The sequence below is a fragment of the Coregonus clupeaformis genome, chromosome 24, assembly GCF_020615455.1.
Source record: "Coregonus clupeaformis isolate EN_2021a chromosome 24, ASM2061545v1, whole genome shotgun sequence".
Classification (NCBI taxonomy): domain Eukaryota; kingdom Metazoa; phylum Chordata; class Actinopteri; order Salmoniformes; family Salmonidae; genus Coregonus; species Coregonus clupeaformis.
The window spans coordinates 42,240,042-42,312,130 of record NC_059215.1 but is presented as its reverse complement, the minus strand read 5'-3'; the positions used below and the strand labels follow the sequence as shown (position 1 = coordinate 42,312,130).

General features: G+C 43.2%; 1 protein-coding gene across 1 annotated transcript; it reads right to left on the bottom strand.

Moving 5' to 3' along the window:
- Positions 1–25,613: 25,613 nt before the first annotated feature.
- On the bottom strand, positions 25,614–64,557 carry LOC121537545 (cadherin-like protein 26). The gene is made up of 20 exons (XM_041845153.2): positions 64,494–64,557; positions 59,981–60,052; positions 59,801–59,893; positions 57,584–57,742; positions 57,336–57,483; positions 56,903–57,075; positions 56,617–56,745; positions 56,274–56,459; positions 55,591–55,877; positions 54,092–54,237; positions 53,683–53,910; positions 53,182–53,403; positions 52,695–52,825; positions 50,674–50,766; positions 48,438–48,506; positions 46,355–46,453; positions 41,323–41,421; positions 27,519–27,551; positions 27,299–27,370; positions 25,614–26,783 (listed from the first exon to the last, which is right to left on the bottom strand). Exons 1-20 carry the CDS (start codon positions 64,521–64,523, stop codon positions 26,577–26,579), a joined length of 2,676 nt encoding a protein of 891 aa, XP_041701087.1. The 5' UTR covers positions 64,524–64,557; the 3' UTR covers positions 25,614–26,576.
- Between the last annotated feature and the right edge of the window lie 7,532 nt (positions 64,558–72,089).

The window sequence follows — 72,089 nt, the reverse complement described above, 5'->3', positions numbered from 1 at the left end:
CACATACTCCCTTCCATCCTTTAGGCAAAGTAGCTCTAATCTTTTGTTCTCCACATACCCAAAAGAAATCTGCCACTGCCACCGATTGATCCTCATAAGGAGAAATCAATGGCATTGCCAGTGTTTGCTTCTCACATTCCCCAGGGTCACCCGGCCCTCCATTTGTAGCTATTACCCCAGTACTTGATCCTGCGTCCTGATAAACTGCTCTGTGGGGAGTATCTGCATTCCAGGACATATCATTATTTAGGTGCCATGTGGTCTCACACTTTCCCTTAAATTTTCCCAAATCGTGCTCCCCATCCGTTTTGTTGTAGCATTCATAATTTTGATTATAGTCTATAGGGTATTTTTCCGGTGCTTCCATTTTTCTGGGCTCTATTCTGATATCAAATTTTTTACACCACTCTCCCCATCCTACTTGATTATATAATCTGTAATGATAGGGATTTCCCAAAAATGATAAACATTCTGCAGGACAGTAGGGCCTTTCTCCTCTTTTAAGATACTCAGTAGCTTCGTTTAAAGTTAGCACAGTCCTTGTAACTGTGTGGATTTGGTATTACTATCAATTATTTTAATTGAGAAGGAGCACATACTAAACAATTCGTTTTTCTATTAATTGTTTTAGCTGAATATTGTGCCCATTTGTACCAATCATTTTGCATGGCTCCCTCCCATAGCCTTTCTAATTTTGTTGGTGCTTTCATTACTTTCGGTATTACTGTTGGGGCTGAGTGTGACACTCTGGCTCCATGGACTTTGATATTTGAGCCAGGGTTGTTCATTGTCATTGGTTTGGGTGTATTTCATTTGGTGGTGTTGGGGATGGGTGAGTTTCATTTTGTTTGTGTCTAGTGGTGATTGGTCTATGACTCCCAATCGGAGGTAACGAGTGTCAGCTGTCGGCTCGTTATCTCTGATTGGGAGCCATATATATTCTGTGTGTTTTCTCCTTTGTTTTGTGGGTTATTGTTCCAGTGTTGTATGTTCTGTCGGTGTCACAGAGGACTTCACGTATCGTCATTTGTTGTTTTTTCGTGGTTGCTTTAATTAAATAAAGTCATCATGTTCACTCCACGCGCTGCGTATTGGTCCGCTCCTTCAGACGATCGTGACACTGAGGTAGATTGTCTATTTTCCTGATTTCCCCAATTAGTTAAAGAATCCCATACATTTTGAAAAAACCCAGTTGTTCCTATTTTTTCTAATCCTGTCTTTGTTGGTTCAACTGCTATAGCAATTAGTGGTCCTTGGGTAGTGGTCATAGTTACATTAACTATTTCAGGTTCTTCTTTGTTTGGAAATAGGATCAATGTCCATTGTTGTTATACTATTCCCTTCTGACCCTTTAGTGCTAACTATTTCCAATATGTACTTTGCATTCTTTTCTTGAGTCAATTCCTTTAAGGTAATTTCCCAACTAGTGTCTCCTTTGTTAACTTCTATTTGGCAGCCATATTCATCCCAGATTGCTTCTCCTCTTGTTTGATGATTAGCCCACCCACAAAGTGATTTTTCCGGCAGAGGTTTATCCTTCGTATTGAAAAGGATTTTTGAGTTTCCGTAGCTGTCAGTACTTGGGCTGGAATAGAAATACTGGTTCGAGCTATTTCCAAAGGTACATGCTTTTTTATTATATTTCTTATTTTAGCTTCAGGAACCAATTTCTTAAGTACTGACGAAATCATGAGATGTTTGGCTTGTTTTATATCCATAATTTTTCCATGTCCATTCCCTTTTAGCTCTACTTCTACACAATTATTTTTTTGGCATTTTATTTTAAACATCGGATATCCTTCAATCTGACATTTCCCCAATCTAGGCCATCCTGTGTACGATACTTGTTCTTTATTCACAACAACAATTATTCCTGGCTCAGTAAGACTATTTCTAGAATATTGTATAGTTGTAGGCAGACTCACCACCATCTCTCCTAGGTTAACTGCTATTACCGTTAGAGCAATTCCACAGTTCTTAAATTGTTGGGGACCATGTGAGGGCAGAGAAGTCAATTGTGGGAAAGTCCCCTTCCTCAACAGCAGAGTCTCTTCCTTAAATGGTGAAGAAGTCACCTCCCTCAATGGTAGAAAGATCGCTTCCTCCTCCTTCTCCTGTTGTCCCTCCATTCCCTGGGTCTCTGCTTGTGTTTGGGGCATCTGCCATGGCAGGTATCCTATCAGCAGTATTCCCCACATCATAAGGCCCCACCTCCCGACTCTCCGGATTTTCAGGAGGGAGTGCCTGCTGTCCTTCGACGTTGGCATTTGGACTCGTGCTTGCTTCTTCTTCTTGGACTCCATCTGGTGCCTCGACATCCTCCGCTTCCCTATGGCTCGCCGACGGCAGACCGGTTCTCTTCGGGACCCTGGTGCAGTGGTTCAGATGGTACCATGTCGTGCTTCCTTCCACCTGTACTGCTGTGGGCGTCGCTCGGATCACCGTGTATGGTCCTTCTCTCCTGGGCTCGTTCCACTTCCTGCGAAACACTCAGATGTAGAATTGATCTCCTGGAATCACCGGCCATGGCTCCTCTGGTCCAGGTTCCGGTTCTCACCCTTTTTCCTGGAGATAGATCACTTTATGTATAGCAGTTAGTTGTCTTACATATGCTTTAAGTTCCATCTCTAATTGTTCCAATGAGGGTCCTTTGTAGGGCCCTCTTAGAACTGGCACTGGCATGGGTCGACCCGTAAGCATTTAATGCGGGGTTAGATGCGTATTTCTGTTTGTTTGCATGCGATAACTCATCAACGCTAGTGGTAGTGCATCCATCCAATTGAGCTTTGCACTGGCACAGATTGCGGATGATACACACACCCTAGTCTTTGCTTAATCCTTAGCTGCTGTAATAATTGCTTCACTGTTTTCTGAATAAATTCTGATCCATTGTCTGAACTGATTTATGTTGGTATTCCAAATCTGGGTATTACTTCTCTGGTTAGAAATTTGATTACTGCTCCTGATCCTAGATCTGCTGAGGGTACCGCTTCTACCCATCTACTGAATCTATCTATGATCACTAGCATGTACCTTTTGCCATTCACCTTTTTTATCATATCTACATAGTCCATGACTAAGTGTCGAAATGGTCCTTCAGGAACTGGTATGTGCCCTATAGGCGTTGTTATTCCATTCCTTACATTGTTTTGTGCACACACCTTACATCTTGCTAATGCCTCATCTATTGTTGCCTGTAGGTATGGAGACCATTATACTTGTTTTTTAATTTTCCTTATTATCTCCCCCCTTGCGCAATGGTCAAAACCATGCGCATCAGTCATCAGTAGGTTGAGCAACACACTAGGTGCTACTATGGTTCCTTTATGAGATCTCCATAATTCCTTCACATCTTTGGTGGCCCCTCTTTGGTGCCACATAGTCTGTTCATAAGGTCCTGCTCTTTCCTGCATCCTTATTATATCATCTGGCTGTGGTATGGATTCAATAATGACTATTGGTGCTGTTAACACTGGGATGGTGCATCTAGATGCCTTCTTTGCAGCTTCATCAGCTGCATTGTTTCCTTTGGTTATAAATCCTTTTCCTTTCCTATGCGCCTGACATTTCACTATCGCCAATTTAGTGGGATACATTAACGCCGTCATTAATTCCACAATCTGCTTGTGGTGTTGTATGGGTGTACCATCGCTTTTCTTGAACCCTCGCTGCTTCCAGACTGCCCCAAATAAATGACACACCCCATGTGCATATGCTGAATCAGTATAGATATTAACAGTTTTTCGTTTTCCTAGGATGCAAGCTGCAGTGAGTGCTTTTAGTTCAGCCAACTGGGCTGAGCATGGCTGTGGACAGTATTCTGCTATCACCTCTTTGAAATATTCTCCTTGTTTTTGCACTACTGCATAGCCTGCATGATTTCCCACATGATCTTTATAACAGGATCCATCAACAAAATACTCTTCTATGCACTCTTCCCCCAGGCTGGAAAACGGGGTTGACTCTAAGTCTGGCCTTAGTCGAGTAAATGTCAATGAATCTGCTACACAGTCATGTGCTTGCCCCTCAAACTCCAAGGGGATTCTTTCAGCTGGGTTTACAGTACTGCATCGTTTAATGGAAACATCTGGATAGGTCAATAGAGTCATGTATTCTAAAGTTCTAGCATTGGTAAGGACAAACTTTCCTTGTTCTATTAGTTCCACTATTTTATGGTGTGTATGTATTGTTACCGGGTATCCCATAGTAATTGTGGACGCTTTGTCATATGCATATTTCTGCTTCAGGTTTCATATGGTATTGAGCCCTCCAAGGGGGCTTAACATCTGGCTTTGTTTTGACAAACACAGGACTTGCTGATTTTACCAATCCAACATCTGTATCATGTTGTGACCATACCTCATGAGGTATGTTTTTCTCCATTTCCTGTTTTTGCTGGTCCTCAAATTATGTTGCTTCCCCTAGCTGTGTTAGCTGTTGGGATGTAACTTCCACTTCCCTTGGGTCCCCAGTCATTATTGTAGTATGGTGTATCTTGATTAAGGCTTTATCTTTTGAGTGATAAATCAGTGGATTTTCTGTCTTGTTCCATTGAATTGTTTTTGCTCGCTTCATCATGGGTCCCAAATCCTTGGCCTCCATTCCCTTGTTTACCAGCAAGGTAATGTGTGGGGCAGCTTCAGAAACATTGTACCATTTTGCCACAAAGTCTGAGCCATCCATGTCCGTCACCTCCATTGCTGCTCCTTGTTTTCCTATAATTACAGTGGGGGGAAAAAGTATTTAGTCAGTCACCAATGGTGCAAGTTCTCCCACTTAAAAAGATGAGAGATGCCTGTAATTTTCATCATAGGTACACATCAACTATGACAGACAAATTGAGAAAAAACTTCCAGAAAATCACATTGTAGGATTTTTAATGAATTTATTTGCAAATTATGGATGAAAATAAGTATTTGGTCACCTACAAACAAGCAAGATTTCTGGCTCTCACTGACCTGTAACTTCTTCTTTAAGAGGCTCCTCTGTCCTCCACTCGTTACCTGTATTAATGGCACCTGTTTGAACTTGTTATCAGTATAAAAGACACCTGTCCACAACCTCAAACAGTCACACTCCAAACTCCACTATGGCCAAGACCAAAGAGCTATCAAAGGACACCAGAAACAAAATTGTAGACCTGCACCAGGCTGGGAAGACTGAATCTGCAATAGGTTAGCAGCTTGGTTTGAAGAAATCAACTGTGGGAGCAATTATTAGGAAATGGAAGACATACAAGACCACTGATAATCTCCCCTCGATCTGGGGCTCCACGCAAGATCTCACCCCGTGGGGTCAAAATGATCACAAGAACGGTGAGCAAAAATCCCAGAACCACACGGGGGGACCTAGTGAATGACCTGCAGAGAGCTGGGACCAAAGTAACAAAGCCTACCATCAGTAACACACTACGCTGCCAGGGACTCAAATCCTGCAGTGCCAGACGTGTCCCCCTGCTTAAGCCAGTACATGTCCAGGCCCGTCTGAAATTTGCTAGAGTGCATTTGGATGATCCAGAAGAGGATTGGGAGAATGTCATATAGTCAGATGAAACCAAAAAAGAACTTTTTGGTAAAAACTCAACTTGTCGTGTTTGGAGGACAAAGAATGCTGAGTTGCATCCAAAGAACACCATACCTACTGTGAAGCATGGGGGTGGAAACATCATGCTTTGGGGCTGTTTTTCTGCAAAGGGACCAGGACGACTGATCCGTGTAAAGGAAAGAATGAATGGGGCCATGTATCATGAGATTTTGAGTGAAAACCTCCTTCCATCAGCAAGGGCATTGAAGATGAAACGTGGCTGGGTCTTTCAGCATGACAATGATCCCAAACACACCGCCCGGGCAACGAAGGAGTGGCTTCGTAAGAAGCATTTCAAGGTCCTGGAGTGGCCTAGCCAGTCTCCAGATCTCAATCCCATAGAAAATCTTTGGAGGGAGTTGAAAGTCTGTGTTGCCCAGCGACAGCCCCAAAACATCACTGCTCTAGAGGAGATCTGCATGGAGGAATGGGCCAAAATACCAGCAACAGTGTGTGAAAACCTTGTATTGAGAAACGTTTGTTATTGACCAAATACTTATTTTCCACCATCATTTGCAAATAAATTCATTAAAAATCCTACAATGTGATTTTCTGGAAAAAAATTATCATATTGTCTGTCATAGTTGACGTGTACATATGATGAAAATTACAGGCCTCTCTCATCTTTTTAAGTGGGAGAACTTGCACAATTGGTGGCTGACTAAATACTTTTTTCCCCCACTGTATGTACTGAGACATTATAGGTACTGATTTCCCATTTGTATTTAACAGCCACAGTTGCTCTAAAAGATCATCACGATAGGGATCATATTGCATGGTGCAGTGATATTCAGACTTTCCTCTTTCTGCTTCTGGTATCTGAGCCTGAATAAACCTATCCCATTTCTTGACTACCCTATCTACTTCTGTCTCAATATCCCCTAACCAATAGACATTTGCTGTATCCTGTTTCATTACCATTTGTAAGTTTAACCCTGCCCTGTCTATGATTACCCCTTCGGAGGAACATCGAATTTGTATACCCATTTTGGATAGGGCATCTCTTCCCAATAGATTGACAGGGGTGTGCTCTGATACAAGTATAGGGAGGGTTGCGGATTTGTCTTCCGCTGTCAGGCGAACTGGAGCTGTCATTGGAATTAACTGCGTTTGTCCCGAGAATCCTACAGTTTTGGCATATTTGCCAGACATGGGGAGGTGAGAGGCATAATTTGGACTTACACAGGTGTAAGTGGCTCCAGTGTCAACCATCATGAGTGTGCCTCTGTTCTCTATTTGAACCTGCAGCATAGGTTCTCGATCAGCTCGTGTAGTTTGTACTGGAAACTGACCCTCCCTGGTAGGATTCTCTGGGCACCCCTAGTACCCCTGATTGGGCCCTGCCCATGGATTCACAGGACCTTGGATTTGTTGCTGATTTTGTTGCCAGCCGTCAGGTTGCTTTGGTTGCCAGCCGTCTGCTTGCTTCCAATTATTTTGGTTTTTGTTCCCCTGTTGTTTCCAGGGGTTTGTGGGGCAGTTTCGTCTGGTATGCCCTGGCTGCTGGCATCCCCAGCAAATTCCAGGTGGCCCTTGTGGGCCCCGATTTCCTCCTTTCTGATTATTTTGCTGAGATTTTTGCTGTTTATTGTTATTATTCCATTGCCGGGGTTGTTGTGCATACACATTCACTACTGGTGCTGTGGGTTGTACTTGGGCCTGTGGCGCGGGAAGCAGATATGGCCCTCCTGGAGTGACTGCAGCCATCATTCCTGTTTCATTCGCAGGTGCTGTTACTGGGGCCTGGATTTTCTTCTTCCCTCTGTTTGTCAGTTCTTCCAATTGGAGTTGAGTCAGTTTCCTCTGAATGTCTCTCCCCTGCTCCATAAGTCTCTGTTCATCCTTTCTGTGTTTTTCTACTGCATGTATCACATGTTCACAGAATTCTTTGTGTGTCTTTGAGGTTAGTCCCACCACATCCTCCAGCCTGCTTCTCACCTGATTGGGGCATGGCCTCTATTATTGAGTTTCGGAATAGAGTTGTCATCAGTGGGTCCCCTTCTGGATCTCGTTCTGTTTCCAGTCTCCATCGTTTCATCTGTTCATGTAGATAGGCAGCTGGATTCTCAGTTTCTCCCAGTGTCCCCCCTTTCAGTGACTTGGGGTCAATTCTCGCCGGGTATTCCAGTCGTAATGCTTGCCAGACTTCAGGGCGGTGTGAATCAAAGTCCATCCCATCTCCTTGTGGGTCACTCACTTCTCTCCTCAGGTCACTGTTCCCCAGTATATCCTCAATTTTTGCCTTTCCAACCACCCTTGCCAACAGTGCCTTCAGATCCCCCACAGCCAGCAGTTTCCCCATGGTTTGTTCCTCAAAAATCCTTATCCATTTTCCTGCCCCATCATGCAAATCTGGCAGACGGAACATAGTGAGCCTGGGTACCTTTTATTAGAATTTGATATTGTCCCTTGTATTTTTCAGGTCTTCTCAATGTTCTCCTATTCCGCAATCTTTCTTCCCTTACGCCTTGATTGCAATCTCCCCATATTTCAGCTGCTGCTCCTTCTTCCTCCTCTAGCTCTCTGCCTGTCCCCTGTCTTACCTCACTCTGCTCCCCCTCTATTTCTTCATTTTCTCTCAATATTCTCCTCATCCTGTCCATTTTTTCTCTATTAGTTCGTTTGTTGCTTCAATATCTGCCATTTCTTCATCTGAGAGTTCTCCATCATCTCTCTTCGTCATTTTCATTCTTCCCAATGATTCCCTCAGCTCTCCATAGCAGTCCAATCTGTTTGGCTTGATTTCTGCCCTTCGCTTGATTCCATCTGTTTTCTTTGAGTCTTTTTCCATCCTTTGGGAGGATGTAAACAAAGGTCTTTCTTCTTCCATTTCTATTTCTCCTTTTATTGATACTACTCCGGACACCTGGGGATATTGTCCACCAACATATGGTGGAGGTCCCACAGACCAATCTGCTTTCTTTTTGTTTGTTTTCTCATCATCTTTTCTCAACATGTTTCTGGCTTCTCGCATGTTCTTTAGCAATCCTTCTCCTTCCATTTTGAACATGTTGAGTACTTCTTTTTCTCTTTCTTTTTTGGCGCTTCTCTTCTTTCCTGTGTCTTTTGCTTTATGGTTCTTTATCAGTGTTTCCATTTCCTCACATACCGTGACATCAAATGTTCCTCCTTCTGGCCATTTGGTGGCCATTTTTCTGGTCCGTTTCTCCCATTTTTCAGATGTTTTCGCTATTTCTCCCTTGCCTAAGGGATACCTAGCACTCAGTATTTCTACCGCCGTTTTATTCATATTTATGGCCTGTATTTTTTTACTTCTTTTTAATCTATTTTAGTATTCGTCCTATTTATTTATTTCTCCTTCTTAATTATTTTTATATTAGTATTCGCTTTTGCTGTTAAACTTCTTCGTGCTTTTTTAATTATTGTTTGGTCAGAACTTATTTATTATTAATGGTCATTTGACAATCTCTTTATATGATACTAATATAATATCTCCTGATGTCCACTTTTCTTTTGTGTGGAACACCTCATGAATCTTTCCCTTGCTAGTGTTTTTCTTAGCTTTAAATCACTCAATTATATGTGTGTTTCTACCCCTATGAGCATTCACACACCATTCACTCTTCTTCCCTTGGTGTGAGACCGGGTGCGTCCTTCCTACCAGGTTACACTTAAGTAACGGTCCAGGAAAGGTGCGCCAACCTTTCTCCACCGATACAGAGATTTTCACACTTACTTGCACTCTCACAGAGAAAACTGAGCAAGGGAACACAGGGAAGTGAGGGCATAAATACACAGGTGAACCGATAGACACAGGTGACACAAATAGGATGATGTAATTAGTCCCTACTGTGAGTGAGGAGGTGCCTAAGGTTGTCGGAGTATGACACCTAGTGGGTCGCTCCGGAACTGCAACTCCCTCCTGTAACATGTCCCGGAACAACTCGTTAACGAAAAGTTGGAACACCGACGAAGCATTGGCTAATCCATAAGGCATCACCAAGTACTCGTAGTGGCCAGACATCGTGCTGTGTGCAGTTTTCCATTCATCCCTCTCCCGAATGCAGATCAGATTGTAGGCACTCCGCTGGTCCAAGTTGGTAAAAAAAACGGGCCCCGTGGAGCGGTTAGATCGCGGCCGCTCTGCGGTACTTGGGGGTGAGGGAATTGAGGCCTCTGTAATCAATGCATGGGCGTAGACCACGAAGAAGAAGTCTGCCGACACAGGGGAGGTGGACGTGCGGATTAAACCCTGTTGGAGAGCCTCCTGGATGTACTCCTCCATAGCCTTGGTTTCAGCAACCGACAGAGGGTAGATGCGGCTGCACGGAGGTTCAGAGCCTACAAGCAAGTCGATGGCACAGTCCCAGGGGCAATGAGGAATGAGACAGGTGGCGCGGGTCTTGGAGAAAACTTCCCGGAGATCCTGGTATACCTCCGGGATGTTGGGCTGGAGGGCAACCACAGGACTCTCAACCGACGTAGAACCACAGGGGAAGGGAAAGCAGGTCCTCCGCCATTCAGATGCCCAGTCTGTGATTTTCATCCTCAACCATGAGATGATGGGGTCATGACGTTGGAGCCAAAGGAGGCCGAGGATGACTTTGTGTCCTGGTGCAATGATGATGAGGAAGGGAAGGCTTTCTTGACGCATGGGTTCCACTGTGAGGGTGAGTGGTGCTGTGATGTGCGTTATTGTGCCGGATCCCAATGGTCTACTATCCAGTGCTTGGATCGGAAAAGGAGAGGAGAGCGGGTATGAGGTGATGTTTAGGGAGGAGGCTAGGGCCTGATCGATGAAATTCCCTGCGGTGCCGGAGTCCACTAGAGTTATAGAGACAACACGAGGGACAGCCAGACAGTGAAAGGGAAACCAGAAAGGGTTTGGCGGAAAGTGATGATGATGGAATACTTACGCCTACCATGGAAGACGGATGATCACGGGGCCGCCCCTCTGGCCTCGTGGACTCCGGGTTGGAACTCACCGGACACCGCTGAAGTTGGTGGCCCGCCTGACCACAATAAGAACAGAGCCCCAGCTGTCTCCGGCGAGCACCTACCTCCATGGGTTCAGGCTCTGTTTTAGGATGGCAAAAGGAGGAAGGCGAGAGAAGAGGGGGGTGCCGGCGCTCTCGAAGAAGGTTATCCAGACGGATGCCCATCACTATGAGTGTGTCCAAGGAAAGGTTGTCGTCCTGCCACGCCAACTCCATCTGGACCTCTTCGTGCAGTTCTCTTCGGAATAAGGTGCAGAGTGCTGGCTCATTCCATCCGTTGGAGGCTGCCACAGTCCGGAAGGTGAGGGCGTACCCCGCAGCGGTCTGGGCACCCTGCCAGAGTTGGAATAGTTGCTCACCTCCCTCTCTGCCCTCAGGTAGATGATCGAAGACCGCCCTAAACAGAGCCATGTACCTCTCATAGGAACCCAGTTCTTCCTCTCCTCTCTCCCAGACGGCCGTAGCCCACTCCAAAGCCTGTCTGGTCAGCAGGGAAATGACCGTGGCAACCTTGGACCTCTCGGTGGTGGGGGCTCCTGTCTGATGGGTGAAATAGAGAGAGCACTGGAGTAGGAAGCTACAGCATTTCGATGGAGTCACGTCATATTTGTCCGGGAGGGACAATAGGGCATCGCTGACCTGGGTGGACTGCTGGATGGGATGGGGGACTGGCTCGCTGGGATGACTCATGGTAGAGGATCCTCCTCTAGATGGAGATGAATCCTCTCGGGTGTTGTCGAGGGGGTGGAGAACGCGGAGGACCTCATCTATTACCGTAACCAGTTGAGCCAGCTAGTCGTGGTGTTGACGGAGTAGGTGTTTCTATTCGTCGACCATCTGGGAGATATCCTTAACTTCTGCTGCTTCCATATCTTGAGAGGCAGTATTCTGTAATGAATACGCAGGGAGTCAGGAAGCAGGTGCAGAAGGTGAGTTTAATAATAAGAAACATGAAGATAAACAAAACAGGAGTAGTGTAATGAACGTAAACAAAACTAATACTGCCTGAAGACTGAGGCTACTGAGGGCTAAATAAAGGGAGAGTAATCAGGGTGATGATGAAGTCCAGGTGTGCGTAACGATGGGGAGCAGGTGTGCGCAATGATGGTTGCCAGGTGTGCGCAATGTGGGTGGCCAGGACCGGTGGTTAGTAGACCGGTGACGTCGAGTGCCGAAGCAGGAGACCGGGAGTAGGCGTGACAATTCCACATTGACATTATTGGGCCAGTGACAAAAAATCTAAATTTAATCTATTTTAAATTCAGGCTGTAACGCAACAAAATGTGTAAAAAGTCAAAGGGTGTCAATAGTTTCTGAAGGTACTGTACATGTAGGGTTAAAGTGACTAGGCAACAGGATAGATAACAGACAGTAGCAGCAGCAGGTAGCTATTTGATTAGCTATTTAGCAGTCTTGTTTAGCAGCCTTTTGGCTTGTGGGTAAAATCTGTTCAGGGTCCTATTGGTTCCAGACTTGGTGCACTGGTACACTCTTAGAAAAAAAAGAAGCTAAGTAGAACCATACAGGGTTCTTCGGTTTGTCACCATAGCGGAACACTTTTTTGTTCTGGGTAGAACCATTTGCAGAGGGTTCTATCTAGAACCATCTATGACGGGTTCTACCAATAACCATTTTATCATCTAAAGGTTCTTCTTAGAACCGTTAATGAATGGCTCTAACGGGAACCCTTTTATCTTTGGAGGGTTCTTCCTAGAACCCTCTATGAACAGTTCCATCAGCCTTATTTGCATTTAAAATTGTATGATTTATGACATTACATATACTAAGGCCTTTCTTTCAGGGCCTAGTTATACCCTAACACAGGTTTAACAAAGGGTATAAATCACAAAAAGCATATTCCTCTAAAATGTTCTGCGCAAATTTGTTAACATCCCTGTTAGTGAGCATTTCTCCTTTGCCAAGATCCACCTGACAGGTATGGCATATCAAGAAACTGATTAAACATCATGATCATTACACAGGTGAACCTTGTGCTGGGGACAATAAAAGGCCACTCTAAAATGTGCAGTTTTGTCACACAACACAACGCCACAGATGTGTCAAGTTTTGAGGGAGAGTGCAATTGGCATGCTGACTGCAGGAATGTCCACCAGAGCTGTTGCCAGAGAATTGAATGTTCTCTACCAACGCCATTTTAGAGAATTTGGCAGTACGTCCAACCGGCCTCACATCCACAGACCACGTCTAACCACGCCACATCCGGCTTCTTCACCTACGCGATTGTCTGAGACCAGCCACCCGGACAGCTGATGAAACTGTGGTTTTGCACAACTGTAGAATTTCTGGACAAAATGTCAGAAACTGTCTCAGGGAAGCTCATTTCCATGCTCGTCGTCCTCACCAGGGTCTTGACCTGACTGAAGTTCAGCGTCGTAACTGACTTCAGTGGGCAAAGGCTGACATTCGATGGCCACTGGCATGCTGGAGAAGTGTGCTCTTCACGGATGAATCCCGGTTTCAACTGTACTGGGCAGATTGCAGACAGCGTATATGGCTTCGTGTGGGCCAGCAGTTTGCTGATGTCAACGCTGTGAACAGAGTGCCCCATGGTGGCGGTGGGGTTATGGTAATGGCAGGCATAAGTTACAGACAGCGAACACAATTGCAATTTATCAACGGCAATATGAATGCACAGAGATACCATGACGAGATACTGAGGCCCATTGTCGTGCCATTCATCCGTCGCCATCGCCTCATGTTTCAGTATGATAATGCATGGCCCATGCAGCAAGGATCTGTACATACAGTAATTCCTGGAAGCTGAAATTGTCACAGTTCTTCCATGGCCTGCATACTCACCAGATATGTCACCCATTGAGCGTGTTTGGGATGCTCTGGATCGACATGTACAACAGCGTGTTCCAGTTCCCGCCAATATCCAGCAACTTCGCACAGCCATTGAAGAGGAGTGGGACAACATTCCACAGCCTGATCAACACTTTGCGAAGGAGACGTGTCGCGCTGCATGAGGCAAATGGTGGTCACACCCGATAATGACTGGTTTTCTGATCCACACCCCTACCTTTTATAAGGTATCTGTGACCAGCAGATTAATATCTGTATTCCAAGTCATGTGAAATCCATAGATTATGGCCTAATGAATTTATTTCAATTGACTGATTTCCTTATATGAACTGTAACTCAGTAAAATCTTTGAAATTGTTGCATGTTGCGTTTATATTTTTGTTCAGTGGTATATGAGTGCATTCTAAGAAGACACATTTGACAAGAAATTGAATACCTGAATCTCTCTTAATTATTTGTCTATATCAGTCAAATGTTTTATGTGCTATAATTCAGTCAATATCGGATGAATTATAACAATTCTAAAAGTTTGGAGTATCTTTGATGACCGTTGCTAATGTAGTCTGATGAAAGCCATATGAGCCAATACAGAGAAGTTGTCTGATACTTTCCGAGGTGAATTTGTAATACCTCTCTCCACCCACACCCATTCCCATCATACAGGAAGCATCAATCTGATTAACAAATACCAAGAAAGATAGCCACTGTGAGTCATTATCAGAATAGAAAACAGACAGGTTATGACAGAGGAACTTCCTGGAACCCAGAGGGTTACACTATTTTGATTTTAGCCATTGTGATATGATTATGCATGTGGGGGATAGGGAGGGTGAGGATATGATGGTATGATATGTGATTGAGAAGACAAGACAGGTGCTGTCCATTTATGAGGACATAAATATGATGCAAAAAAATATTTTACACAACTATACACTTTTTTATACACTGCAGGTTCCATTGAGCTGAAGATGCCACCACAAAGGATCCCCAAAGTTGCTCTCAGATGGACACCAACAGGAAATCAGGCCAAAAACAATGGTGGCTGAGCTAGAAGAGGTCTCACAGGGCACAATGTCACGATCGTCTAAGGAAGCGGACCAAGGCGCAGCGTGTGAAACAAACATGACTTTATTTAATTAAAGTACTAACAAAACACGACTCGTGAAGTCCACGGTTAACAATACCGACACGGAACAAAAACCCACAAACCCAAAGTGAAACACAGACAGTTAAATATGGCTCCCAATCAGAGACAACCAGCAAACAGCTGACACTCGTTGCCTCTGATTGGGAGTCACTCAGTCACACATAGAAATGAACACAACAGAAATACCAACATAGAAATACACCCAATGAATGAACACACCCTGGCTCAACATAATGAGTCCCAGAACCAGGGTGTGACAGTACCCCCCCCTAAAGGCGCAGACTGCGACCGCGCCTCAACTAAACAAAACAGGGGAGGGCTGGGCGGGCATACCTCCTCGGCGGCGGTTCTGGCTCCGGCCTTGACCACCACCCTCCAATAAACCCCCCCATAGTGCCCCTGGTCCAGTCTGTCGACTCGCACCCCTGGCTTGGTGCGTGGAGGAGGAACGGGCCTTACCAGGCTGACTTCTCGCACCCCTGGCTTAGTGCGAGTGGCAGGAACAGGCCGGACCGGGCTGGCGACGCGCACCGTAGGTTTGGTGCAGTGGCAGGAACAGGCCGGGTCGGGCTGGCGACGCGCACCGTAGGTTTGGTGCGAGTGGCAGGAACAGGCCGGGTCGGGCTGGCGACGCGCACCGTAGGTTTGGTGCGCAGTGGCAGGAACAGGCCGGGTCGGGCTGGCGTGCGCACCGTAGACTTGGTGCGGGTGGCAGGAACAGGCCGGGTCGGGCTGGCGACGCGCACCGTAGACTTGGTGCGGGTGGCAGGAACAGGCCGGACCGGGCTGACGACGCACCCCGTAGGCTTGGTGCGTGGAGCAGGGACAGGCCGGGCTGGGCTGACGACGCACACCGTAGGCTTGGTGCGTGGAGCAGGGACAGGCCGGACATGGCTGGCGACGCACCCCGTAGGCTTGGTGCGTGGAGCAGGGACAGGCCGGGCTGGGCTGACGACGCACACCGTAGGCTTGGTGCGTGGAGCAGGGACAGGCCGGATAGGGCTGGCGACGCACACCGTAGGCTTGGTGCGTGGAGCAGGGACAGGCCGGGCTGGGCTGACGACGCACACCGTATGCTTGGTGCGTGGAGCAGGGACAGGCCGGACAGGGCTGGCGACGCACACCGTAGGCTTGGTGCGTGGAGCAGGGACAGGCCGGACAGGGCTGGCGACGCACACCGTAGGTTTGGTGCGTGGAGATGGGATAGGCCGGGCTGGGCTGTCGACGCACACCGTAGGCTTGGTGCGTGGAGCAGGGACAGGCCGGACTGGGCTGGCGACGCACACCGTAGGTTTGGTGCGTGGAGCAGGGACAGGCCGGGCTGGGCTGTCGACGCACACCGTAGGCTTGGTGCGTGGAGCAGGGACAGGCCGGACTGGGCTGGCGACGCACACCGTAGGCTTGGTGCGTGGAGCAGGAACAGGCCGGACCGTACTGGGAACACACACCACTGGCCTTAAACGGGGATCAGGAACGGGCCTGACTGGACTGGCAATACACCTCAGTTCCTCTCGCCGTGCCTCTACAACTTCCTTCCCTCCTCTCGCCAATGGCTCCCGTAACCCGGTGGCCTTCTCTCCTCGTCTCCTATTTTGCCCTGTGGCAGCCTCCTGCTGCCCAGTCGCCCATGCCGTGTGCCCCCCCCTAAAAAATTCTTGGGGGTGCCTCTCGTCCGTCCGACGATGGCACTGCTGACGCCGCTGCTCCTCTCTCGCCAGGGCCTTGATCCTACCCCAAGGTCCCTTGCCCCCGAGCATGTCCTCCCAGGACCACACTTTGCCCACCTGGGCCATCGCCAGCCTCTCCATCTCCTTTCCTGGCGCTTCCTCCCATGTCCAGTCTGCCTGCTCCTGGACACGCTGCTTGGTCCTTTTACGGTGGGTTTTTCTGTCACGATCGTCTAAGGAAGCGGACCAAGGCGCAGCGTGTGAAACAAACATGACTTTATTTAATTAAAGTACTAACAAAACACGACTCGTGAAGTCCACGGTTAACAATACCGACACGGAACAAAAACCCACAAACCCAAAGTGAAACACAGACAGTTAAATATGGCTCCCAATCAGAGACAACCAGCAAACAGCTGACACTCGTTGCCTCTGATTGGGAGTCACTCAGTCACACATAGAAATGAACACAACAGAAATACCAACATAGAAATACACCCAATGAATGAACACACCCTGGCTCAACATAATGAGTCCCAGAACCAGGGTGTGACACACAAGCTGTGGCCAAAGACAAACTCCAGTGGCTGAAGATTGAAGACAACTAAGTAAGTAAGCAATACACTTTTTTTTACAAGTGTAAAAATTAGATTCAGATCATAGAATGGCTATGACTACAACGCTACACATGCATCATAAAGGCTCCCTTTTCATTGCAGTGATTGGGACAACATTTTAGTATGCAGTCCTGTTGTTAGGTTGATCAAATCACACTGCTACATCCAACATCCAACAGACATGACTATACTGTACTGTATTTACACACTCTCTTTTGTCAAACCGGTATAACATCGTCTGTCGACACACGTTTAACGGAAAGGTCAGAGCAGACTGTGAGTATGTGTTCCACTGAAGGTGTATGTGGAGAATAATTTGCATATTACAGGGCTTATCAGTGGTGATCTGATACACAAACACAAGGATAGTCATTGCAGTGTCTTGTTACTATCCTGTCCCTGACAGGTAAAAATAATAATCATCACAGAGGTAGGTAATGGAGGGGAGGCTGTGGTGTCAGATGTGCAGAAAAACAGTGTTTTATTACTAGGGGGAAAAAAACTATAGAAATGTGTTCAAGCAATCAATAACAAAACAAATGTACAGTGAGGGAAAAACGTATTTGATCCCCTGCTGATTTTGTACGTTTGCCCACTGACAAAGACATGATCAGTCTATCATTTTAATGGTAGGTTTATTTGAACAGTGAGAGACAGAATAACAACAACAAAAAAACAGAAAAACGCATGTCAAAAATGTTATGAATTGATTTGCATTTAATGAGGGGAATAAGTATTTGACCCCTCTGCAAAACATGACTTAGTACTTGGTGGCAAAACCCTTGTTGGCAATCACAGAGGTCAGACGTTTGTTGTAGTTGGCCACTAGGTTTGCACACATCTCAGGAGGGATTTTGTCCCACTCCTCTTTGCAGATCTTCTCCATGTCATTAAGGTTTCGAGGCTGATGTTTGGCAACTCAAACCTTCAGCTCCCTCCACAGATTTTCTATGGGATTAAGGTCTGGAGACTGGCTAGGCCACTCCAGGACCTTAATGTGCTTCTTCTTGAGCCACTACTTTGTTGCCTTGGCCATGTGTTTTGGGTCATTGTCATGCTGGAATACCCATCCACGACCCATTTTGCCCTGGCTGAGGGAAGGAGGTTCTCACCCAAGATTTGACGGTACATGGCCCCGTCCATCGTCCCTTTGATGCGGTGAAGTTGTCATGTCCCCTTAGCAGAAAAACACCTCCAAAGCATAATGTTTCCACCTCCATGTTTGACGGTGGGGATGGTGTTCTTGGGGTCATAGGCAGCATTCCTCCTCCTCCAAACACGTTGAGTTGAGTTGATGCCAAAGAACTCAATTTTGGTCTCATCTGACCACAACACTTTCACCCAGTTCTCCTCTGAATCATTCAGATGTTCATTGGCAAACTTCTGACGGGCCTGTATATGTGCTTTCTTGAGCAGGGGGACCTTGTGGGCGCTGCAGGATTTCAGTCCTTCACGGCGTAGTGTGTTACCAATTGTTTTCTTGGTGACTATGGTCCCAGCTGCCTTGAGATCATTGACGAGATCCTCCCGTGTAGTTCTGGGCTGATTCCTCACCGTTCTCATGATCATTGCAACTCCACGAGGTGAGCCCCAGACCGAGGGAGATTGACAGTTATTTTGTGTTTTTCCATTTGCGAATAATCGCACCAACTGTTGTCACCTTCTCACCAAGCTGCTTGGCGATGGTTTTGTAGCCCATTCCAGCCTTGTGTAGGTCTACAATCTTGTCCCTGACATCCTTGGAGAGCTCTTTGGTCTTGGCCATGGTGGAGAGTTTGGAATCTGATTTATTGATTGCTTCTGTGGACTGGTGTCTTTCATACAGGTAACAAACTGAGATTAGGAGCACTCCCTTTAAGAGTGTGCTACTAATCTCAGCTCGTTACCTGTATAAAAGACACCTGGGAGCCAGAAATCTTTCTGATTGAGAGGGGGTCAAATACTTATTTCCCTCATTAAAATGCAAATCAATTTATAGCATTTTTTACATGCGTTTGTCTGGATTTTGTTGTTGTTATTCTGTCTCACTGTTCAAATAAACCTACCATTAAAATTATAGACTGATCATGTCTTTGTCAGTGGGCAAACGTACAAAATCAGCAGGGGATCAAATACTTTTTTCCCTCACTGTATATAGATACCACAGTATGCCAAGTTGGTGCTACAAACAGAAAATGTGGGAGGGTAAGACTGGATGTGGTCAAAGTAAACAAAGTTACACAATTCAGCAACATTTCTGGAGAGGGAGGACCTCTTCAGATTTTGCAGTGAAGCATAGCGGGCACAGTTATGGCAGTTAGCTGGATGTTGACTGACGTAAAGCATTGCCAGGTATCTTGTCTATAATTACCTGATGAGTTGCCCATTTACTCGTACCTTTTTTCAGTCTCAAATGCCCAACACTAACCCCGATTGTCTTCTGTACTGAAACCATACTCCAATCTGTTACAGTACCATAACCTTCTTCTTTACAATACCCCTAAGGAGACCATGAAAGATTGTATAAATGCCCAAGCTCATACTGTTTCTCTCTATTGCTGCAGTTAAAAATATTATAATGCATAGCTTGCCATAACATCAGACAAAGTGTGTGTGTCAGTACAGTTGCTATAATCCTTGATTAATGGAAGTAGTGAAGGACCCACCCCTCAGTCAACCAGTTTAAACACATTCTCCTTTCCTGAACAAAACCAACAAGGGTGGTCCAAGACTGTATGGGAAATGAATTAATCTCCCATGTCATTTACTACTCTTAAATCATAGTTTACCAAATCATACTTTACCAAACTACCAATTACTTGACACTGGAAGAAGTTAAGCTACACTAAAGATACCCTTAATAAAAATATAGTTTATTTAAATAAAGCTACTTTGAAAAAGTAATTCACTACATCCAAGCAACTGTACTTTGTGAAAACGTATCATATCTAAATCTGAAATGTCATAGAATACAAATTGCAAGAACAGTTCACTCTAGGGTCTTTTTATTTTTTATTTTTTTACATAATGTGTAATTTGGCCTATTAAACACAAAAAATATGTTTCAAGTGAGAATTAGGTTGGTCTGATGCTGAAAAAGAAAGGAAATTCGGTAACACTTCAATTGTAACAAGAAGTGTAATTAATTGTAATAATTCATAGTAACACTGTAATAACAACATGTAACTGGTGGTAATTGCAGTCTGTAATTACAGAGGTGTAACAACGAATGCTTGTTACCATGCTTGTTAGAAATGTTAAAGTTTTAAATAGCATCCCATCCAGTGGAGGCTCCTCAGAAGAGGAAGGGGAGGACCGTCCTCCTCAGTGAATTTCATTTAAAAAAAAATTGTGAATTTGTTTTAGATAAAACTATACTAAATATATTCACGTCACCAAATAATTGATTAAAACACACTGTTTTGCAATGCAGGTCTACAGTAGTCTCAGAAGCATTCTGTAGGGTAGCATCATGGTGTAGCCGGAGGACAGCTAGCTTCTGTCCTCCTCTGGGTACATTGACTTCAATACAAAACCTAGGAGGCTCATGGATCAGGGGTATATTCATTGCACCGATTCTGTTGAAAAACGTTTCTTAAACAGAAGCTAACGAAACGAAACGGGGATAAACATACCTGAATTTCTCCAATAGAAACTCTCGTTTGCAACTGTTGGACTAATGATTACACCCTAGATCAGCTAGATGCAGGCAAGAGTGTGCAAGGCGGTATTGAATGTGTCACTGTCTGTCACTTTGATTACTCAAAATACTCTCGACCTGTGTACCTACACCACCGTTCAAAAGTTTGGGGTCACTTAGAAATGTCCATGTTTTCGAAAGAAAAGCAATTTTTTTGTCCATTAAAATAACATAGAATTGATCAGAAATACAGTGTAGACATTGTTAATGTTGTAAATGACTATTGTAGCTGGAAACGGCTGATTTTTAATGGAATATCTACATAGGCGTACAGAGGCCCATTATCAGCAAACATCAGTCCTGTGTTTCAATGGCACGTTGTGTTTGCCAACTGGCTCTAACCAGAATAGAAAGAGGAGTGGAAGGCCCCGGTGCACAATTGAGCAACAGGACAAATACATTAGAGTGTCTAGTTTGAGAAACAGGCTCCTCACAGGTCCTCAACTGGCAGGGAGTAGTACACAGCGTTGTACGAGATCTTCAGTTTCTTGGCAATTTCTCGCATGGAATAGCCTTCATTTCACAGAACATGAATAGACTGATGAGTTTCAGAAGAAAGTACTTTGTTTCTGGCCATTTTGAGCCTGTAATCGAACCCACAATTGCTGATGCTCCAAATACTCAACTAGTCTCAAGAAGGCCAGTTTTATTGCTTCTTTAATCAGCACAACAGTTTTCAGCTGTGCTAACATAATTGCAAAAGAGTTTTCTAATGATCAATTAGCCTTTTAAAATGATAAACTTGGATTAGCAAACACAACGTGCCATTGGAACACAGGACTGATGTTTGCTGATAATGGGACCTATGTAGATATTCCATTAGAAATCAGCCGTTTCCAGCTACAATAGCCATTTACAAAATTAACAATGTCTACACTGTATTTCTGATCAATTTGATGTTATTTTAATGTACAAAAAATTGGTTTTATTTAGAAAACAAGGACATTTCTAAGTGATTGAGTAGGCCTATATCTTTGTTTAATCTAATTAATCAATTTATTAACAATATAAATCCTTATTATTTTGTAAGACATTTTTACATGTTGCAATAAAGTTGACTAAAGTAGAAGCTCATCTTATGTTTGTTGGTATTGTAGTAAGTAATTACATTGAAATACACTTCTTTTAAACTAGCTAAATCCTGTGTAACGCCTATTAATTACATTAAACGTATGCAGATATTACATGTACTCTGTGGTGTACTAGTGTGTTTATTTTCTCACTTAGGTAGTGCTTCCAGAAGCTTTAAATTTAGGGACAGGTTGTCAGGATGAATAATGTACTATATACAGTGCATTAGGAAAGTATTCAGACCCCTTGACTTTTTCCACATTTTGTTACACTACAGCCTTATTCTAATATATATATATATATATATATATATATATATATATATATATATATATATATATATATATATATATATTAAACAACATAAATCTACACACAATACCCCATAATGACCCATCTGTGTAAAGGTGAGACTCACAGACACGTACAGTACCAGTCAAAAGTTGAGTTGAGGTTGGGTGATTGTGGAGGCCAGGTCATCTGATGCAGCACTCCATCACTCTCCTTCTTGGTCAAATAGCCTTTACACAGCCTGGAGGTGTGTTGGGTCATTGTCCTGTTGAAAAACAAATGATAGTCCCACAAAGCGCAAACCAGATGGGATGGCGTATCGCTGCAGAATGCTGTGGTAGCCATGCTGGTTAAGTGTGACTTGAATTCTAAAAAAGTCACAGACAGTGTCACCAGCAAAGCACCCCCACACCATCACACCTCCTCCTCCATGCTTCATGGTGAGAACTACACATGCGGAGATCATCCGTTCACCTACTCTGCGTATCACAAAGACACGGCAGTTGGAACCAAAAATCTCAATTTTGAACTCATCAGATCAAAGGACAGATTTCCACCAGTCTAATGTCCATTGCTCGTGTTTCTTGGCCCAAGCAAGTCTCTTTTTCTTATTGGTGTCCTTTAGTAGTGGTTTCTTTGCAGCAATTCGACCATGAAGGCCTGATTCACGAAGTCTCCTCTGAACAGTTGATGTTGAGATGTGTCTGTTACTTGAGCTCTGTGAAGCATTTATTTGGTTCTTTGGTCTTGGCCATAGTGGAGTTTGGAGTGTGACTGTTTGAGGTTGTCGACAGGTGTCTTTTATACTGATAACAAGTTCAAACAGGTGCCATTAATACAGGTAACGAGTGGAGGACAGAGGAGCCTCTTAAAGAAGAAGTTACAGGTCTGTGAGAGCCAGAATTCTTGCTTGTTTGTAGGTGACCAAATACTTATTTTCCACCATAATTTGCAAATAAAATCATTTAAAATCCTACAATGTGATTTTCTGGATGTTCTTTTCTCATTTTGTCTGTCATAGTTGACGTGTACCTATGATGAAAATTACAGGCCTCTCTCATCTTTTTAAGTGGGAGAACTTGCACAATTGGTGGCTGACTAAATACTTTTTTACCCCACTGTACCACTTTGTCTCGAGCATCCACAGTGAGGGTAGATCAGAGCATATGTGCATGATTCAGACTCAGTTTGCTGAGGGATCATTAGAACAATGTATCTGTCACACCCTGGCTCTGGGGACTCTTATATGTTGAGCCAGGGTGTGTAGGGTCTATGTTTTGTGTTCTATGTTCAGTTTCTAGTTCATGTGTTTTCTAGGTTGGCCGGGGTGGTTCTCAATCAGAGGCAACGAGAATCAGCTGTTGCTTGTTGTCTCTGATTGGGAACCATACTTAGGCAGCCTGTTTTGCACTTGTGTTTTGTGGGATCTTGTTCCGTGTTGGTTTGTGTTCATGACCGAGGACTTCACGTTTCGTTTTGTTGTTTTGTATTTTGTATCGTGTTGCTAGGACACTATTAAAGAGATGTACGCATATCACGCTGCACCTTGGTCCGTTTCATCCACTGTTTGTGACGAGCGTGACAGTATCAAACAGGCAGACCCATTCAAAGTGAAGCTTATATGAATATGGTGAAATCCTTTTTTATTTAGTCAACTTGTAAAGTTGCATGTGTTAAGTAAAAGTAAAAGACGTCAGTAAAAGTGGGCAATATGAGTAGCTCTGTACTGATAACAATATTTATGTATTTCTTTTTTTATTTTATTTTTTTTACATCACTTGACAGTGAACAAACTGTGGCCGGGTAAGATATGTGTAGTGCCGGAACCACACAAAATGACCTCCTCTGTCGTCCACAAAGCTGTTACAGAAGGTACAGTGAGGGAAAAAAGTATTTGATCCCCTGCTGATTTTGTACGTTTGCCCACTGACAAAGAAATTATCAGTCCATAATTTTAATGGTAGATTTATTTGAAGAGTGAGAGACAGAATAACAACAAAAAAATCCAGGAAAACACATGTCAAAAATGTCATAAATTAATTTGCATTTTAAGTAGGGAAATTAGTATTTTACCCCCTCTCAATCAGAAAGATTTCTGGCTCCCAGGTGTCTTTTATGAAGGTAACGAGCAGAGATTAGGAGCACACTCTTAAAGGGAGTGCTCCTAATCTCAGCTTGTTACCTGTATAAAAGACACCTGTCCACAGAAGCAATCAATCAATCAGATTCCAAACTCTCCACCATGGCCAAGACCAAAGAGCTCTCCAAAGATGTCAGGGACAAGATTGTAGACCTACACAAGGCTGGAATGGGCTACAAGATCATCGCCAAGCAGCTTGGTGAGTAGGTTACAACAATTGGTGCGATTATTCGCAAATGGAAGAAACACAAAAGAACTGTCAATCTCCCTCGGCCTGGGGCTCCATGCAAGATCTCACCTCGTGGAGTTGTAATGATCATGAGAACGGTGAGGAATCAGCCCAGAACTACATGGGAGGATCTTGTCAATGATCTCAAGGCAGCTGGGACCATAGTCACCAAGAAAACAATTGGTAACACACTACGCCGTGAAGGACTGAAATCCTGCAGTGCCGCAAGGTCACCCTGCTCAAGAAAGCACATATACATGCCTGTCTGAAGTTTGCCAATGAACATCTGAATGATTCAGAGGAGAACTGGGTGAAAGTGTTGTGGTCAGATGAGACCAAAATCGAGCTCTTTGGCATCAACTCAACGTGTTGGGAGGAGGAGGAATGCTGCCTACGACCCCAAGAACACCATCCCCACCGTCAAACATGGAGGTGGAAACAATACGCTTTGGGGGTGTTTTTCTGCTAAAACAAAAATCCAGAAAATCACATTGTATGATTTTTAAGTAAGTAATTTGCATTTTATTGCATGACATAAGTATTTGATCACGTACCAACCAGTAAGAGTTCCGGCTCTCACAGATCTGTTAGTTTTTCTTTAAGAAGCCCTCCTGTTCTCCACTCATTACCAACTCCACGCATCAACTCAACTCGCAGTGTTTGGAGGAGGAGGAATGCTGCCTATGACCCCAAGAACACCATCCCCACCATCAAACATGGGGGTGTTTTTCTGCTAATGGGACAGGACAACTTCACCACATCAAAGGGACGATGGACGGGGCTATGTACCATCAAATGTTGGGTGAGAACATACTTCCCTCAGCCAGGGCATTGAAAATGGGTCGTGGATGGGTATTCCAGCATGACAATGACCCAAAACACACGGCCAAGGCAACAAATGAGTGGCTCAAGAAGAAGCACATTAAGGTCCTGGAGTGGCCTAGCCAGTCTCCAGACCTTAATCCCATAGAAAATATGTGGAGGGAGCTGAAGGTTCGAGTTGCCAAACGTCAGCCTCGAAACCTTAATGACTTGGAGAAGATCTGCAAAGAGGAGTGGGACAAAATCCCTCCTGAGATTTGTGCAAACTTAGTGGCAAACTACAAGAAACGTCTGACCTCTGTGATTGCCAACAAGGGTTTTGCCACCAACTAAGTCATGTTTTGCAGAGGGGTCAAATACTTTTTTCCTTCATTAAAATGCAAATCAATTTATAACATTTTTGACATGCGTTTTTCTGGATATTTTTGTTGTTATTCTGTCTCTCACTGTTCAAATAAACCTACCATTAAAATTAGAGACTGACCATGTCTTTGTCAGTGGGCAAACGTACAAAATCAGCAGGGTATCAAATACTTTTTTCCCTCACTGTATGTACGTTTTACCAAAAACTCAAGGTTCAGACAGGAAACGGCATGCATTTGTTTAACCATTTATTAGAAAATATTATAATACATGCAATATGTTAGTCTTGATGTTAGGCTCTGCTCTTTCGGGGTATCTCACTGCCAGAGTGTATATCATGTTAAGATAATAATAATTACAGGCAGTGAGCAAGGTACGCTGTACCAATCCCTCAGCAGGAAGGAAAAACAGAACCAAACAGGTAACATATCATACGGAGTGGATGATGGACATCCACAAATTAATACATATCATACGAAACGTAACATATGATACTAAATAAAGGGAGACAGATTTCCATTTACTATGTTACGTCTACCCCTGAGTCCAGGTTGACCACACAGCTAGTACGATACTACTCCAGGGAGGTCAAGAAATGTTTTTTTAAGCAACTTGGGTAAATCCATATCCTAAGCAGAAAAAGGTTATAAAAAGTATCATTCACACAACTGTAAAGCTCCCACAGAAGTGATGTTGACATTTCCATCAAAGTGTTAGCATTGAAGTTAATCCCATTCTGGCATAACCAGTAGAGCAAGAGATTGTAAAATACTATTGAAAGTACTGTGAAGCGTAGCAATGATAAAATCACATATAACATAACAAAACAATCACCATACAAACACACCCGGTCCTGTCAAAACCGAAATCCATAAAGCCATCCAAGCATGATGCGGTTTATTCAGTACAGTAAGGTCATCATTCATTGTGTCAGGCAAAAATGTCAGAAGTGTCTCTCCCAGTCCCTCTTTTGGGTAAAAGCCAATCCACAACAGTTTTGGTCTTTAAGAAAATGTCCCACTGACGTCGACAACGTAAAGCTTGATCCAAAATCCCAATAGAGGAAGTTTGGTGTAAATGTGTCCTCTTCTCCAACTAATAGGTAATCACCCCATTCACCTCAAACAGGGGACGATGACAGACGTGTCTAATAATCATCTCCCAGCCAGGTGTGTGTGTGTGTCTACAGCCTAATGTTCCTCTTCTGCATGTCCTCGTGACAGATGCCCCCCAGGGTGTTGAACTTTGACCCCAGGTCCTCTAGGAACTTCAAGTCATCCCCTAGGTTGCTTAGCGATAGCTCATCCAGCGACTGGCAATTGCTGCCTCTCCCCTCGTAGCCGTACTCGTAGGATTGGTAGTCCATCTCATCTCCAATCATATACAGCCTCTGGGGAATGAACACGCCAACGGTAGAGGATGTTAACTATTACATTTTTCAATAATTAAATGTTTACAAGATCTTTAAAAAACTCTCAATACTAGTAACTAAATAAGTACTTATAATAGATCCATGGGAGGGATATTTCTTATATTAAAGAATGTTTGTAGTAACAAAAAGACAAATATCGCCACCATTAGTTACTGTTTTCAAGACCACACAGTGCATCATACACATCTTGACATAATTGTCTGTCTCTGTTCTCACGGCACACGCTACTTGTGACATTTTCCCTCGTATTGTACAAACACCTGGTGTTACACAACACTCTCCCACGCTAATACAAAGGAGTTGTGCTAAAATGCCTCATAGTGAGGGTTACGGGTCTCATTTTGGGATTACACATGGGCTGGCCTGAGTTGGTTCCCCCTCTGGGGCCCACAGTTCCCTCTCTGGGGCCCTTGGGCCAGTGTACACACAACCGGTTCTGTAATGGCTGTGCTTCTGAGGGACAGGTGTCTTACCCGGTCTATGTGCTCTGAGATGTGCTGGTCCGACAGCAGGCTGAAGGAGCGAGAATACCTCGAAGAGTTATTCTAAGGAGAGAAGGGAGGAGCCCGTGAAAACACAGGAAAACAAACATGGAGGATTGATGGAGGAACAACAGTTTATGTAGTGTGTATGTGTTAATGGTGGGGTGTCAAGTAGACCAGATTCTGATAGTTACTGCACAGCAACTCTTACCCTCATGGTATTGTTCCTGCTTGTAGTCCACATCTGGTAATGCAGTTAGAAAATACATATTCACATTGTTGATATGAGAATGATCGACTGCATTAATGCACCCACTTCACTGTATAAAACCTTGATAACCTGTAGTTAATGTAATAACCTGTCATAAATTGTATCTCTACAACTGTCGAATCATATACAGTGCCTCCAGACTTATTCCACATTTTGTTGTATTACATCCTGAATTTAAAATTGATTAAATATATATATTTTCTCACCAATCTACACACAATACCCCATAATGACAAAGTGAAAACTTATTTAGAATTTCTTGCACTTGTATTAAAAATGAAATACAGAAATATCTCAATTACATAAGTATTCACACCCCTGAGTCAATACATGTTATAATCACCTTTGGCAGCAATTACAGCTGTGAGTCTTTCTGGGTAAGTCTCTAAGAGCTTTGCACACCTAGATTGTACAATATTTGCACATTATTCTTTTAAAAATTCTTCAACCTCCATCAAGTTGGTTCTTGATCATTGCTAGACAGCCATTTTCAAGTCTTGCCTTAGATTTCCACTCAGGAACATTCAATGTCGTCTTGGTAAGAAACTCCAAGCTCATCATTAAGCTTGGGGCCCTGGGTCTGAACCCCGAAGTTCTGCAAGTGGGTCCTGGACTTCTTGATGGGGTGCCCCCAGCTGGTGAAGGTAGGAAACAACATCTCCACTACGCTGATCCTCAACACAGGGACCCCACAAGGGTGCGTGCTCAGCCTCCTCTTATACTCCCTGTTCACCAATGACTGCGTGTCCACGAACGCCTCCAACTCAATCATCAAGTTTGCAGACGACACAACAGTATTAGGCCTGATTACCAGCAATGACGAGACAGACTACAGGGAGGAAGTGAGGACCCTGGCGGAGTGGTGGCAGGAAAATAACCTCTCCCTCAACGTCAACAAAATGAAGGAGCTAATCGTGGACTTCAAGACACAGCAGAGGGAGCACGCCCCTGTCCACATCGACGGGACCGCAGTGGAGAAGGTGAAAAGCTTCAAGTTCCTTGATGTACACATCAATGATAATCTGAAATTGTCCACCCACACATACAGTGTGGTGAAGAAGGCACAATAGTGCCTCTTCAACCTCAGGAGGCTGAAGAAATTCGGCATGGCCCCCTCACAAACCTTTACAGATGCACAATTGAGAGCATCCTGTCGGGCTGTATCACCGCCTGATACGGCAACTGCACCCCCCGCAACCGCAGGGTACTCCAGAGGGTGGTGCGGTCTGCCCGACACATCACCGGGGACACATTGCCTTCCCTCCAGGACATTTCGCTACACCCGCAATAACATCTGCTAAATATGTGTATGTGACCAATACAATTTGATTTGATTTGTATATTTGGCCTTGTGTTTTAGGTCGTTGTCCTGCTGAAAGGCAAATTTGTCTCCCAGTGTCTGTTGGAAAGCAGACTGAACCAGGTGTTCCTCTAGGATTTTGCTTGTGCTTAGCTCTATTCCATTAATTTTTATCCCAAAAAACTCCCTAGTCCTTCCTTGCCGATGACAAGCATACCCATACCATGATGCAACCACCACCATGCTTGAAAATAGAGTGGTACTCAGTGATGTGTTGTGTTGGATTTGCCCCAAACATATCGCTTTGTATTTAGGACATTAAGTTAATTTCTTTGTCACATCTTTAGTGTTTTATTGCAAACAGGATGCATGTTTTGGAATATTTTCATTCTGTACAGGTTTCTTTCTTTTCCCTCTGTTATTTAGGTTAGTATTGTGGAGTAACTGCAATGTTTATCCATCCTCAGTTTTCTCCTATCACAGCCGTTGAACTCTGTAACTGTTTTAAAGTCACCATTGGCCTCATGGTGGAATCCCTGAGCGGTTTCCTTCTTCTCTGGCAACTGAGTTAGGAAGGACGCCTGTATCTTAGTAGTGACTGGGTGTATTGATACACGATCCAAAGTGTAATTGATAACTTCACCATGCTAAAAGGGCTATTCAATATCTGCTTCTTTTATTTTTACCCATCTACCAATAGGTGCCCTTCTTTGCGAGGCATTGAAAAACCTCCCTGGTCTTTGTGGTTGAATCTGTGTTTGAAATTCACTGCTCGGGACATTCCAAATATATATACAGTGAGGGAAAAAAGTATTTGATCCCCTGCTGATTTTGTACGTTTGCCCACTAACAAAGAAATGATCAGTCTATAATTGTAATGGAAGGTTTATTTGAACAGTGATAGACAGAATAACAACAACAAAATGTTTAAATTGATTTGCATTTTAATGAGGGAAATAAGTATTTGACCCCCTCTCAATCAGAAAGATTTCTGGCTCCCAGGTGTCTTTTATACAGGTAACGAGCTGAGATTAGGAGCACACTCTTTTTTGCTCCTAATCTCAGCTTGTTGCCTGTATAAAAGACACCTGTCCACAGAAGCAATCAATCAATCAGATTCCAAACTCTCCACCATGGCCAAGACCAAAGAGCTCTCCAAGGATGTCAGGGACAAGATTGTAGACCTACACAAGGCTGGAATGGGCTACAAGAACATCGCCAAGCAGCTTGGTGAGAAGGTGACAACAGTTGGTGCGATTATTCGCAAATGGAAGAAACACAAAAGAACTGTCAATCTCCCTCGGCCTGGGGCTCCATGCAAGATCTCACCTCGTGGAGTTGCAATGATCATGAGAACGGTGAGGAATCAGCCCAGAACTACACAGGAGGATCTTGTCAATGATCTCAAGGCAGCTGGGACCATAGTCACCAAGAAAACAATTGGTAACACACTACACCGTGAAGGACTGAAATCCTGCAGTGCCCGCAAGGTCCCCCTGCTCAAGAAAGCACATATACATGCCCGTCTGAACTTTGCCAATGAACATCTGAATGATTCAGAGGAGAACTGGGTGAAAGTGTTGTGGTCAGATGAGACCAAAATCGAGCTCTTTGGCATCAACTCAACGTGTTGGGAGGAGGAGGAATGCTGCCTACGACCCCAAGAACACCATCCCCACCGTCAAACATGGAGGTGGAAACAATACGCTTTGGGGGTGTTTTTCTGCTAAAACAAAAATCCAGAAAATCACATTGTATGATTTTTAAGTAAGTAATTTGCATTTTATTGCATGACATAAGTATTTGATCACGTACCAACCAGTAAGAGTTCCGGCTCTCACAGACCTGTTAGTTTTTCTTTAAGAAGCCCTCCTGTTCTCCACTCATTACCTGTATTAACTGCACCTGTTTGAACTTGTTACCTGTATAAAAGACACCTGTCCACACACTCAAACAGACTCCAACCTCTCCACAATGGCCAAGACCAGAAAGCCGTGTAAGGTCATCAGGGATAAAATTGTAGACCTGCACAAGGCTGGGATGGGCTACAGGACAATAGGCAAGCAGCTTGGTGAGAAGGCAACAACTGTTGGCGCAATGACGGTCAATCACCCATGGTCTGGGGCTCCATGCAAGATCTCACCTCGTGGGGCATCAATGATCATGAGGAAGGTGAGGGATCAGCCCAGAACTACACGGCAGGACCTGGTCAATGACCTGAAGAGAGCTGGGACCACAGTCTCAAAGAAAACCATTAGTAACACACTACGCCGTCATGGAATAAAATCCTGCAGTGCACGCAAGGTCCCCCTGCTCAAGCCAGCGCATGTCCAGGCCCGTCTGAAGTTTGCCAATGACCATCTGGATGATCCAGAGGAGGAATGGGAGAAGATCATGTGGTCTTATGAGACAGAAATAGAGCTTTTTGGTCTAAACTCCACTTGCCGTGTTTGGAGGAAGAAGAAGGATGAGTACAACCCCAAGAACACCATCCCAACCGTGAAGCATGGAGGTGGAAACATCATTCCTTGGGGTAGCTTTCTGCAAAGGGGACAGGACGACTGCACCGTATTGAGGGGAGGATGGATGGGGCCATGTATCGTGAGATCTTGGCCAACAACCTCCTTCCCTCAGTAAGAGCATTGAAGATGGGTCGTGGCTGGGTCTTCCAGCATGACAACGACCCGAAACACACAACCAGGGCAACTAAGGAGTGGCTCCGTAAGAAGCATCTCAAGGTCCTGGAGTGGCCTAGCCAGTCTCCAGACCTGAACCCAGTAGAAAATCTTTGGAGGGAGCTGAAAGTCCGTATTGCCCAGCGACAGCCCCGAAACCTGAAGGATCTGGAGAAGGTCTGTATGGAGGAGTGGGACAAAATCCCTGCTGCAGTGTGTGCAAACCTGGTCAAGACCTACAGGAAACGTATGATCTCTGTAATAGCAAACAAAGGTTTCTGTACCAAATATTAAGTTCTGCTTTTCTGATGTATCAAATACTTATGTCATGCAATAAAATGCAAATTAATTACTTAAAAATTATACAATGTGATTTTCTGGATTTTTGTTTTAGATTACGTCTCTCGCAGTTGAAATGTACCTATGATAAAAATTACAGACCTCTACATGCTTTGTAAGTAGGAAAACCTGCAAAATCGGCAGTGTATCAAATACACATTTCTTGTTAGAAGAAGTCGGTTAGGACATCTACTTTATGCATGACACAATGCATTTTTCCAACAATTGTTTACAGACAGATTCTGTTTACAGACGCGTTCTGTCTCCTAGAGATGGACGTACTTTGGTGCAAAAGGTGCAAATCAATCCCAGAACTACAGCAAAGGACCCTGTGAAGATGCTGGATGAAACAGGTACAAAAGTATCTATATCCACAGTAAAACGAGTCCTATATCAACATAACCTGAAAGGCCGCTCAGCAAGGAAGAAGCCATTGCTCCAAAACCACCATAACAAAGCCAAACTACGTTTTGCAACTGCACATGGGGACAAAGATCGTACTTTTTTGAGAAATGTCCTCTGGTCTGATGAAGCAAACATAGAACTGTTTGGCCATAATGACCATCGTTATGTTTGGAGGAAAAAGGGGGACACTTGCAAGCCGAAGAACACCATCTCAACCGTGAAGCACGGGGGTGGCAGCATCATGCTGTGGGGGTGCTTTGCTGCAGGAGGGACTGGTGCGCTTCACAAAATAGATGGTATCATGAGGAAGGAATATGATGTGGATATATTGAAGCAACATCTCAAGACATCAGTCAGGAAGGTAAAGCTTGGTCGCAAATGGGTCTTCCAAATGGACAATGACCCCAAGCATACTTCCAAAGTTGTAGCAAATTGGCTTAAGGACAACAAAGTCAAGGTATTGGAGTGGCCATCACAAAGCCCTGACCTCAATCCTATAGAACATTTGTGGGCAGAACTGAAAAAGTGTGTGCAAGCAAGGTGGCCTACAAACCTGACTCAGTTACACCTGCTCTGACAGGAGGAATGGGCCAAAATTCACCAAACTTATTGTGGGAAGTTTGTGGAAGGCTACCCGAAATGTTTGACCCAAGTTAAACAATTTAAAGGCAATGCTACCAAATACGAATTGAGTGTATGTAAACTTTTGACCCACTGGGAATGTGATGAAAGAAATAAAAGCTGAAATGAATCATTCTCTCTACTATTATTCTGACATTTCACATTCTTAAAATAAAGTGGTGATCCTAACTGACCTAAAACAGGGAATTTTTACTAGGATGAAATGTCAGGAATTGTGAAAAACTGAGTTGAAATGTATTTGGCCAAGGTGTATGTAAACTTCCGACTTCAACTATTTATATACAGTGAGGGGAAAAAAGTATTTGATCCCCTGCTGATTTTGAACATTTGCCAACTGACAAAGACATGATCAGTCTATAATTTTAATGGTAGGTTTATTCGAACAGTGAGAGACACAATAACAACAAAAAAATCCAAAAAAACGCATGTCAAAAATGTTATTAATTGATTTGCATTTTAATGAGGGAAATAAGTATTTGACCCCTCAAAAAATGACTTAGTACTTGGTGGCAAAACCCTTGTTGGCAATCACAGAGGTCAGACTTTTCTTGTAGTTGGCCACCAGGTTTGCACACATCTCAGGAGGGATTTTGTCCCACTCCTCTTTGCAGATCTTCTCCAAGTCATTAAGGTTTCGAGGCTGACGTTTGGCAACTCAAACCTTCAGCTCCCTCCACAGATTTTCTATGGGATTAAGGTCTGGAGACTGGCTAGGCCACTCCAGGACCTTAATGTGTTTCTTCTTGAGCCACTCCTTTGTTGCCTTGGCCGTGTGTTTTGGGTCATTGTCATGCTGGAATACCCATCCACGACCCATTTTCAATGCCCTGGCTGAGGGAAGGAGGTTCTCACCCAAGATTTGACGATACATAGCCCCGTCCATCGTCCTTTTGATGCTGTGAAGTTGTCCTGTCCCCTTAGCAGAAAAACACCACCAAAGCATAATGTTTCCACCTCCATGTTTGACAGTGGGGATGGTGTTCTTGGGGTCATAGGCAGCATTCCTCCTCCTCCAAACACGGCGAGTTGAGTTGATGCCTAAGAGCTCCATTTTGGTCTCATCTGACCACAACACTTTCACCCAGTTCTCCTTTGAATCATTCAGATGTTCATTGGCAAAGATCAGACGGGCATGTATATGTGCTTTCTTGAGCAGGGGGACCTTGCGGCCACTGCAGGATTTCAGTCCTTCATGGCGTAGTGTGTTACCAATTGTTTTCTTGGTGACTATGGTCCCAGCTGCCTTGAGATCATTGACAAGATCCTCCCGCGTAGTTCTGGGCTGATTCCTCACCATTCTCATGATCATTGCAACTCCACGATGTGAGATCTTGCATGGAGCCCCAGGCTGAGGGATATTTACAGTTATTTTGTGTTTCTTCCATTTGCGAATAATCACACCAACTGTTGTCACCTTCTCACCAAGCTGCTTGGCGATGGTCTTGTAGCCCATTCCAGCCTTGTGTAGGTCTACAATCTTGTCCCTGATATCCTTGGAGAGCTCTTTGGTCTTGGCCATGTTGGAGAATTTGGAATCTGATTGATTGATTGCTTCTGTGGACAGGTGTCTTTTATACAGGTAACAAGTTGAGATTAGGAGCACTCCCTTTAAGAGTGTGCTCCAAATCTCAGCTTGTTACCTATATAAAAGACACCTGGGAGCCAGAAATCTTTCTGATTGAGAGGGGGTCAAATAATTATTTCCCTCATTAAAATGCAAATCAATTTATAACATGTTTGACATAAGTTTTTCTGGATTTTTTTGTTCATATTCTTTCTCTCACTGTTCAAATAAACCTACCATTAAAATTATAGACTGATCATTTCTTTGTCAGTGGGCAAACGTACAAAATCAGCAGTTGATCAAATATTTTTTTGCCTCACTGTACATATATATATATATATATATATATATATATATATATATATATATATATATATATATATATATATATATATATATATGTGTATATATAGATATATATATTTTGAAGTCGGAAGTTTACAATTACTTAGGTTGGAGTCATTAAAACTCGTTTTTCAACCACTCCACAAATGTCTTGTTAGCAAACATATATATATATATATATATATATATATATATATATATATATATATATATATATATATATATATATACAGTGCCTTGCAAAAGTATTCATCCCACTTGGAATTGTTCCTATTTTGTTGCATTACAACCTGTAATTTAAATTGATTTTTATTTGGATTTCATGTAATTCTCCAAATTGGTGAAGTGAAATGTAAAAAATAGCTTGTTTGAAAAAATAATAATAATAATAATAATGGAAAAGTTGTTCGTGCCTATGTATTCACCCCCTTTGCTATGAAGCCCCTAAATAAGATCTGGTGCAACCAATTACCAATTTCCTTCAGAAGTCACATAATTAGTTAAATAATGTCCACCTGTGTGCAATCTAAGTGTCACATGATCTGTCACATGATCTCAGTATATATACAACCGTTCTGAAAGGCCCCAGAGTCTGCAACACCACTAAGCAAGGGGCACCACCAAGCAAGCGGCACCACGAAGACCAAGGAGCTATCCAAACAGGACAGGGACAAAGTTTTGGAGAAGTACAGATCAGGGTTGGGTTATATAAAAATATCAGAAACTTTGAACATCCCACGGAGCACCATTAAATCCATTATTAAAAAATTGAAAGAATATGGCACCACAACAAACCTACCAAAACTCACGGACCAGGCAAGGAGGGCATTAATCAGAGAGGCAACAAAGAGACCAAAGATAACCCTGAAGGAGCTGCAAAGCTCCACAGCGAAGATTGGAGTATCTGTCCATACGACCACTTTAAGATGTACACTCCACAGAGCTGGGCTTTACGGAAGAGTGGCCAGAAAAAAGCCATTGCTTAAAGAAAAAAATAAGCAAACAATTTTGGTGTTCGCCAAAAGGCATGTGGGAGACTCCCCAAACATATGGAAGACGGTACTCTGGTCAGATGAGACTAAAATTGATATTTTTGGCCATCGAGAAAAACGCTATGCCTGGCTCAAACCCAACACCAAAAATCCCAGTGGCTAGATGTGCCAAGCTTATAGAGACATACTCCAAGAGACCTGCAGCTGTAATTGCTGCAAAAGGTGGTTCTACATAGTATTGACTTTCTGAGTATGTAACAGTGATGATGTCTATTGGGCTTTCTATTAAGCACATTGAGAGCCTGTTTGTAGACAGACTGAATGGGTTTTAATGTTGTACAGCAAGCTTAGGCCCAACTTGTCAAGCAGTGTGTTAAGTTGGGGAGTATCATAGCATTGAAGTACAGTTTTACTGCCTCTGTAGTTTACAACCCCTCTATGTTGAATTTGGTTATTTGAGTAACCCTTTTCACCTGCTTTTTAAAAGAGAGGTTGGAATCAAGTATGATGCCAAGCTACCACCTGGAACTTCTCACCAGACATGTAGACATCTGGCTCAGTAGCATCAGTTGCCCTCTTTGTGAAGAACATGCAGACAGTTTTTTTCACATTGAGATGTAAACATGAGACTCTAAGCCACTTTGTAACCTGGACCATTACAGTAGTGAGTTCTTTTGCAGCTTGTTGTTTGCTCTTTGCATGCACATATATCACTGTTAATCTGCATACATTTGTACTTCAGACCCAGAACAGACAGAAGGCAGATCATTAATGTACAGGCTGAACAGCAGGGGCCCCAGTATTGACCCTTGGGGCACGCCCACATCATAGCTGAGGGTGGGCGACATCTCATTGCTTAGTGACATACTGGGTTCAGCCTTCAAGGTACAGTATTATTTCATCCATCTCAAGGCATCGGGGGAAAAGTTGAACTTGGACAGTTTTGTGATGAGAACCTCATGGTTAACAGTATCAAAGGCTTTCCTTAGGTCTAGAAATACAGCCCCAACAACGCCCCCTTTGTCCATCTTGGACTTCACATTTTCCAGAAGAAAGCAGTTGGCCATTTCTGTGGAGTGGTTTGCTCTGAAGCCAAACTGCATGGAGTGTAATGTGAAGGGGCTGTTGTTGAGGTGGGCAATCAGTTGCTCTGCTCCACACTTTTCAGCAACCTTCGACACCACAGGTAGTATACTAATGGGCCTGTAGTTACTCACGTCAGCAGAGTCAACTGATTTAAAGATGGGCATTATAATGGCCGACCTCCAGACCCTTGGAAACACCCCCTGACCAATAAACGTGTTGGTGACCTTAGTAATGGGGCCAGTGAGTGACTCTTTGTAGTTTTAAGAAAGGTAGAGTCCAGCCCAAACACATATTTGTCTTTAGATTTCTTTAGTGAGCTAATCACCTTGTTCATCTCTGACTCAGAAACCTCCCTTATTGTGAAGACAGGTTGAGTCTCATTCACTGGCGCTGAGCCCAAGTAACCAGTGGAGAAGTTATGCGTCAGTACCTTGACAGAGACAACAAAGTATGAGTTGAAGCCTGTTGCTATTTCGACTGCATTCTGTGTTAGACTGCCATTCACATTGATTTCTGGTCTTTTTACAGTGTTGCTATTGTCTTGCCCTGTCAACTTCTTTAGATTCTCCCAGATCAATTTTGAATTTTCCTTAGCTTCACCAATTATGTTAATAAAAAAAGTTTTGCCTTGGCCTGTCTGATTTCTTTCATCACCTTATTTCTCAATATGGTAAACCTACATCCATCATGCTCTAATTTGGACTTTAGGGATGTTTTTAGTGCATGAGCTCATTCTTTCATCAGTTTCTCCATTTAGCCAAGGAAGTGCTCTTTTGGCCAGGTTTGGATTTGGTTTTCCTTGTAGCCATTTGTAGTCTGGATTGTGGATAGAAAATCCTGACTGTCAGCTTCCACATTTGAATAGGATAGAAGATCATTCCAGTTAACTCACCCTTAGGTATTCTGAGTTGATCAGGCTTAATAACACTAGAGAGGTAAAACATGTTCAGTAGAGAGGTTAACCCTGTTCAGTAGAGGTTAAACCTCTTCTTAGAAAGCTGTCTGGCTATGAGTGTCACATTATAACCATAGTAACCATGTAGAATTATTTAGTCACTCTCTGGTTTATTAATAACCAACAGATCTAGCTGTGTGAGGTCAAAGGTATTGTAGTGGTAGTGGTGTGTATTCATGGATGCCAAGGAAAGCCAGGCTTCCCCAAAGAATTTACCAAAAATTAATTTAAAAAATCCCGTATATTTCGTCTCTGTGTTTAATAATTTTCCTTCAATTTGCAAGAGGCTGAATGTACAGTATCTAAATGGAGAAAGCATCAGAGTAGGCGAAACAGCGCTCCTCTGTCTCTGTATGTGTAAGCCATCTATCTGATGCTGTCTGGTCAAAAAGAGTATGACATTGTTGCCACCCGTAGCATTGCATGCAAGGGAAGCCAGCGAGCATTTGGCCTCCCTTGATAAAAAAAGTATAAAATAATAGCCAATAGCTAAACTGAGTGAGCTCAAATGTGAATGGTCCTGGCGCACCAAAGAAAAGTGTCAAGGGAAGCCAGTTTGGATTTGGCTTCACTCCAATCACATCACATCGAGAGCAATACGTCATTGACAGAAACAACTTGAATTGTTGCCTCTTGCTGTGTTGTTGTACTCCGGTGGCTAGCTAGATAGCTATAATTGTCCCTTTCATAAATTAGCCATAGGATGGACTTGTGGCTTTACTTCATTCTCCACACTGGCTAATAATTATAATGGTGATTCTGATCCAACCATACATTCATACATTGTGCCCCTTGCCTGAGAGGATGGAAGTTCAATATGTAGCTAGATGTTGAAGGCAATGTTAACTAGCTAATGTTGCCTATGAAAGGAAGTTAGGCTAGCGAGCAAGCATTTTAGCCAGGTAGCCTAGAACAACAAAAAATAAATGCTTGTATTGTATGACGGTTGAGGTTGGACAGGGTCATAGACTTTCATGTTTTGTCAACATGAAAGAGAGGAGGATGGCGTTGGCATTTCTCTAGAAGTAGGGTGAGTCAGCATGTTTTTTCTACTTGCACGAACGCACACGCAGAACACACACACACACACACACACTCAGAAATCATGGAGAGTCTTTGTGGTTCTAAATCAATAGTGTTTAGTAGTCCGAAAATGTCAGAAACATTAACTTGCTTTACCATGCTATAGGTCATGTAACTGTTTGTTACATGCAATATGCTTTGTGGACTTCACCGGACAGAGGTTGATCTCTGTGGTTGAATTTATTCTGCCCCTGTGTCTTCTTATTGTCTTGGCATTAGGCTTATATATCACGGTCGCAAGACATATGAACTAACAGGGTATAGAGCAAACAACACAATTATCACAACACATATGTTGTAATATGGCTTTTTTTTCTGGCTTCACTTCCCCAGTGATTTTACCCACACACAGCTACTGCCCTTGGGGTCCCAAGGACCGAGTTTGGGAAATCCTGTTCTAGTTCATTATCACATGACCACTCAATTTGTTTACATCGGATTTGTTCTTTAATGTAAATCATCAGACCCCCTCCTCTTCCTACAATCTTCTCTCCTGAAAACATTGTAGACGGGCACAATCAAAGCAGCAAATGGAACATTTTTATGGAGCCATGTCTCTGAAAGGCAGAGGAAGTCAAGGTTGGAGTCCTTGAAACGATGTTGAATTCGACAACTTTTTGGAATGACACTGCGAATGTTCACGTACCCCCCTAGTAGTCACTTGGGCTTAGCTCGTGGGTCCCAGATGATGATTGACAGTTTGAAAAAATATATATTTTCGGTGTTTTCTGACTGCTGGGTTTAGGCCATTTTGTTTTGATTGGGGGCAGTTTGGTAGTGCAATTAACTATCCCTCGCAATTGCACTGGATGCGGGGAATTAATTTAAACAGCTTGCGTGCCAGAAGCAGAGTCAAGAATCACGTATAACGACTTGTATACAGTATGTTTGGACAGTCAAAGTTTGTCTTGGAGCCGGGCGACTCAAGAGAAATCATGGGACCATAGCACTCCACTGCCATGCACTGCTTTCTACTCCGGTGAGTATCGCTGGCTTGGTGGTGTTAGTCCCAGCCCATCCCTGGAGAGCAGGAGGGTAGTCAACAGGTAGCTTAGCAGTTTCAAAAAGGTGTTGAAGGACTTGTTTGTTACTCCCAAGTGATTCAGTCAAGTAGGAAGCGAGGTAGACTTTGTCATTAATCAGGACATCATGCTGTGTACTGTCCGGAGATGGCATTTCCCGACGCCGACAGTAGATTGATTGTGTCATCCCAGCAAGGATGCACTGAGATTATCAGTAGAGCACAGCTACCTAGCTGACAATTGTGGCCATGTACTGGAGATAAAACGCATAATTGCGCTTTAAATCTTTTCAAGTTATTTAGCTGGGGTCAGCGTACACAAACTGGTCTCAGAGCATTTTGTATTATTCTGTACCTAAATCCGAGACACTCTATTAAGCCAGATGGTTATTTAAGGCAAAACGAAAGGCGGGTGGTTGGTCGGAGTGGTCATATAACGCGAATGTCTAGCAACCTAAAGGTTGCGAGTTTGAATCTCATAACGGACAACTTTAGCATTTTAGCTAATTAACAACTTTTCAATTACTTACTACTTTTTAGCTACTTTGCAACTACTTAGAATGTTAGCTAACCCTTCCCCTAAACTTAACCCTTTTAGCTAACCCTTCCCCTAACCCTAATCTTAACCATCTAACCTAACTCCTAAACTTAACCCTAACCTTAACCCTAACCCCTAACCCTAACCCCTAGCCTTGCTAACATTAGCGAGCTAGCTAACGTTAGCCACCTAGCTAGAATTCTTAAAATATCATACATTTGCAAATTCGTAACATATTGTACGCTTTGCAAATATATTGTAGGTTTGCTAATTCACAACATATAATATGAATTGTAATTCGTAACATATCAGATGAAATGGGTGATGGATATCAACAAATTAATGCATATCATACGAAACATAACATATCATACTGAAAGTAGTGTCTCGGATTTACGTACAGAATAATATGAAATGCTCTGAGACTAGGTTAGCGTACACCTGATCTTTTAGATAAAATAACAGAATATGGAGGAGAAAGATCTGCTATCTTTCTTTACAGTATTAGGAGAACCAATAAGTTGAATACTTATTGACTCAAGCTTTTCATTTTTTATTAACTTGTACAAATTTCTACAAACATAATTCCACTTTGACATTATGGGGTATTGTGTGTAGGCAAGTGACACAAAATGTAAATATAATCCATTTTAAATTCAGGCTGTAACACAACAAAATGTGGAAAAGGTCAAGGGGTGTGACGTGTGAACACTTTCTGAAGGCACTGTATGTAGCACTAAGGAATAAAAAGGAGGGTTATGTTGCCCCCTTGTGGCTGCCTGGAGCAGATGTCACTTACCATGCCCCGCCCATTCTGGCTTCTCAGAGTTCCGTTGGCTTCGCTCAATATTCCCCATCCTGAGAACCCTCCCCCTCCTGAGGAGGACACCTGGTTGACCTGGGGAGAGATGGAGGGTGAGTACTGAGACAGGGGCACAACTGCCATTATACATGATACACCTTATAATGTACACTATATATACCAAAAGTATATGGATTTGCCTATTTCAGCCACACCCGTTGCTGACAGGTGTATGAAATCGAGCACACAGCCATGCAATCTCCATAGACAAACATTGGCAGTAGAATGGCCATACTGAAGAGCTCAATGACTTTCAACGTGGCACCGTCATAGGATGCCACCTTTCCAACAAGTCAGTTCATCAAATTTCTGCCCTGCTAGAACTGCCCCGGTCAACTGTAAGTGCTGTTATTGTGAAGTGGAAATGTCTAGGAGCAACAGCGGCTCAGCCACGAAGTGGTAGGTCACACAAGCTCACAGAACAGGACCGCCAAGTGCTGAAGCGCGCAGCAAGTAAAAATGATCTGTCCTCGGTTGTAACACTCACTATCAAGTTCCAAACTGCCTCTGGAAGCTATGACAGCACAATAACTGTTCATCGGGAGCCTCATGAAATGGGTTTCCATGGCCAAGCAGCCGCACACAAGCCTAAGATCACCATGCGCAATGCCAAGCATCGGCTAGAGTGGTGTAAAGCTCACCGCCATTGGACTCTGGAGCCGCCATTGGACTCCGGAGCAGTGGAAACGAGTACTCTGGAGGGATGAATCACGCTTCACCATCTAGCAGTCCGACAGATGAATCTGGGTTTTCCAGATGCCAGGAGAACGCTACCTGCCCGAAAGCATCGTGTCAACTGTAAAGTTGGGTGGAGGAATAATGGTCTGGGGCTGTTGTTCATGGTTCGGGCTAAGCCCCTTAGTTCCAGTGATGGGAAATGTTAACGCTACAGCATACAATGAATGACATTCTAGACGATTCTGTACTTCTAACTTTGTGGCAACAGTTTGGGGAAGGCCCTTTCCTGTTTCAGCATAACCATGCCCCCGTGCACAAATTGAGGTCCATACAGAAATTGTTGACTGGCCTTATCAGAGCCCTGACCTCAACCCCATCGAACACCTTTGGGATAAATTGGAACGCCGACTGTGAGCCAGGCCTAATCACCAACGTCAGTGCCTGACCTCACTAATGCTCTTGTGGCTGAATGGAAGCAAGTCCCTACAGCAATGTTCCAACATCTAGTGGAAAGCCTTCCCAGAAGAGTGGAGGCTGTTATAGCAGCAAAGGGGGGACCAATTCCATATTAATGCTCATGATTTTGGAATGAGATGTCCGACGAGCAGGTGTCCACATACTTTTGGTAATGTAGTGTACACTGATGCCCTACTCCATCAGCTGACTGAATTGTGTACCACTGTTTTCACCACTACCTTGTTGAGCTAAGTAATGCCATGATATGCACAAGTTAGATAATGACATAGTAATAATGTAAATGCACAAAGTGCAAAATGAAAGTATAACTAAGGACTATAGAGTTGTATTGTGTTTTGCACACTGTGATGTAGTATCACTCAAGGTAGAACTATGGAAAGTATACTACTGAGACAGGTAGAAAGAGCATGTAAGGTCTTTACTCTTTGAGACATCACTCATAAATAGTTGACACAGGTCAAAGACAATGCTATTCAGTGCTATTGAACAGAGATAGTACAACTGGTCCAAGCTGTAGTAGATAAAACATTGGCAATTTACAAAGTTCCCCACACTTGAGCTAGTGCAGGGTCTCCAACCCTGTTCCTGGAGAACTACCCTCCTGTAGGTTTTCACTCCGACTCCAGTTGTAACTAACCTGATTCAGCTAATCAACCAGCTAATTGTTAGAATCAGGTGTGCTTGATTAGGGTTGGAGTGAAAACCAACAGGACAGTAGCTCTCCAGGGAAAAGGGAAAAGTATTTCAAAGATATTTTAAAACACAACAAGTTTTAAAACATAGCATTGATGTTTCCATTACGAAGAATTTAGGCTGAAACCTCAATGCTTGAAAAATCAGCGAGCATTTGGCCTCCCTTGATAAAAAAAGTATAAAATAATAGCCAATAGCTAAACTGAGTGAGCTCAAATGTGAATGGTCCTGGCGCACCAAAGAAAAGTGTCAAGGGAAGCCAGTTTGGATTTGGCTTCACTCCAATCACATCACATCGAGAGCAATACGTCATTGACAGAAACAACTTGAATTGTTGCCTCTTGCTGTGTTGTTGTACTCCGGTGGCTAGCTAGATAGCTATAATTGTCCCTTTCATAAATTAGCCATGGATGGACTTGTGGCTTTACTTCATTCTCCACACTGGCTAATAATTATAATGGTGATTCTGATTCAACCATACATTCATACATTGTGCCCCTTGCCTGAGAGGATGGAAGTTCAATATGTAGCTAGATGTTGAAGGCAATGTTAACTAGCTAATGTTGCCTATGAAAGGAAGTTAGGCTAGCGAGCAAGCATTTTAGCCAGGTAGCCTAGGACAACAAAAAATAAATGCTTGTATTGTATGACGGTTGAGGTTGGACAGGGTCATAGACTTTCATGTTTTGTCATCATGAAAGAGAGGAGGATGGCGTTGGCATTTCTCTAGAAGTAGGGTGAGTCAGCATGTTTTTTCTACTTGCACGAACGCATACGCAGAACACACACACACACACACACACACACACACACACACTCAGAAATCATGGACAGTCTTTGTGTTTCTAAATCAATAGTGTTTAGTAGTCCGAAAATGTCAGAAACATTAACTTGCTTTACCATGCTATAGGTCATGTAACTGTTTGTTACATGCAAAATGCTTTGTGGACTTCACCGGACAGAGGTTGATCTCTGTGGTTGAATTTATTCTGCCCCTGTGTCTTCTTATTGTCTTGGCATTAGGCTTATATATCACGGTCGCAAGACATATGAACTAACAGGGTATAGAGCAAACAACACAATTATCACAACACATATGTTGTAATATGGCTTTTTTTTCTGGCTTCACTTCCCCAGTGATTTTACCCACACACAGCTACTGCCCTTGGGGTCCCAAGGACCGAGTTTGGAAAATCCTGTTCTAGTTCATTATCACATGACCACTCAATTTGTTTACATCGGATATGTTCTTTAATGTAAATCATCAGACCCCCTCCTCTTCCTACAATCCTCTCTCCTGAAAACATTGTAGACGGGCACAATCAAAGCAGCAAATGGAACATTTTTATGGAGCCATGTCTCTGAAAGGCAGAGGAAGTCAAGGTTGGAGTCCTTGAAAAGCCCCCCTAGTAGTCCCTTGGGCTTAGCTCGTGGGTCCCAGATGACTTGAGAGTGATTGACAGTTTGAAAAAATATATATTTTCGGTGTTTTCTGAGTGCTGGGTTTAGGCCATTTTGTTTTGATTGGGGGCAGTTTGGTAGTGCAATTAACTATCCCTCGCAATTGCACTGGATGCTGGGAATTAATTCAAACAGCTTGCGTGCCAGAAGCAGAGTCAAGAATCACGTATAATGACTTGTATACAGTATGTTTGGACAGTCAAAGTTTGTCTTGGAGCCGGGCGACTCAAGAGAAATCATGGGACCATAGCACTCCACTGCCATGCACTGCTTTCTACTCCGGTGAGAATCGCTGGCTTGGTGGTGTTAGTCCCAGCCCATCCCTGGAGAGCAGGAGGGTAGTCAACAGGTAGCTTAGCAGTTTCAAAAAGGTGTTGAAGGACTTGTTTGTTACTCCCAAGTGATTCAGTCAAGTAGGAAGCGAGGTAGACTTTGTCATTAATCAGGACATCATGCTGTGTACTGTCCGGAGATGGCATTTCCAGACGCCGACAGTAGATTGATTGTGTCATCCCAGCAAGGATGCACTGAGATTATCAGTAGAGCACAGCTACCTAGCTGACAATTGTGGCCATGTACTGGAGATAAAACGCATAATTGCGCTTTAAATCTTTTCAAGTTATTTAGCTGGGGTCAGCGTACACAAACTGGTCTCAGAGCATTTTGTATTATTCTGTACCTAAATCCGAGACACTCTATTAAGCCAGATGGTTATTTAAGGCAAAACGAAAGGCGGGTGGTTGGTCGGAGTGGTCATATAACGCGAATGTCTAGCAACCTAAAGGTTGCGAGTTTGAATCTCATAACGGACAACTTTAGCATTTTAGCTATTTAACAACTTTTCAATTACTTACTACTTTTTAGCTACTTTGCAACTACTTAGAATGTTAGCTAACCCTTCCCCTAAACTTAACCCTTTTAGCTAACCCTTCCCCTAACCCTAATCTTAACCATTTAACCTAACTCCTAAACTTAACCCTAACCTTAACCCTAACCCCTAACCCTAACCCCTAGCCTTGCTAACATTAGCGAGCTAGCTAACGTTAGCCACCTAGCTAGAATTCTTAAAATATCATACATTTGCAAATTCGTAACATATTGTACGTTTGCAAATATATTGTAGGTTTGCTAATTCACAACATATAATATGAATTGTAATTCGTAACATATCAGATGAAATGGGTGATGGATATCAACAAATTAATGCATATCATACGAAACATAACATATCATACTGAAAGTAGTGTCTCGGATTTACGTACAGAATAATATGAAATGCTCTGAGACTAGGTTAGCGTACACCTGATCTTTTAGATAAAATAACAGAATATGGAGGAGAAAGATCTGCTATCTTTCTTTACAGTATTAGGAGAACCAATAAGTTGAATACTTATTGACTCAAGCTTTTCATTTTTTATTAACTTGTACAAATTTCTACAAACATAATTCCACTTTGACATTATGGGGTATTGTGTGTAGGCCAGTGACACAAAATGTAAATATAATCCATTTTAAATTCAGGCTGTAACACAACAAAATGTGGAAAAGGTCAAGGGGTGTGACGTGTGAACACTTCCTGAAGGCACTGTATGTAGCACTAAGGAATAAAAAGGAGGGTTATGTTGCCCCCTTGTGGCTGCCTGGAGCAGATGTCACTTACCATGCCACGCCCATTCTGGCTTCTCAGAGTTCCGTTGGCTTCGCTCAATGTTCCCCATCCTGAGAACCCTCCCCCTCCTGAGGAGGACACCTGGTTGACCTGGGGAGAGATGGAGGGTGAGTACTGAGACAGGGGCACAACTGCCATTATACATGATATACCTTATAATGTACACTATATGTACCAAAAGTATATGGATTTGCCTAATTCAGCCACACCCGTTGCTGACAGGTGTATGAAATCGAGCACACAGCCATAAAATCTCCATAGACAAACATTGGCAGTAGAATGGCCATACTGAAGAGCTCAGTGACTTTCAACGTGGCACCGTCATAGGATGCCACCTTTCCAACAAGTCAGTTCGTCAAATTTCTGCCCTGCTAGAACAGCCCGGGTCAACTGTAAGTGCTGTTATTGTGAAGTGGAAATGTCTAGGAGCAACAGCGGCTCAGCCACGAAGTGGTAGGTCACACAAGCTCACAGAACAGGACCGCCAAGTGCTGAAGCGCGCAGCAAGTAAAAATGATCTGTCCTCGGTTGTAACACTCACTATCAAGTTCCAAACTGCCTCTGGAAGCTATGACAGCACAATAACTGTTCATCGGGAGCCTCATGAAATGGGTTTCCATGGCCAAGCAGCCGCACACAAGCCTAAGATCACCATGCGCAATGCCAAGCATCGGCTAGAGTGGTGTAAAGCTCACTGCCATTGGACTCTGGATCCGCCATTGGATTCCGGAACAGTGGAAACGGTACTCTGGAGGGATGAATCACGCTTCACCATCTGGCAGTCCGACGGATTAATCTGGGTTTTCCGGATGCCAGGAGAGCACTACCTGCCCGAAAGCATCGTGCCAACTGTAAAGTTTGGTGGAGGAATAATGGTCTGGGGCTGTTGTTCATGGTTCGGTCTAAGCCCCTTAGTTCCAGTGTTGGGAAATGTTAACGCTACAGCATACAATGAATGACATTCTAGACGATTCTGTACTTCTAACTTTGTGGCAACAGTTTGGGGAATGCCCTTTCCTGTTTCAGCATAACCATGCCCCCGTGCACAAATTGAGGTCCATACAGAAATTGTTGACTGGCCTTATCAGAGCCCTGACCTCAACCCCATCGAACACCTTTGGGATAAATTGGAACGCTGACTGTGAGCCAGACCTAATCACCAACGTCAGTGCCTGACCTCACTAATGCTCTTGTGGCTGAATGGAAGCAAGTCCCTACAGCAATGTTCCAACATCTAGTGGAAAGCCTTCCCAGAAGAGTGGAGGCTGTTATAGCAGCAAAGGGGGGACCAATTCCATATTAATGCCCATGATTTTGGAATGAAATGTCCGACGAGCAGGTGTCCACATACTTTTGGTCATGTAGTGTACACTGATGCCCTACTCCATCAGCTGACTGAATTGTGTAACACTGTTGTCACCACTACCTTGTTGAGCTAAGTAATGCCATGATATGCACAAGTTAGATAATGACATAGTAATAATGTAAATGCACAAAGTGCAAAATGAAAGTATAACTAAGGACTATAGAGTTATATTGTGTTTTGCACACTGTGATGTAGTATCACTCAAGGTAGAACTATGGAAAGTATACTACTGAGACAGGTAGAAAGAGCATGTAAGGTCTTTACTCTTTGAGACATCACTCATAAATAGTTGACACAGGTCAAAGACAATGCTATTCAGTGCTATTGAACAGAGATAGTACAACTGGTCCAAGCTGTAGTAGATTAAACATTGGCAATTTACAAAGTTCCCCACACTTGAGCTAGAGCTGGGCTCTCCAACCCTGTTCCTGGAGAGCTACCCTCCTGTAGGTTTTCACTCCGACTCCAGTTGTAACTAACCTGATTCAGCTAATCAACCAGCTAATTGTTAGAATCAGGTGCGCTTGATTAGGGTTGGAGTGAAAACCAACAGGACAGTAGCTCTCCAGGGAAAAGGGAAAAGTATTTCAAAGATATTTTAAAACACAACAAGTTTTAAAACATAGCATTGATGTTTCCATTACGCTGAATTTAGGCTGAAACCTCAATGCTTGAAAAATCAGGTTTGTAATCAAGGCTGTCACTCACCATGGTCCTCCCTGTTGTTCTGTGCATCTCATTGGTCTTTTGGGTCATCTCATTGGTCTCCTGAGTAAACTGTCCAATCAGAGCAGAGAATCAAGCACAGCATAAATAGCCTATGCTGAGTACCCAACAACCGGATGTTCCGGTTTTCAGGAGATATGGAAAGAGAGCTTTTGGACCTTAACAAGGCAACACTCCATCTTAACTTAACTGGATTGGTTGAACAGTGCAGAAGAGTACTTCCCCCGACAGTTTTTTTTCTTCTTGTCAAGACCAGTATGTAGACCAACCCTGTTCCTGGAGAGCTACCCTCCTGTAGGTTTTTGCTCCAACCCCAGTTGTAACTAACCTGGTTCAGCTTATCATCCAGCTAATTAGAATCAGGTGTGCTAGATTAGGGTTGGAGTGAAAACCTACAGGACGGTAGTTCTCCAAGAACAGGGTTGGAGAGCCCTGATGTAGGGGATTTAGTTTCAGGCATTTATTTTAAACAACAAGGATTTAGACTGTGATCACTGTGTTGTAGTGAAATGGTGGAAGATGGAGTACAGATGTTGGATCTTAATTTGATCACCCTTTTGCAGTAGAACTGCAGGAAATGTATAAATTGTGGTGTATTTGTGGTTTAAAAAGGCGTTTGTAATTTCCACTTTTAAATTACAGACTTAATTTTCCCTTCCAAAAACTGATAGCCCTTTATAATACCTCCACATAATAAAACATTTATAATGGATTAGTAAATAGTTTATTCATCATTTATTAATCTTATGAATCATTATTAAATACTTTAAACATTGTTTATAAATGTGTGAATAACTAGGTTACTAACATTTACAAATGTGGGAGTAATGATTCATAAATGATGAATAAACTATTTACTAATGCATTATAATTACGTGGAGTTATTATAAAGTGCTACCCAAAAAATGTGTCAACCCCTACAAAAATTTATATTAATTATAATCCACATAATAATTCACATTTCCTGTTGCTGTTGGATTATTTTCCTGCTGTAGCAAACTGGCTCAGATTAAGATACTACTTCTGAATAAAGTAACTAGTCTTGTTGTTGTTGGTGAAAGAGTTAATAATATGATATATGTGGAGTAGCAGTTCTCTCACAGTGGCTAAATGCAGAGGTGGTAGTGTAGCAGATAGAGAGGTGTAGCAGATAGCGAGGTAAGGTAGATTGTAAGTAGTTCTGTTCAACAGTAGAGCTATCTTACAGTTCTACATTGGCAAGCTGATGGCATGCTTTTTTCCATCCTTTTTAGGAAACCATCATTAAAGATGATGCACTGTTTAATAATTTTGCGCCCTCATAAATCTTCTAAATCTCACTAATGTTCTCTAGTCATCTTACTTTACTATGCCCTCTAGTGCACACTGTGCCCTACACAATCCACTATTTTAAATATCTTAGTTCACATTACTTCACATTACTTCACAATTCAATCAATCAAATTTGATTTATAAAGCCCTTTTTACATCAGCAGATGTCACAAAGTGTTATACAGAAACCCAGCCTAAAACCCCAAACAGCAAGCAATGCAGATGTAGAAGCACAGCACATATTATCCCGTACGCTCCATACATCTCTAGTACACACTACTGTGATATGCCTAACACATGGCTCTTTAGTATTCATGTCTGTACTGTACTATTTTTGTGATTCAGTGTAACTGCCACCGTTTCCTGGGCCTCTAACACATTCTTTGAGCAGACTAGTTCATCTTCCCTGAGCAGTCAAACTAAATATGGAAGTGTGGTTTGGAGAATGTGGTCAGTGTTGTAGGCCTACTCATTCTGCATGTGGCACATATGCTCATGAGTCACGAGTCACACCCAAATCATGTATGTGAGCTATTTTACGCTCTCTCATTGGTACAATAGAAAATAAATGATGCTAGTGGTGACAGAACCTGCTTCATTCAGTGCTTTCCATACATAAAGTACATATTAGAGGGAAGCACACACCCTACACAGAAACCACTAATTACCTGGAACTGTCATGGTATTATTCTACTAACCCTTTCCTCCATCACGGTTCACCTCATACACTCTCTCACACACAACTTCACCTAACCATGCAGAACACACACACACAACATTAAAAAACCTCAAACCGTGCTGTGACCATAGACCGTTTATAAATAAAGTTTGTGACGCAGAAAGAGATTAGTTAAAGAAAAATATGAAAAAGAAGAAGAGAGGAAAGTAAGGATAGTGGCCAGTTTACCTTTTTGCCGGGGGTGGCCTGCTTCACTCCATCTACCAAGTCCACGGCTACACGGTTGGAAATGGTGCGAGTCATGCTCAACATGGGCTCACTCTAAGAGAGAGGGACAGGAGGAGAGAGAGAGGAGAAGGGGAAAGAAGGAGGGTAGGGGCATGAGAGAGGAGGAGTGGATGCAGGAGAGGTAAGTAGAGAGGATTGGAAAAGAAGAGGAGTTTAGGAAAGCAGTGGAGGAAAGAGAAGGAGAAAAGGGGTGAGGAGAGAAGTGAACGTAAAAGAGGAAATGACAAGAACAATTCAAGTAATTACAAGATGAAACATGTCAGATTACATACAGAGCCTTTCACGTACCAGAGGAAGAACACTGATCTTGCCATCAGTACATACCAACCCAGACCTGTCATACCCAGAACTGTCATACCCAGAACTGTCATACCCAGAACTGTCATACTCAGACCTGAAATACTCAGACCTGTCATACCCAGACCTGTCATACTCAGAACTGTCATACCCAGAACTGTCATACTCAGACCTGTCATACTCAGACCTGTCATACCCAGAACTGTCATACTCAGACCTGTCATACTCAGACCTGTCATACCCAGACCTGTCATACTCAGACCTGAAATACTCAGACCTGTCATACCCAGAACTGTCATACTCAGTCCTGTCATACCCAGAACTATCATACCCAGAACTGTCATACTCAGTCCTTTCATACCCAGAACTGTCATACCCAGACCTGTCATGCTCAGACCTGAAATACTCAGACCTGAAATACTCAGACCTGTCATACCCAGAACTGTCATACTCAGACCTGTCATACCCAGAACTGTCATACCCAGACCTGTCATACCCAGAATTGTCATACGCAGAACTGTCATACTCAGACCTGTCATACTCAGACCTGTCATACCCAGAACTGTCATACCCAGAACTGTCATACCCAGAACTGTCATACTCAGAACTGTCATACTCAGACCTGTCATACTCAGAACTGTCATACCCAGACCTGTCATACTCAGAACTGTCATACCCAGAACTGTCATACTCAGACCTGTCATACCCAGAACTGTCATACCCAGACCTGTCATGCTCAGACCTGAAATACTCAGACCTGAAATACTCAGACCTGTCATACCCAGAACTGTCATACTCAGACCTGTCATACTCAGAACTGTCATACTCAGACCTGTCATACTCAGACCTGTCATACCCAGACCTGTCATACTCAGAACTGTCATACCCAGAACTGTCATACTCAGACCTGTCATACCCAGAACTGTCATACCCAGACCTGTCATGCTCAGACCTGAAATACTCAGACCTGAAATACTCAGAACTGTCATACCCAGACCTGTCATACCCAGAATTGTCATACGCAGAACTGTCATACTCAGACCTGTCATACTCAGACCTGTCATACCCAGAACTGTCATACCCAGAACTGTCATACTCAGACCTGTCATACTCAGAACTGTCATACTCAGACCTGTCATACTCAGACCTGTCATACCCAGACCTGTCATACTCAGAACTGTCATACCCAGAACTGTCATACTCAGACCTGTCATACTCAGACCTGTCATACCCAGAACTGTCATACTCAGACCTGTCATACTCAGACCTGTCATACTCAGAACTGTCATACTCAGACCTGTCATACTCAGACCTGTCATACCCAGAACTGTCATATTGAGACCTGTCATACTCAGACCTGTCATACTCAGACCTGTCATACCCAGAACTGTCATACTCAGACCTGTCATACTCAGACCTGTCATACTCAGACCTGTCATACTCAGACCTGTCATACCAGACTCAATGACCAGAATAATGTAAGCACATGACAGCTCAGTAAGGGATTGTATTGTACACTCCTGTCTGTGTGCTGAACACCCCAAACAGTGCATATTGTGTACAAATAGACATCTAATGTTATTCCTACGCACACACACAGAGATGCGCATTTGAGCACACACTTGCACACGCACTCACATGCGCACACACACACCCACACACACCTTGCATGCGGAGCTCCCTCCCTCCTCGTTGTATTTGATAAGAGTCTGGTTTCCCTCATCTTGCAGATTGAGGGGGAGGTGTGTGAACGTCTTACCACCACACTCACACAGCAGGAAGAAAAGCAGTAGCACTGGGAGAGGGACACAACCACAGAGTCACTACAAACAGTCATACGTGTAACATAGCATTTTACCATACAAACAACTCATAGATGTTTAAAGTCATGTTTGTATAACACTTCATAGCATGTCATTGCTATATTACTGCTATCTATCAACATGTTTTAACAATATTGCATCACAAGTTTGATCTCATTTCGACAGATGTGATTTTGTTTAGACTGAATTGGTATCTCTCTTAATTTTCTCCACTCCAGATTTCAGTTCTAAGAGTGTCTGAGTAACTGATTTACTGATTATCCACCTACTCTCTACCTCTCCCTTATCTCTATCTACAGTAATCCATATCTATTCACTTCTAACTCACGGAAGAGGAGCAGCAGTCCAGCCAGCAGTAGTCCTATAGCCGCCAAGCCCAGGCTGGAGGTCCGGGGCAGAGAGGCCCTACACTTATCCCCTCCCTCACAGTCACACACCATAACCTGGACAGTTTCATTTACAACTAGCCCCTGCTGGTCCTGGATCACGAGAGGCACCGTGTAGTTACCGTACGGCAGGCTCTTCAGACTGACCAGACCCGCCTCCATACCTGACCACCGGGGAGAAAGAGAGAGAGGGGTGGAAGGGAGTTAATGATATTCATTTTTGTGCCGCTTTGAAGGACCTGACATCTGAGTAATTGTATTTATTAGGTCAGTAGGTTGTGTTGAGATGTGCTGAAATGTCCATGTGTATTTATGGACTTTGGAAGAGGTCTGTAACTGCTATACAGCCTTTCAGCTGTGTATGGAAATAGTAGATTACTATATATCAGAATAAAAGCAGTGCTTTGGTGTGTGTGTATATGGGTGTGTGCGATTCTGCTAACCATTGGCAGGGTCCAGTTTCCAGCGGCTCTTCAGTGCTTTGTCTCCGTGGTCCGCTCCAAGGGAGAGGTAACAGGGACATCCAAAGGGAGGGTTGTCCTTGTCTGCTAACGGCACAATCACCTTGTTACCACACATCACCAGCTTCTTCTCCACCACATAGGGTGTGTTATCATTGATATCCCCCAGGTGGACCAGAATAGTGCCTGTAGCTGTGGCAGGGGGCTCGCCTGAGAGAAGAAGACAGAGACTTTGAATACTTTATTATGCTCAATACCGTACACATATGCGTACGTACACACACAGCTGCATGCATGCTCACACGCACGCAGTCTCGCACGCATGCGAACACACGAACACACGCACACACACAGACACAAACACACACACACATACACACTACACACTAACCGTTGTCTATGGCTTGGATTAGGACAGTGTAGATGTTGTCTTTGTTGACGTGAGGTGACTCCCGGTCCATCTTCTTCACTGTAGTAACCACTCCTGTCTTGGGATCTATGGTGACCCAGCCTGCTGGGTCGTCAACTAACTCATACCTGGTCAGGACATGGAGAGGACAGACGGACAGGTAGACCGGCAGACAGGTCAACACATGGCTTTTCTCTATATTGTCATAAGTAATAATGGTGAAACCAACACAAATAACCCAGAGGCTTCAAATAATATGCAGATGCTTAATGTGAACACATACATGCAATATACACTACATGGCCAAAAGTATGTGGACGCCTGCTAGTCGAACATCTCATTCCAAAATCATGGGCATTAATATGGAGTTGGTCCCCCCTTTGCTGCTATTACAGCCGTCACTCTTCCAGGAAGGCTTTCCACTAGATGTTGGAACATTGCTGCAGGGACTTGCTTCCATTCAGCCACAAGAGCATTAGTGATGTCGGGCACTGATGTTGGACGATTAGGCCTGGCTTGCAGTTGGTGTTCCAATTCATCCCAAAGGTGTTCAATGGGGTTGAGGTCAGAGCTCTGTGCAGGCCAGTCAAGTTCTTCCACACCGATCTCGACAAACCATTTCTGTATAGACCTCGCTTTGTGTATGGGGGCATTGTCATGCTGAAACAGGAAAGGGCCTTCTCCAAACTGTTGCCACAAAGTTGGAAGCACAGAATCGTCTAGAATGTCATTGTATGCTGTAGCGTTAAGATTTCCCTTCACTGGAACTACGGGGCCTAGCCCGAACCATGAAAAACAGCCCCAGACCATTATTCCTCCTCCACCAAACTTTACAGTTGTCACTATGCATTGGGGCAGGTAGCATTCTGCCAGATGGTGAAGCGTGACTCACCACTCCAGAGAACGCATTTCCAGTGGCGGTGAGCTTTACACCACTCCAGCCGTCAATTGGCATTGCGCATGGTGATTTTAGGCTTGTCTGCGGCTGCTCGGCCATGGAAACCCATTTCATGAAGCTTCCGACGAACAGTTAGTGTGCTGACATTGCTTCCAGAGGCAGTTTGGAACTCGGCAGTGAGTGTTGCAGCCGAGGACAGACGATTTTTACACGCTCCTAGATGTTTCCACTTAACAATAAGAGCACTTACAGTTGACCGGGGCAGCTCCAGCAGGGCCGGAATTTGAGAAACTGACTTGTTGGAAAGGTGGCATCCTATGACGGTGCTACGTTGAAAGTCACTGAGCTCTTCAGTAAGGCCATTCTACTGCCAGTGTTTGTCTATGGAGATTGCATGGCTGTGTGCTCGATTTTATACACCTGTCAGCAATAGGTGTGGCTGAAATAGCCGAATCCACTCATTTGAAGGGGTGTCCACATACATTTGTATATATAGTGTAAGTTGCGGGAATCAATATCACAACCTCGGGTGAATGAAGAATCATTATGATGTTTCTGAGGCATAACATGTTATGCCACCCACCTGATTTTTTCCACATCTGAGTCAACGTCGGTGATCTTGGGTTTGTACAGCACTTTCCCCTTCTCCTCCTGCTCTTCCTTTGCATACACGTCTGTCACTTTCCTGTCAAACATCGGGGGGTCGTTCACGTCAATCACCTTCACAGTCACGTTGACTGTCTGGGGGGGCACGGTCAGGGGCTTAGCAGTGGACACGGCCCCTCCGGAGCTACACACAAACAAAGGCTCCTCGTTCGCCACGGCGATCTGCACATTGGTCAACGTTGTCTTTTCCTTAATATTCTTTCCCTGAAAAATGTTGTCCCGTACTTATGTTAGAGCAATACAAGTCAGTACAATACACTATTACAGCAGAAAACAGTCAATCATCACAATAACTGTTCAATCACCGCACTTCAAAAAGAGGGCTCGCAATTTTAACCAATCACTGCACTTTTACTGCACAAAATGTTTCAATCAAGCAACACAAATGTTTTCCCTTGTCAGTGTATTTTTGTGACAAATTGCACAAAATCATCACAAATTGCCATGCAAAATGTCTTTATTGAAGCAGCAAAATCAAGCATTTTGGAATGCAACTATCACAAAAACTCTGCGAAATCCTGGAGGGACTGACTAAGTGATGTTCATGCTCAGAACTTTGTTAGCCTACTCATGTAAGGTCATAAGGTCAAACAGACTCACCTTGATGACAGTCAGTATACCCTCGTTGGTCTTGGGGTCGGTCTCAATCTTATAGTTTCCTTCCTCGTTCCCCTTCACAATGGAGTAAACGGCTCGCCATGCGGTGGTGTTGGGGGTGTCTGCATCAGTCACAGCCACTCGGAGTATCTCTTTATTGGATTCCATCTCCATCATGTGAGCATTGTACTGTACAGAAATATGGTAAAGTAAGTATTTGTGTTTCACAAATCAATAAATAAATGTTCAATCAATCAATCAATTGTTCAATTGTTCAAACACCCGATCAACCAACAAATCATTGAATCAATCAACCAGTCAACCAATCAACCAACTTGGAACTTACGGTCTTGTTTTTGAACACTGGTTGGTGAGTGTTGGAGTCCGTTATTTGGAGGTTGACCACTACAGTTGAGGACAGGGCTGGTATCCCATGATCCCGAGCTTCAACAACCACCTTATACATCTTTGCTTTCTATGTGAACAACAAAATAAATAAAATATTGATCCCACCATTTTACATAAAGGTGTAGATTGTGTGCGTGTGTGTGCATCAAGTTTGTGTGTGTGTGTTTGCACATGCTGTATGTAATGGTGTGTGTGTGTGTGTATGTGTCATAGTGGAGCCTTACGTCATAGTCAAAGCAGCCAGTGAAGGTGAGCTGGCTCATCTTGGTGCCCTCTACCTCCTTCAGGTTGATCTTGGGCTCGGCTGGCTCCTGAGACAACACACTTATACTGATGTTGGAGTTCTGTGTGTTCACCTGATCCATGTCCCTGGCTGTCAGAGGCACTGGCAGATACCCTGAGACAGAGGGTGAGGGAAGGAGGAGAGGAGGGGGAAAGGTGAGGAGGAAGAACAGGAATAGGAGGAGGGGGAGGAGGAGAGGGGAAATGAGTTCCCCTTTACATGTTTGTTCTCTATGCTCAAGAAAGAGCCTCCACTTGACACTTAATTTCCCCAACTGAACGCAACAACTGCCTGGTTCTTGGGCGAACAGTCTAGCTAAGTATACTTTGTGCAAGGTTTATTTCTTTTGATTTACAGCCTTTGTGTGTACTGACCCTCTGGTGTACTCTCTTTTACACTGGCTTTTATGACAGGGTGCTCAAAGTAAGGGGCGTTGTCATTGATGTCCGTAATCGCCACATCGAACGCCAGAGTCTTGTCCACGGGTTTATTAGTCACCTTGTCAATGATGTCAAACATAATCTGTGGGAAATAATGTTAATACTGTTATGTTTAGATATTCCGTTTGTCTGTTTAGATTGTCTGTCTGTCCATCCGTTTGTCTCTGTCTGTTGATGCTTACATGAAAGAAGGGGTATGTCTCCCTGTCGATAGGCTTGAGTACGTACACCACTCCGTCATTGTCGCCGATGGAGAACACGCCCAGAGGTTCCTCGGTCACTCCCGTTCCAGATAAACGGAACTGGTGGCTTTTGAAAATCTCAGTTCTATCATTGAACATCTGTAAAGACAGCCTTGTTGATGAGCAGTTTTCAGGGCTATGAACACTGGGTCTCTGGTTCAGGAGAAGCCCAAGAGGGGTCCAGGGTTCACAGTAAAGCTTACTACAGAGTTATGTTGGAACTGTTCTTCTGGTGAATGATTATATACTACAGTGCTATGAAAAAGTATTTGCCCCCTTTCTAATTTTCTCTACTTTTGCATATTTGTGATGCTGAATGTTATCAGATCTTCAACCAAAACCTAATATTAGATAAAGGGAACATAAGTGAACAAATAACCCAACAATTACATATTGATTTAATTTATTTCATAAACCGTTATGCAACACCCATTTCCCCTGTCTGAAAAAGTAATTGCCCCCTTACACTCAATAACTGGTTGTGCCACCTTTAGCTGCAATGACTCCAACCAAATGCTTCCTGTAGTTGTTGATCAGTCTCTCACATCGCTGTGGAGGAATTTTGGCCCACTCTTCCATGCAGAACTGCTGTAACTCAGTGACGTGTGGGTTTTCAAGCATGAACTGCTCGTTTCAAGTCCTGCCACAACATCTCAATTGGGATTAGGTCTGGAATTTGACTAGGCCATTCCAAAACTTCCAATTTGTTGCTTTTGAGCTTTTTTCATGTAGACTTGATTGTGTGTTTTGGATCATTGTCTTGCTGCATGACCCAGTTACGCTGCAGCTTCAGCTCACATACGGATGGTCTGCCATTCTCCTGTAGAATTCTCTGATACAGAGCAGAATTCATGGTTCCTTCTATTAAGGCACGTCGTCCAGGTCCTGAGGCAGCAAAGCATCCCCAAACCTTCATACCACTACCACCATGCTTGACCTTTGGTATGATGTTCTTACTGTGGAATGCAGAGTTTGGTTTTCGCCAGGCATAATGGGACCCATCTCGTCCAAAAAGTTGGCTCAAGTTTGCCAAAAAGCATCTGGATGATCATCAAGGCTCTTGGAAGAACGTTCGATGGACAGATGATTCAAAAGTATAACTTTTTGGACGACATGGTTCCAGTAATGCCTGGCGAAAACCAAACTCTGCATTCCACAGTAAGAACATCATACCAAAGGTCGAGCATGGTGGTGGTGGTGTGATGGTTTGGGGATGCTTTGCTGCCTCAGGACCTGGACGACTGAAGTCTACATGAAAATTGCTAAAAAGCAACAAATTGGAAGTTTTGGAATGGCCTAGTCAAAGTCCAGACCTAATCCCAATTGAGATGTTGTGGCAGGACTTGAAACGAGCAGTTCATGCTTGAAAACCCACACGTCACTGAGTTAAAGCAGTTCTGCATGGAAGAGTGGGCCAAAATTCCTCCACAGCGACGTGAGAGACTGATCAACAACTACAGGAAGCATTTCGTTGGAGTCATTACCTCATCCCTATATTGTTATTTATTTTGCTCTTTTGCACCCCAGTATCTCTATTTGCACATAATCTCTTGCACATCTAGCATTCCAGTGTTAATACTATTGTAATTATTTTGCACTATAGCCTATTTATTGCCTTACCTCCATAACTTGCTACATTTGCACACACTGTATATATATATTTTTTTTTTCTGTTGTATTTTTGACTTTATGTTTTTTACCCCATATGTAACTCTGTGTTGTTTTTATCGCACTGCTTTGCTTTATCTTGGCCAGGTCGCAGTTGTAAATGAGAACTTGTTCTCAACTGGCTTACCTGGTTAAATAAAGGTGAAATAAAAAAATAAAATAAAAATAAAGGTGGCACAACCAGTTATTGAGTGTAAGGGGGCAATTACTTTTTCACACAGGGGAATTGGATGTTGCATAACTTTGTTTATGAAATAAATATGTAATTGTTGGGTTATTTGTTCACTTATGTTCCCTTGATCTAATATTAGGTTTTGGTTGAAGATCTGATAACATTCAGTATCACAAATATGCAAAAGTAGAGAAAATTAGAAAGGGGGCAAATACTTTTTCATAGCACTGTATTTATGGGCCCAGTGGTTTTGTACCTTTACTGAGGTAGCATGTCTAGAAAGATTTGTCCTGTTTGTTGCGGTATGATGTTTTTACCTGTGTGGCAAATTTAGGGAAAGGTCCAGGGTCCTCCTCCACTAGCTCAATGGTGGACAGGACCCACCTTCTTTTGGAACGCGCCAGCAGCTCCTTTAGGAAATCAGAGAACGTGAGGGGAAGAGGGTCATTGTACCTGTGTCTTTAAATCTTTAATTTCTGGAAATGGTCATGACATACCCTCTTTTCCCGCTTGTTCAGTGTATAGTTGCCAGTATCATGTGCCAAGGCTAATGCAACCGTCATGGAGACCTGATGACATAAGAGTGCAAACATGCAATTAGAGAGAATATATTCACAGGTGTGTGTAGTAAAAATACATAAAGATGAAGGTGTGAATCGTTGCAGGAGACAGACCTGTGGGAGCCATCATGATAGTGGGAGAGGTTGGATGTACTGTATAATGGTGTGCGAGTGTGTGTGTGTGCGTGCATGATGAGTAATGATGATTGTGGGAAGTACATTATATGCAGCAGGGGATGATTTTATGGAGCCGTGTAAGATAGAGGACATTGACATTCTGTGTATTGTCTGTATTAGTCTCACATGGCAGGAAGTTGCAATGCAAACACATTGCATGATTAACTGCACAGTGTAAATATTATTGTTAAAAACGTATTTTATTTTTCTGCTTATCCACATGTCATTTTCTCTATGATCTTTTGCTCTATCACTTGTTTGTGTTTTGGTGCAACTGCCGTTTGCTCTCATACAGTTAATTGTTTAGTACCACTTTCTATGAAGCAGAAATCTATGATGCATTATAAACACTCATAATGAGTTATAATGCACTAGAAGTCTTTCTCAACTGTGAGGTTGACAGGAAGGAGAGTTTTCTCTACTAGGTCATTCTGTCTGTTGGTGTTTCTCTCTGTTTTTGTCTCTATCTCTCTCTCTCACCCCTTCTCACACCTCTTTTTTAATTGAGTGCTACTTGGAAACCATTGTTGAGTAATCTTTCTGCTTTCCTCTAATTCACCATCTTCATTACGTTGTCATTACATTCTCATGTACCTCAACTACCTCGTAACCCTGCACATTGACTCGGTACTTGTACTCCTTATATATTATTGTTTTTATTGTGTTACTATTTCCTTTTTTATTTAGCAAATATTTGTCTGACTTTAACTTTGCATTGTGGGAATGAGCTCGTAAGTAAGTATTTCACTGTAAAGTCTACACTTGTTGTATTCGGCACATGTAATCAATACAATTTTATTTAAACCTGTGATATTGAAACAACTGCAATCAGACAACAATGCCCAAATTGCAAGCCATGAAATGGTAAAGAAACCACATAAATCTTATCTTATACACTCTTGGAAAAAAGGGTTCCAAAAAGGTTATTTGGCTGCCCCCATAGAGTAGCACAGTATGAGTCATAATACCCATAAAAACTTGCAGTCAAACAGGAAAATGGTTCCAATCATTTTTCCACCATTCATTTTTCCCATAGGAGATTTTAGAAACACTTCAAATATGGGCTGTGTTTTGTGTAGGCTTACCCTGGCGTGACATTTTGATAACCATGTAAATCACTCTAGGACAAGGTGACTTTTATCAATATATTCACCTGTATTTACCCCCCAAAAATGAAATGCTAATTAGTTGCTAATGAGGCTATCATAAAGAACTACAGTGCCTTGCAAAAGTATTCATCCCACTTGGCGTTTTTCCTATTTTGTTGCATTACAACCTGTAATTTAACTGGATTTTTAATTGGATTTCATGTAATGGACATACACAAAATAGTCCAAATTGGTGAAGTGAAATTAAAAAAATAACTTGTTTCAAAAATTTGAAATAATACATAACGGAAAAGTGGTAAATGCATACAGTGGGGAAAAAAAGTATTTAGTCAGCCACCAATTGTGCAAGTTCTCCCACTTAAAAAGATGAGAGAGGCCTGTAATTTTCATCATAGGTACACGTCAACTATGACAGACAAATTGAGGAAAAAAATCCAGAAAATCACATTGTAGGATTTTTTATGAATTTATTTGCAAATTATGGTGGAAAATAAGTATTTGGTCACCTACAAACAAGCAAGATTTCTAGCTCTCACAGACCTGTAACTTCTTCTTTAAGAGGCTCCTCTGTCCTCCACTCGTTACCTGTATTAATGCCACCTGTTTGAACTTGTTATCAGTATAAAAGACACCTGTCCACAACCTCAAACAGTCACACTCCAAACTCCACTATGGCCAAGACCAAAGAGCTGTCAAAGGACACCAGAAACAAAATTGTAGACCTGCACCAGGCTGGGAAGATTGAATCTGCAATAGGTAAGCAGCTTGGTTTGAAGAAATCAACTGTGGGAGCAATTATTAGGAAATGGAAGACATACAAGACCACTGATAATCTCCCTCGATCTGGGGCTCCACGCAAGATCTCACCCCGTGGGGTCAAAATGATCACAAGAACGGTGAGCAAAAATCCCAGAACCACACGGGGGGACCTAGTGAATGACCTGCAGAGAGCTGGGACCAAAGTAACAAAGCCTACCATCAGTAACACACTACGCTGCCAGGGACTCAAATCCTGCAGTGCCAGACGTGTCCCCCTGCTTAAGCCAGTACATGTCCAGGCCTGTCTGAAGTTTGCTAGAGTGCATTTGGATGATCCAGAAGAGGATTGGGAGAATGTCATATGGTCAGATGAAACCAAAATATAACTTTTTGGTAAAAACGCAACTCGTCGTGTTTGGAGGACAAAGAATGCTGAGTTGCATCCAAAAAACACCATACCTACTGTGAAGCATGGGGGTGGAAACATCATGCTTTGGGGCTGTTTTTCTGCAAAGGGACCAGGACGACTGATCCCTCTAAAGGAAAGAATGAATGGGGCCATGTATCGTGAGATTTTGAGTGAAAACCTCCTTCCATCAGCAAGGGCATTGAAGATGAAACGTGGCTGGGTCTTTCAGCATGACAATGATCCCAAACACACCGCCCGGGCAACGAAGCAGTGGCTTCGTAAGAAGCATTTCAAGGTCCTGGAGTGGCCTAGCCAGTCTCCAGATCTCAACCCCATAGAAAATCTTTGGAGGGAGTTGAAAGTCCGTGTTGCCCAGCGACAGCCCCAAAACATCACTGCTCTAGAGGAGATCTGCATGGAGGAATGGGCCAAAATATCAGCAACAGTGTGTGAAAACCTTGTGAAGACTTACAGAAAACGTTTGACCTGTGTCATTGCCAACAAAGGGTATATAACAAAGTATTGAGAAACTTTTCTTATTGACCAAATACTTATTTTCCACCATAATATGCAAATAAATTCATTAAAAATCCTACAATGTGATTTTCAGGATTTTTTTTCCTCATTTTGTCTGTCATAGTTGACGTGTACCTATGATGAAAATTACAGGCCTCTCTCATCTTTTTATGTGGGAGAACTTGCACAATTGGTGGCTGACTAAATACTTTTTTTCCCCACTGTATGTATTCACCCCCTTTGCTATGAAGCCCCTAAATAAGATCTGGTGCAACCAATTACCTTCAGAAGTCACAAAATTAGTTAAATAAAGTAAACCTGTGTGCAATCTAAGTGTCACATGATCTGTCACATGATCTCAGTATATATACACCTGTTCTGAAAGCCCCCAGAGTCTGCAACACCACTAAGCAAGGGGCACCACCAAGCAAGCGGCACCATGAAGACCAAGGAGCTCTCCAAACAGGTCAGGGACAAAGTTGTGGAGAAGTACAGATCAGGGTTGGGTTATAAAATAATATCAGAAACTTTGAACATCCCACAGATCACCATTAAATCCATTATTCAAAAATTGAAAGAATATGGCACCACAACAAACCTGCCAAGAGAGGGCCGCCCACCAAAACTGACGGACCAGGCAAGGAGGGCATTAATCAGAGAGGCAACAAAGAGACCAAAGATAACCCTGAAGGAGCTGCAAAGCTCCACAGCGGAGATTGGAGTATCTGTCCATAGGACCACTTTAAGACATACACTACACAGAGCTGGGCTTTACGGAAGAGTGGCAGAAAAATGAATAGTTATGCACGCTCAAGTTTTCAGATTTTTTGTATTTTTTCTAGTTTGTTTCACAATAAAAAATATTTTGCATCTTCAAAGTGGTAGGAATGTTGTGTAAGTCAAATAATACAAACCCCCCAAAAATCCATTTTAATTCCAGGTTGTAAGGCAACAAAATAGGAAAAATTGAAAAACAGCCTGGGATCAACCCCGGGTCTGTAGTGATGCCTCAAGCACTGCGATGCAGTGCCTTAGACCGCTGCGCCACTCGGGAGGCCCCCTTTAATTCAATTTTTGACTTTATTTTTATTTTTAATGCCAGTGAGATGTCTCGCCGTGGGGCACACCCTCCGCCGGTCGTGGGCAATACTTAAGTAGACCAGAGTGGCCCCGCACCGATCAGAAAAAGGGAGTGGGGTGTTTATGAGGTAGGCTAGATAGACTCATAACCTTTCAGCGTTCAGAGAGAAAACACTCAAAGCATTGCAAAGTGTCATACTAATGTTTTGACATGATATACTGCACCCGCATGACACTTCCGTAATCTATATTTCAGTACAAAATATAGTAGGAAGAAGTATGCAAAAAGTATTCACTCACATACTCTGGATAAATTACTAAAATGTAGATATGTTTACGTTTATGAAAATGTACCCTATTGTGTCAAAGCTAATTCTGTAGAAGCTGGTTTCGTACTCACCATCAGCAAAAGCAAGGACACCTTCGCCATTTTGGACCGTTCCTCTTGATATCCTCTGGGTAAGTGTCAAGAACTCACCTGTGGGAGAGATATTTGAGACATTTGCATGTGAGGGACGGCCCATTATCCCTCCAGGCTCCCTCAACATCTGACACAATCGTGTTTGTTCCTGTGTGTGTATGCGTTCCCTGACGTGTCCCCAACAAGTATGTGTGTGTGTGTGTGTGCGAGAGAGAGAGAGAGTATGTGTGAGTGTAGGTGTTTACACTTTGTTTAAGTATGTAAGTGTGTGCATATGCGTTAGTGTGTGCGTGTATAGGTGTGCTACTAATAACCCGTTGCTGCTATGTGACACATCTCAGGTCCCCAGGGTTATAGTGACGGGCGTAGTTTGCGAAGTCTGCCAGTCTCAGCATCTCATATTATATCGATGATCATCCTACAGCACGGGAGGACTCATCCTAGACACTACCTAGATCTCTGGGGTTATGTCTAAATCAGAAAGGATTTTATAGGCCTGCAGACGATACAGATGCCGTATCTTAATTGGATCATTCTGTCGTTGCAGGAACTTTCCTGCATAGCAGGACATTCAAATGTGTATTGTATTCGAGGTTTAGGTCAATAACGTGTAATAGGTTGAGTGTCCAGGTTTCATCAGAGTTGCAGATGGCAGAGGGATGTCGCAGTGCACAGTGCATCATAAACATAATTCTAACGTATATTATCCTAGCCTATCCCTCTCCTCACGCCCCAACCCTTTGCACCGCAAATATTTATTGATTGAGGGTTTGCATGGCTTTTAATTAGGATCAGAACAGTGATGTGCCAACTGGTTTTCTTTGTACAGTACACAACCCAATAATCTGCTTTGTGTCCTGGGGGTGTGAGGAAATGCCAGAATTTAGTGACTCATACTCCAGGGGTAGTGCAATGGCTGGCAGCCAAGGATGCTATGTCTATATACTTACATAACACTAAGATGGGTAGACCGTGAGACCACACTCTTGTTAGACTCTCCATTGACACTACTGCTGACACAGGCATATATCTTTTTTCCAGGAGCACATGTCGGATAATGTATCCATTTGCAATGTAATATTCAACATAAATGTTTAATTTACAACTTCCTGCATGGACAGATAACAGTGTAGGCCCACAGTGAACATATAGGGACTGAGTAAACCTGAGTACCTTCTTAGTGTCTTGATAGTGTGGGAATCAGTGGATTAATCCAAATGCTACGTATCAAGTTTACTTTGACGTCTCTTAGGCGAAGAGTCATTCGGCGAGAGGTACTTAACAAATTCCTCCCTGCTAAATTACCCCTATACCTTCCCTCTTGAGTGTCATCGTAAGGGAAGCTAAAAGTACCTGTCACACAACCTTTAGTTACTACCTCGCTCTTATCCTCAGCTCCACTAGTGCCTCTGGGCTTTAAAACATACCTGTGAATAACAAATCTATTTTCCACCCAGCCTCAACTCCAGGAAGAGACTCCTGAAGGTTGAATGCAAACTGAAATTTGTTTGATTATCAGGATGGTTCTTTTTGTTTTTGAATGTGATTCCCATACTGTGATATGGAGGAGGTCGTTTAAAGTATTTGAGATCAGAGACACACAGTCATAGAAGTATAATTCAAGGTTGGAATTTTGATTATATGAACACAGCAGTGGCAGAAGAAGGACCCACAAACTGCCCTGGCCCCATGGGTGTTTTAATCCAATTTAACCAAACTTGATAACTTAACCAAACAGAGGCATTATGTGGAGTCAATTGGGATGAACCTCAACCTATAACAACAGTCAATTTTCATAGTGGATAATTATTATGTCAGTATTCAAACATTACATACAGGTACTTACATGGTTTGTAATTTAGCAGCAACATATGTAACGAGCTTAGAAGTGTTCAACATTCTATTCCATTTTCCTCGGTTGTATGACCTTTAAGAAAAGTTATAGAGAGCTTGAGGCAACACACACACCAAGATGTTCGTATGGTACTCTGAAAAAAAGGATACGAAAGATTGTACTTATTTATTTCATAATTGTATTCATCATTTTATTCTTTATCTTGACTCAGATAAAGAGAGAGAGAAATTATACACATACACCAAGTTTTTCCACTGTCAAATAAGGACCATCTTAAAAACAGAAGGCAGATGCACTCACAAACTTAGCATGAGGACTCCCATACCCATGAAATGGATTACAATGTAATCTGAAATGTCAGGGAAAACACTGGAAATGATACACTTTATTGCAGAATGATCAAACCTATATAGAGGCCTTTACCAAGGTGTTGTTCTGGTGAGGTTTTGCCCTGGTAGACTCCTAACTAATAGGCAGTGCTTAATGTGTGAATCGGGAGGTGCCGGAACAAACAGTGAGCACGAGAGGGGGTTCAGAGGTACCAGAATGCATAATAATAATAAAAATCCTTTATAATAAAGCATTGCATTCATATCATTGCATTTGCATAGTGGCATAGAGCAGTAGAGTAGAGGCACTTACAGAAGTTGCAAACATGGGGTACATTTGGGGTACAAATGTTGGCCTTTTATAAGCTAATTTCATGCAATTCTACATAATTTTACATGACTGGAGACTTTGGCAGAATCGTTGTTAATACGACACAAATGATCGAAATGGCAGGATACGTTGACACTGACAAACTGAGAATCAGAGATCGATAAAAACGACCTTGTCTTGAATCCATCAATAGCCTAGGCCTAGGTGTGTTGAGACACATAATGTAGGCTACAATATGAGGAGGAAAGTTTAGTCCTAAACATGCTTTTGCGCAGGTCACTCACTGGTGATGGCCGATGCACTCGTGCCAAAAGCCTATCTCGCTCTCTCTTTTGTAAAACAATATTTGGAAGTTTCAAATATTTTGGTGGCTTACAGCATAGAGTCTAAATAAATGATTAAGTGCAATGCTTGAGAGATGAGAGTTCAGGGTCATGTCTATCGGTGCAGAGAGGGAGAGAGATCATAGAAAATGAATCTCATTCTAGTTATGTGAGAGATACTGGCGTGCTTCTCACACACCACCGTCACGGTCTCAGACATATACTATGCCCACATACTCTAGTATAGCTGAGGGGCTTACAAGTCTGAATTTCTTATATCCTAATTTTCAAGACATCAATGTACAGCAACATTTTTAAGCGCCACTGCAGAACACCCGCCATATGCATATGCACACATATTCAACTGTGGGGCTTACAAGACTCGAATTTCATATACTTTTCAAGACATCAATGTAGCAGTAGAACAAACATATCACAATCATTTTATTTGATATCAGAATATACTTCAAATAAAATAAATCAATGTAGGCTACAGCAGAACACATTGTATAATATATAGGCCTCCTGCCTATGTGATAATATATAGAATTCTCCACATGTGAAGTCCATTTAACTCCTGACAGTCAATTTCTTGCTCAAAACCGTGAGCGGGTCTGTGACGTTTAGCCTGCTTGTAAGCTGTTCGGAAGACTTTGGCTCTAGTGTCTGTGTTTTTATTTTGAGTGTTAGCTATAACCTGTGTTAAGGTGTCCTCTTTAGCCTTGTCTACAATGCTTGCTGCCGCTAAATGGGCCTTGGTTTGGGCATGTTCAAAAACCCTTTTTTCTGAGGGCTCTTTGTTGCTTTTTTACATCGGAGGCAGAGGATGTTACTGTACATTCCACCCACTCTTTTGCTAGTTTCATCCCTCCAGTCTTTTCAGGGCCCAAACTCCCTACCTTTTTGCATGTTGAACAGCCCAGCTTTGAATTTTGCTTGACAAGCCAGGGGTTATACGTTTGCTTGGTCTTGAACTGAGCCTCTGTCCAAATTGCACCTTCTCTGGGCACTTCGTCGGTGGATGCACTGCCCCCCCTACTAGCTAGTGGAGGTGCCGGTGGTGATGCTGAACTGGCAGGATAAGCAGCGCAGCTAGCTAAGGCATCGCCATCAGGAGCAGTTTGCTTCTCACTCCTCTCATCCGGCACTGACAGTTCTCTGGCTCGTTTCAGGTTCGATTCATCATATTTTCCAGGATTTTGCCTTTTCTTATTCATTTTTTATTTGGCTTTCCCTCAGTTTCAAATTCAGTAGGGAGACGATTAGCCTAGGCTACATGACATGATTACATAGGGACCTCTTCACTAGCTGACCACCACAGCCAAGACCTGTTTCAAGATCAGTTACTTACCTCGCCGGCCCGCCCCATAACCTTTATGTTCAAATAAGAGAGCAGGTCTGGAATCAGTGTGGAAGGAGTAGGATGATTGAACAGAAGGATCACCGCGTTTTTACATGATGGTTTTTCTGGGAGGCGGGAGGAATAACCAGGAGGCAACATGATTTAACTATTTTTTATGTTTACAGAGCAAACAGTGGACAAATTGTATAAATAATGCCACGTGAGGTACCGGAGCCGGGAAATAGGAGCTGGAATAAAGGAGGTCATATCTGAGAGGTGCGGGATCCTGTTAAATGAATCACTGCTCATACGACTACTGACGTGGGGGAATGCCCCACAGGGTTGTTTCTGTTTACGTTGAAACTCCACTCTAAGCTCGTCCTCACCCTCTTAACTGACATTACATTTCAAAGAAAATGGGTGTGATCAAGGTGTCCTGAGCTGGAGGTAACAGCAATAGCAGAATCCAAAGCAGAAAATCCAGTCTACATGTAGAATGTGAGTGACTGATGTGGTATCCCTTTCAACTGTCACATGAAGGGGAGGTACAGTGCATGTGGAATGTATTCAGACCCCTTGACCTTTTCCACATTTTGTTACATTACAGCCTTATTCTAAAATTGATTAAATCGTTTTTTCTATCTTTTTTTCATCAATCTACATACAATACCCCATAATGACAAAGCAAAAAAACGTTTTAATTTTTTATGTTTGCATATTTATATATAAATAAAACGGAAATATAACATTTACATAAGATTTCAGACCCTTTTCCTTTGGCAGCGATTACAGCCTCGAGTCTTCTTGGGTATGACGCTACAAGCTCGGTGCACCTGTATTTGGGGAGTTTCTCCCATTCTTCTCTGCAGATCCTCTCAAGCTCTGTCAGGTTGGATGGGGAGCGTCGCTGCACAGCTATTTTCAGGTCTCTCCAGAGATTTCCGATCGGGTTCAAGTCCGGGCTCTGACTGGGCCACTCAAGGACATTCAGAGACTTGTCCCGAAGCCAATCCTGCATTGTCTTGGCTGTGTGCTTAGGGTTGTTGTCCTGTTGGAATGTGAACCTTAGCCCCAGTCTGAGGTCCTGAGCGCTCTGGAGCAGGTTTTGATCAAGGATTGCTTTGTACTTTGCTCCGTTCACCTTTCCCTTGATCCTGACTAGTCTCCCAGTCCCTGCCGCTGAAAAACATCCCTACAGCATGATGCTGCCACCACCATGCTTCATCGTAGGGATGGTGCCAAGTTTCCTCCAGATGTGACGCTTGGCCTGCTTGGTTTCATGAGACCAGAGAATCTTGTTTCTCATGGTCTGAGAGTCCTTTAGGTGCCTTTTGGCAAACTCCAAGCGGGCTGTCATGTGCCTTTTATTGAGGACTGGCTTCCGTCCTGCCACTCTACCATAAAGGCCTGATTGGTGAAGTGCTGCAGAGATGGTTGTCCTTCTGGAAGGTTCTCCCATCTCCACAGAGGAACTCTGGAGCTCTGTCAGAATGACCATCGGGTTCTTAGTCACCTCCCTGACCAAGGTCCTTCTTCCCTGATTGCTCAGTTTAGCCGGGCGGCCAGCTCTAGGAAGAGTCTTGGTGGTTCCAAACTTCTTCCATTTAAGGATGATGGAGGCCACTGTGTTCTTGGGGAACTTCAATGCTGCAGAAATGTTTGGTACCCTTCCCCAGATCTGTGCCTTGACACAATCCTGTCTCTGGGCTCTGCGGACAATTCCTTCGACCTCATGGCTTGGTTTTTGCTCTGACATGCACTGTCGACTGTGGGACCTTACATAGACAGGTGTGTGCCTTTCCAAATCATGTCCAATCAGTTGAATTTCCCACTGGTGGACACCAATCAAGTTGTAGAAACATCTCAAGGAAACAGGATGCACCTGAGCTCAATTTCGAGTATCATAGCAAAGGGTCTGAATACTTATGTAAATAAGATATTTCTGTAAACATTTCAATACATATTTTTTTCACTTTGTCATTATGGGGTATTGCATGTAGATTGATGAGGGAAAAACATTATTTTATCCATTTTAAAATAAGGCTGTAACGTAACAAAATGTGGAAAAAGTCAAGGGGTCTAAATACTTTCCGAATGCACTATAAATAGCTTGACTGAGAACAAATGAAACCAAACTGCTTAAGACTACCACTAACTGAACCCAATCATGCAGCAAAGAGACTCATCATGTATCAGTGTGTTAGAATTCAGTGTTTAAATAGCAGCATTAAGGAATGGATAGGATTGGATCTAGGATGTAGTCTCTCAATGTTCACAGGTTCTTATGTGAGACAGACATCTGGATCAGTCTTAATTCTTCCCTCTGACCATGATATTCTGTGTATGATAAATATGGCAAACACAATATTGACACCTTGATAATGGTTAAACAAAATATGAGTATAATTCTTTGAAGCAACAGAAAAAACTGCAGTGAAAACTAAGTGTTCAGTACAATAGTGCTAAGTTGAAATGATAAGACGTCATCAATAAGTATACTGAACAAAAATGTAAATGCAACATGCAACAATTTCAAAGATTTTACTGAGTTACAGTTCATATAAGGAAATCAGTCAATTGAAAAAAAATTCAATAGGCCCTAATCTATGGATTTCACATGACTGGGTAGGGGTGCAGCCATGGGTGGGCCTGGGAGGGCATAGGCCCACCCACTTGGAAGCCAGGCCCACCCACTGGGGAGCCAGGCCCAGCCAATCAGAAGGAGTTTTTCCCAACAAAAGGGCTATATTACAGACAGAAACACAGCCTAGCCCTCTCCTCAATCCCAACCCTTAGCACTGCAAGTACTTATTGATTTAGGGTTTGCATTACATTTTATTAGGATCAGAACAGTGATGTGCTTTCGGGTATTCACTGTACCGTAGACAACACAATAATCTGCTTTGGTGATACCTAATCAGTTTCACAACTGAATGCATTTAACCGAAATGTGTCTTTTGCATTTAACCCAACCCCTCTGAATCAGAGAGGCGCGGGTGGCTGCCTTAGTCGACATCCACGTCATCGGCGCCAGGGCAGCAGTTGTTGGGGGTTAACTGCCATGCTCAAGGGCAGAACGTCAGATTTTTCCACCTTGCCGGCTCTGGGATTCAAACCAGTAACCTTTCGGTTACAGGCTCAATGCTCTTAACCGTTAGGCTACCTGCCACCGGTGTTCTTTGCGTCCTGGGGGTGTGAGAAAATTCCAGACCTTCATAGACTCTCCATTGACACTACTGCTGACACAGACATACACTACCGTTCAAAAGTTTGGGGTCACCTTCTAGGCAGAGTTGCAAAGAAAAAGCCATATCTCAGACTGGCCAATAAAAATAAAATGATCAAGATGGGCAGCCTGCTGACACAGGCATATATCTTTTTTCCAGGAGCACATG

Bases quoted from the DNA above. Each gene is read 5' to 3' on its own strand.
- LOC121537545 (XM_041845153.2), bottom strand. From the start codon at position 64,523: ATGGCGAAGGTGTCCTTGCTTTTGCTGATG. The intron at 46,454-48,437 runs GTGAGTGACAGC...ATCTCTCCCCAG, and splicing joins GAACAACAGGGAGGACCATG to GTCAACCAGGTGTCCTCCTC. The intron at 26,784-27,298 runs GTAAGACACCTG...TTCATTCCCCAG, and splicing joins TCTCAGAGCACATAGACCGG to AGGCTGTATATGATTGGAGA.